This window comes from Diceros bicornis, chromosome 17 (assembly GCF_020826845.1).
Source record: "Diceros bicornis minor isolate mBicDic1 chromosome 17, mDicBic1.mat.cur, whole genome shotgun sequence".
NCBI classification, from domain to species: domain Eukaryota; kingdom Metazoa; phylum Chordata; class Mammalia; order Perissodactyla; family Rhinocerotidae; genus Diceros; species Diceros bicornis.
The window spans coordinates 15660280-15732368 of record NC_080756.1 but is presented as its reverse complement, the minus strand read 5'-3'; the positions used below and the strand labels follow the sequence as shown (position 1 = coordinate 15732368).

At 40.2% G+C, this 72089-nt stretch overlaps 1 protein-coding gene across 1 annotated transcript; it reads right to left on the bottom strand.

Annotated features, from left to right (window-relative positions):
- Nucleotides 1-38278: 38278 nt before the first annotated feature.
- TESPA1 (thymocyte expressed, positive selection associated 1) lies at nt 38279-71186 on the bottom strand. The gene is made up of 11 exons (XM_058557519.1): nt 71007-71186; nt 61242-61449; nt 60266-60308; nt 55830-55879; nt 55176-55229; nt 54378-54414; nt 54015-54113; nt 52155-52363; nt 49773-50581; nt 48547-48640; nt 38279-39070 (listed from the first exon to the last, which is right to left on the bottom strand). The coding sequence occupies exons 2-11, from the start codon at nt 61402-61404 to the stop codon at nt 38826-38828; spliced, it is 1803 nt and encodes a 600-aa protein (XP_058413502.1). The 5' UTR covers nt 61405-61449; nt 71007-71186; the 3' UTR covers nt 38279-38825.
- Nucleotides 71187-72089: the final 903 nt, after the last annotated feature.

Sequence of the window (72089 nt, the reverse complement as noted above, 5' to 3'; positions counted from 1 at the left end):
AGATGGGGCAATGGTAGGAAATTGACATAAAGCAGTGACAAGGATGAGCCTGGATTGGGAAAACAATAAGAATTAGGGGAAGGATTGGAAGTTCTTTTCCTTAACTACAAAAGGCCAAAGGTGGAGAGAATTTGTGTTTAGGAGAGATCTTTCCTGACAGTAAAATAATGAATGAGGACACACAGAAGCTCTGAGAAGAAGTTCCCTGGGTTTCCATTACAGGAAGTACTTGTGAAGTCTGTTAGGTACAGCTGAGTAATGCTAGGCTTCACTTGTGTGGAACTCCTATCTTCGCCTGTTAAGTGCATGCTGTTTTTTGTGTAACTCTGTGTATATCTAGATTTCTGTGACTATAAGAGGTTTGAGAAGATAAACCATCTCTGTACCTAAACATCATTGGAATTCTTCCCCAGTTAATTCTGTTATGGGATTCCCACCAGCCTGACCCTTCTTTGTCTATTTTATACCATAACTTGCAATCATAGCCTGAGGTTCTCATCCACATCCCACTTAATCCTTACTTTTCATAGTATACTCCCTGCCCAATGCGTTAAGAAAAGTCCTCCCTTTTTGTCTTATGCCTACTGTATGAATTTGTATTTCATTCATTCATTCACTCATTCTTCTACTTAACTCACATTTATCAAGAGCTTGTTAAGCACTTAGCACTCTTCTAAGTCATGTAGAATAGAGCTGAACAAAGTAAACTTTTGGTTCTCTTAGAACTTAATTACGGAGAGGGGAGGCAGAAAACCAGACAAGCAAAGAGCAAAGAAACAAGAAAATGTGAGGCAATAATAAATATTAGATGAAAATAGAATCAAGTTATGTGATGGTAAGTTGAAGGTTACTTTAGTTTGGAAGCCATTGGAGACTTCCCTGAAGAGGTGATGTTTAAGTTGAGGTTGGGTGGCAATAATGTATGACAGAAGTCACAGGTGTTGGTAAAGAGTAGAAACATCCTATGTCCGTATATTGTGCTTGGTGCACACATTCAGATTTCTAATGCTGGACGGTCCCTGTGCAGCCCCTTGTGTGTACCGCAGCTCCTCTGATGGGAGAACAAGACAAGATCTGACCTTTGGTCCTAACACCAAATCCTGCTGGGCCTCGCATCACCCTAAGACTTCCCTTCCCCTCTATTCTTTGTCATAAACTCTGTCTCTGATCCCCTTGTTAGTCTGTGTCTAGTTTATTCTTGTTTTGTTGAAACTCAGCTGTGTTTCCTTGTCCAGGACTGCTGCAGAGTCTTCCAACTTCTGTGCGGTGTATGCTGAGGGGTGACGGGTCTGGTTTTGGACTGAGTCCGTGATACTCCTCTCTAAGACCTTCTTCAAGCGGAGGCTTCTTTTCTGGTTTCCTCTCAGGGCCTGTCTCTTTCAAATATGCTCCAAATTAGAGTGTGCACTGGGGACTGGGGCCAGGTCTGTGATAATTGGATAAATCCAGAGATTAGAAAGATCTTTGCATGGAGGAATATTAAAGTGTCACAAATTTAAGATGAACTAGTTATGTTTTCTTATTTTTTAATATAGAAATTACGATAAAAGTGATAGCACTACTTGAATTTAAAACATCTAAAAATATATTATGAATAAAATTAAAGCATATGTGTTAGATTGGAAAACTTTGTGATTTTTATAAAAGATAAAAACATTCATATTTCTTTCTATACTATGAGTCTTTAAAATGAGAAGAACAGAAGACACAACAGATTAAAAGTTTTGAAAGGGCAAATCACGAAAGAGGAAATTCAAGTGGTCAATTAAGTAATTTTAATATGTGCAAATTTACTCTATGACAGATGCAAATTAATGTAACAAATATTGCTTCTGAGCTATCAGATTGGCAAAATTAACTAGAGATGACATTTACCACTGGCAGAGATGGTAAATGTGCTCTTATATTTTGTTTCTGTTAATATTGACTTTTCGAGTCCTTTGAGAAAGTAATTTGACTAAATCTATTAAATTAAAAATACGATTTTATTCAAAAACCTCTGGAGTCCTATAGTGCAGATATAGAGACTTTTGTACATAAGGGTACATTAAGACGGTACATCAGTGGCTTCATGATAGGTAGCAGGAAAAAGCTAGAAATGACCTGAATTCCCAACACCAGGCAATGCTATAGTAAATTATGATATAACAAAGCCTCTGAGAAGAATGATAGTGATCTACAGAGTGACTGACTTGGATTTCTAAGTGGTGTTTAGTGTACAGAGAAGAAAGAATGGTCCAGAGTACAACACCATTTTGTATACCATTTTGTAATGCAAACACTTATATACATACATTTGTATATACACATATTTGCCTATGATAATGCGAACTTGGAGACACCACTTTTTGGTAGTGGTGACACTGGTAGTATGGAATGCTAGGCATAGAGGAGCGGAGATAAATAACTATATATGTGTTCATGTAGGCATAAAACTCTTTAGAAGATACGTAATTACCGAAGTAATAATGGCAGTTATCTCATTGTCTTGGAAGGTCTGGTGACTTTTACTTTCCTACATATACTTCTATTTTAATTTTTATAATGCAAATTATAAAGATAATTAAGTGGTGGGAAAGGGCAGTAGTAAAAAGTTTTGGAGATGCATTATGGATTTAATTTGATTTGCTTAGGATATATATATATTTTTACTTATTTTCTTATAAGAATAAATATCTTGAGGCACAAATAAATTGGCAATATTGGTTGATAGATAGATAGATAAAGGTGGGTTTTACATAAAATTACATAAAATTTGACAGATGCCACATAAATGTAAGAATTTAAAGATGTGGGAATGATCTCAGTCTAATTTTGATATCACATGCCCAACATGTATAATGCTGTTCATTTTAGTGAAAAAATGGAATGCTGTGTCTGAGTACATTTTAAATATTTACATATGATATATTATAATTGAATTTCTAGATCCCTCTTAAAATGGTAATGCTAAAAAATATTACTTGAAGCATTACAATGTTATGAAAATTCCCATAATTTCAGAAAATCAAAGTCTCAAAACTCTTTGAATTTACTTTGAAAGCTGGTGTAGACAACAGGTGAAAGTTGAGCTGTTCAGGTGGAAACCTTGGTGAGGGCTTGGAGTTCTCTTCCTCTGTATTCTTACTCCACCCCGGGAATTTCAGGCTCAGAATTGTTTGGATTTTTATCTTACGTGTTGTGCCAGTTATCAATTTATCGCCTCTCTGTCCCAAATTCGCCCTTCACTATATGCTCTGCCATAATGGAGAGAACTCATTTAAGCCTTTCTCCTTTCCAGTGACCATGATGTTAAGCTGTCTCAGTAGAGGCCGTTGGAGAGAAATTGCAGGAGGAAGGTGCTTCCCTGTGGTTTCCAGCTGTAGCTTGGTGGGTTGGCAGTGTGGGTGTGGGAGTATTTGGTTGAGTGCTGCCCCAGTCATGTGCCCAGCATTTGCAGGCCCTGGGGGAACTTGCAGCCTTGGTTTGGACTGGCACTAATCTTTCCATAGGCCTCTTGATATGGGATTTGACAACCCCAAAGCCTCTTTTCTGCACTGGTCCCAATTCACTCTACAGGCCCTTGCTAGTAGTCTGGAGGATTCCCACTGAGCTGCAGCTCTCTCCACAGGCCCCATGTGTCTCATCTGTACCCTGAGCCCCCACCCTCCCTGCACATCCAGACCATTGGGTGCTGACTGTCTGCTCCCGCTTGCACCGGCTGGGGGGGTGGGGGGTAGGGATGGGTGTAGGGGGGTGGGTGTTGTTCCCTGCTTGCTCAGCAACTGCAGACCAACTTCAGCCAGGAAAACCAGCAAAATTCTCTGCTATCCAGTGGGGTGAACTGCACCTTCTCTCCCTGACGGAGTTCTGGACACCAGTTTTAGGGAAGAGGCCCCTTTCCATGATTGTCTTTTCTTGGATATTGTCCTCAGCCCTGGGGTTCTGTATAGGGGATCCTTATACTTACTCGTTTATCAGAATTCAGTAATTCTTTATAGTAAACTTCCCCTGTTTAACCCACTGTGTTGATTCTAAGTCCTGAATGGACCCTAACTGATACATGTTTCATCTTCTTTCCTTTCATCGTCTTGACCCCATTTGGTGACTCTCAGGGCCTCTGCATTGCCGAGCACAGTGGCAGGCTGACAGTGGGCCCTCAGTACGTAACTATCTTCTAGGCAACCCTTAAATTTGTGTCCAGTTTTGTTGAGAGGCCCTGAGTTGGTGGCTGGTAGGGTTTATCTATATTGGATATAATCAGAGAGCACCTTTAATATCTGTCTTACTTCCTTCTTTACCTCCTTTAATCTTTCTCTCTTTCTCTTTCCCTTCAGCATATGTTTTTAAATTTTTTTATTTTTTGGCGTTGTCTTATGCTAACTCTTCACCACAGTATGACAACTCTGTGCCTTATGGCAGAAGTGAGGCTGCCTACGACAAGGACATCTACTTCCCTTTCAGAGAGTAAAGCCCAGTCTCTCAGGAATTTCTTCTGCCTCTCTCCATTTACCTGATGGGGACCTACTAGCGTGTGTTGGTAAGTAGAGTGGCTGTTGTTGCCTGATAGAGTCTCCTGTAAAAGAAGGAATAGATCTCCAGAGGTTATTTACTACTCAGTGCAAGTATGTACCCTTAAACAACATCTGTCCTATCCCCCCATCCTCCATCTCCTAGTAACCACCAGTTTACTCTCTGTTTTTATGAGCTTGGCTTTTTTACTTTTTTTTTTTTGTGAGGAAGATCGGCCTCCCCCAATGAGGGTATGTTACAAAAAGGCATATTTGTATGAACAAGAACAGCTTTCAAACTGTTAGAGCCATTTAACTGCAGAGAAATCTTTAGGATGTAGTGACTTATTATTCTAGGTATTCTGGGAGATATTCAATACCCCTCCTTGGAGTCCTGGATGGGTCCCACGTTTGTTTGTGATGTGAATGTGGATTTTTTGCTTCCTTGCTGCGTTTACTTAGCAGCTTGGGTGCGTTACAATAAAGGGCAAGTAGTTTGACATATCTTGGTATAGTGTTGGGCCCTACTCAACAATTGCAGAGAGACCTGGAAGACCATCACAGATTTGCACTATGTTTCCTGTCCTTGGAATACACTTTCCCAAGATACAACATGGTTGATTCCTCAGCATCTTCAAGACTTCATTCAAATTACCTTTTCAGTAATGCCTTTTTTGGCTACCTTATCTAAAATTATAACCTCACTTTCCATTTCCAACGGTACTCTCCTTTCTTGTATTATTATTTATTAGGTCTTATTGCCTTACATACAACATATTGTTTTTGTTTTTCTCCTCCCTCCCTTCCCTCCCTCCCTCTTTCCCTCCTTCCCTCCCTCCTTCCTTCCTTCCTCCCTCCCTCCCTCCCTTCCTTCCTTCCTTCCCTCCTTCCTTCCTGTTTACTTTTTAATGAATGAAGTCCCACAATACGATGTACGGCATGGAATTTTTGTGTGCTTTGTTCATTGCTGTTTCTCTAATATCTAGCATTGTTCCTGGCACATAATAATGTTCAATAAATATCTGTTGAACGAATGAATTGATTCAATGGATGCATTAATTAACAAATGTTAGTTTGGTTTTCTATCTTCGTTCTCTTTGATTTTGATTTTTTACAGAAGAATTGCTTAAATCCAGAGGGATCATATCAGTGTTGAGCTCACTCTGTGAGTGTCAGATGGCCTCACCTACATGTGCAGGAGGGAGACCATAGCTTCAAGAATGCACAGGCTGACTTACAGAGGGTAGTTCTTAGGTCATGTTGGGCTACCCTGATTATTCCCCTTTGAGGAGAGAGAGGGCCAGGCAAGCCGTAAGCTTACAACTTCTAATGTCTATGAAAGGAGCCCTGCAGATTTGAGTAAATCAGGAAGTCTGGGTATGGGCCTTCGCCAGCTTGTCAGAAGAGCTGGTAATCATGGTGCCACTCTACCCTACAAGGTAAGAGGAAGCGTGGAAAAAAAGTTGTTGCCTGGAAAATATTTAATAAGGGAAACTCTTGAATTGGATCCCGTGTCAGAATCAATGATCTTTCCAAAGGGCCTCTGGCTGTGCTGTTGATTCTCCAGTGGTTTCTTGGAGTAAAAACATTTCCTGGCATTAACTAAACCGGATTCTGATCTGGCAGCTCCTAATTGGTCCCCTCTGCCTATAAAATGTCAGGATGTGGAATCCTGGAGCCACAGTCTTACCTCCTTCTGGGATCTGAAGCTTTCCTAGCTGTCCTCCCTGCTCTTCAACTTGCCATCATGAAGCTCTTGGCGTTCCTCGTACTGGTGGCATTTTCTACCTTCCTGGTCTCTGGCTGTAAGTAAAGATTCTTACCTGAAAATAAGGTTTGGAGGAACAGTACATCAATATGTGAGCTGTGTGTGGACGTGGGTTTGGGGGAGCCTAGAATGCTGACACTTCTGGTCCTCTACTCCACTACTCTGTTCCATCACCATTTTGACTGACCATTCAAGACAGCCTTGAGTATCCCTAGGGTTTTTCTAATTCAGTCAGGTCTTTGCTCATTTCTAACCTTGGAACCCAATTTCATTGTTAGTGTCAGTAAATTTGCTTAAGAGGGTTTATTTCAGGAAGGCAAAAATGACCACATGTTATGTTTTTTATGGGATTTATATTATCTGTTCAACTTTCCCCCCTCAACGTGTGCACCAAAGACTAAGGTTCTTCAATTGTGAAAGGCTGCATTATTGTCCATATTCCCTCTTCCCTACACACCCAAAACTCATGTTTAATTTACGTCCTGTTTTTTCTTTTTCTCTTTCAGATACTACAACAGCTACTCCTTCTGACATCTCTCCTGGTGAGCCTGCACTTGCACTTCATCTCCTTCCTGCCATGACCCTTGTCCATCCCAGCCTCATGTCAAAGCTGCCATGGGGCATAGGTTATAAGGAATCCTAAACAGAATCCCGAGAAAACCATATTCTTGGTTCTAAAGTTTGTGGTGAACATAGAAAATCTGCTTATTTATTATACATCATTAGAGACCATGAAGTCTCTAGCATAGATTTATATAAATTGTGGATTAATTGTTCATTGTTCTCTAGCAGAAAGGACAGGGGAATGTGGTCTGATGTTGTGGCCTGGGAATTCTGGGAAGAAGCATGTAAAGTTTTTTTGGTTACCATAAATTGAAAGGCTAAATATATGGCCAGTGTGTACATGAGAGGCCAGTTGGTCCCAGAATGAAGGAAGAGAATGTAATTCCTAAAGGTCATGTAGAAATGAAGGTGTTAGGACCACATGGGAGGAAGGGATGCGGGATGTGGAATGTCTGGTCAAGTAGAAGAAGGACCCTAAACTTTGCTCTTTGTAATGGTATCTATGCCTTATTCCCAGGCTGATGTTTCCTTTCCTTCTCTGACCTGAAACCCAAGGTTGTGAACCAAAGCTCCTAGTTATTCTTGGGTTTCTCTCTCAGCATCCTGCACATTCTATGCTGTGTGTATTGTGCTCATGCAGGAGTTATGAAGAGCTCTCTTTTCATCCTCCACAGCTTGGGGATTTGTGTCTTTTGGTCATGAGGGCATTGACGCTAGTCAGACCTCACACACTGTGCCGTATATCCTACCTGCCATGTGGGGTCCAATTTAAAAAATATTCCCTTTCCTGAATGAGGCTAGAGTGTGGGTATGGAGATGGAACTATCCAGTTGTCGAGGTGGATTTAATGCAGAAATGTGGGGTCTGACTCTTGCTATTTGTAGTAGCTCTGGTGTAAGGTATAGAGAGTGATAATTCTCATAAATCCTGCCAAGTTCCCTTTGACCATGGAGTGATTGATGGCGCATTTGCTCGTTTTTATGCCAGAATAGTACCAGTGTCTCCCATTATGTCTAACGTGGCTCTCACAATCACTGCGGTCACGGATGGAGTCCAAGTTGACACAAAAGGTCAGCCAAATATGACCCTCTTTCAGGACAGAACTTGAGGGAAGAGATTTTTCTGTACTCAGAGAAGGGAGATAGTATTATTCTAATCTAAGGCACATCTCCTTACTCTTTCTTCTTTTCTCCCGTAGCGTTTACTCCTCTGCTCACACTTATTCATGCTGCCGTGGAAACTATTCAGTTCTAAGTACTTCTGTGGGAAGGCACCAGAATGTCAGTCCACTGGGGATTTCCTTGTTGCCTCTGGGCAGTAGTCCCTATGACTAGGAACACTTGTGGCTTTGGTCTTTTGTGCTCATGCCTGGGGAAAGTATTTGCCTATCTCTTCTATCAGGCTCAATACCCTTGGAGGGAACCCCCAAATTCTTTCTGTCCCACCAAGGACAGGGCTAGGAAGAATGAGGTAAGAGGAAAGTGGGTAGCCAGGCTAAAGGTATGACACAATTGATGACATTTGCAGAGATGAATTCAGAATGGGGAATATGTCCAAGCTTGGGTGGGACAAATTTTGTTCCCTGAGAAAGAGTCGCGTGTCTCACCTGGAACTTTTCCTCCTACTTTCAGCTGACTCTGCTGCCACCACGACCGTCACTGCTGCTTCTACGACTGCTGCTGCCACCACCACTCTGTTCTTTCCCAGACTACTGCCGCCACCGCTGCTGCTCCTACCCAGACTACTGTCACCACGACCTGATCTTTTTTTTACCATTTTTCCAATTGGTAAGACCACCCATCTAAGTCCTTTCTTTATAGGGCTCCTGGGTTCCCAATTCTCACAGTAGACTATATTCTGGGGGCAGGGAGGAGAAGCCATGAGAAAAGCTCTGTTTTCTTTTTATTATTCTCTAATTCCTTGTGATTTTACAAATCAAGTCAACAGATAGACATCAGAGGAGACAGGAGGGTGCAGCTCCTTGTTTACCAATTTTACCTGCACAGCTCTTGAAATATTGACATTTAATAGGGAAAATTCATCTTTAGTAGCAATGTCATTGGAAAGACTAAAGTAAGTGCCTCATGTGGCCAGGCAGCTGTTTGTTTGTTTTTTAATCAGAAAATTCTTTGTTTCCTTTAAAGAATTTTCCAAAAATAGAAAATAGCTTTATAATGAGGCTTCCTTGAGGCAGAATGTTTTGAGTGTTATTCAGGGTATTTCTGGGTAGTTGGAACTGCACTGAGGATCAAAGTACAGTCTTCCTATTCCTGGTTCGTTTTCCCCTCTCCTTCAACTTTCATGTAACATCGATTACAAAATTTGTTGACTCTGAATATATGCCAGGCATTGTGTTATACAACTCACATATATAATGTAATTAAAATCTCATAGTGACTCTATGAAATAAACATTTTAAAGATGAAGAAATTAAAAAATTACAATGATAAGCTTTCCCCTGAAAGTATGGGCAATAAGAAAAGGAACTGGATCTGTACTTACGATCAAAATCTGGAGGAAACCTTTTCAAATATTGCTTTATATTCTTTCGGTGTCTAGACCAGTGCTTGGCACCTTGCTCAAGGATCTGTACTCGGTAGCCTGTGGGTGAGAAAATTAGTATTTATCTCTTATCAGAAGAAGGCTGGATTGCTTTGTGCCAATAGGGAAAACTGATACAGATTGGCCTTCTTCCTCTTCTCTCTCAGCTTCCAGCCTATCTAGGCTTCCATCTAGGGCTTGCATATACAATTTCTTTTGTACAGAATTAGTTATTTATCTTCCAGGGATGAAAATCTGATGTTCCTTTTGACTCCACTGAATTCAGTGCCATTTGACATTTGTTAGTCTCCTTGCAGTTTCCAAAGATTGAAGCTACATTCTTCATCCTTTTTTGGAGCCCTCTTGATTATATATATTTTTCCTTTTGCAGATATAATCAAATGGTTAAAGCATAACCTGATATATTGAAATTTTTCTGAGATAGAATAGGCTGGGCCCTCTGCATCTGATCCTGCTGGGCTGGGCCAGAATGTCCCTTCATTTGATTTAATGCAACTACTTACCATGCCTACCATATCTCTTTTCTCTCCAATCAGTTTATCTGCTTTCAAATAAAAATTAATAATGAGCAACATCAAAAACAGTCTTTTTTTTTAGGGATTGGGGAGTGGTTGTCCAATGTTTTAGTCAATCCAAGTGACAAATACTTTGAATTTTACCTAGTCCTTCCTGTGTTACTGTTAATAAATGGACTTTCTGCATGTTTATACAATTTTTAAAAATACACAATCCTTTGGCATATCACTAGAGCCTAGAGGTTTCTCTAATATGAATGCACTAATCAACACTTACCAGCCACAGATGTTCAGTTTTGATTCTACAAAACTCTACTATTAACTGACCCGTAATTATTCGCTTATCTGTAATGACTTAGCAGGTGAGAGAGAGGAAAGCAGCTCCTGACATCTAGGAACACCCAGGCTTCAGAGTTGTTGGGAGCTGACCTGGGATCACAGCTAGGAAATGGTGTTCTCTTGTTGGACTCAAACAATCTCACAAAACACCAACATCAGACAAGGGCACTCAGCAGCTGTGATGAAGTGAGGCAAAAAAGCAAGGCCACTTCATAATTTTGTTTCAGCACAGACAAAAAACAAAGTTAGTGCGCAAACCGTAAAATACCAAACATCCCCCTCTCCTAGCTAGTGAGTGATTGCTGCTTCATTACCTATTACAGCTTTAGCCTCACTCTTGTGTGTTCTCCTTCTAGACAAGATTTGTTAAGATACTCAATCATAGCATCACTCATGCTCCCTGACAGCATCCAATTCAGAGCGAAGGCATGCTTCCCTAAACCCTCCCCCAAAACACCTAACACAAGCCCAAATCTATAATAAATCTTTTCTAACACCCTTGGACTAAGACACCTGTCTGCAATTCCCCACAGCTTACGTTCTCCCCCGCTGCAATGAGTAATAAACCCAACTTTTTCAGCTACAGTTGTGCTCCTGGAGGTTTTTGGCTGGTTTTGTGCATCTGAATGCATAATTAGGATGGATATTATATACGAACAAGGCATGGTGCCTTTGTCCTTTTTACTGTGGATATCTGTTATGTTAACTTTTTGCCCAGTTTTGATAGGCTTGTTAAATGGGAACCTTTAAAATTGCCTGAGCTCTCACCAGCAGTAAACTAAGCAGTACAAAATTCAAGGAGAGCCACATATCATTAACGTTCTGATTAAGGAAGCAATTTAAGTTGGAATTTGATTTCTACTAAATCTTTTTTTAAACAATTCTGGTGTGCCAGGGAATAACAGGTAAAGGAGACTATCAAAGATCAAACAAGCTGTGTCCTCTGATTGTTTCAACTGTACTTGACATGATAAAGACTAGGAAGTGCACCAGGCCAAGAGGGATTATTAGACCCTTATAGATTTAGTTAACATCTTCTTTTCCGTAATACTCCTTGAGTCCGCTCAGGCACTGAATTTTCATAGAGTGGAACTCAGTGTACATTTAGTGTCTTGCCACAGAAATATTTGAATTTATTAGCATATTGCCATAATCTAGTTAGACAAGATTTGGAGTTAATAACCATTAAGGGCAAATTAGTACATGTCACGATAACTGCTTGCACAGAGGAATAAACTCAAGAGAATTAAAAGACCTTTAGTATCCATATGATAACTAGAGGGTAGGTGAAATTTTCAGCTAATATTCAAGGCCTAGTCCCATCTGTGAAATTCCTGGGAATTCTGTGGGTTGGAGCAACCTGAGACATTGCTCAAACTATGCAACATGTCATCGTGTTTTTGAGATCATGCTAATAAGCATAAAGGTCAGAGACTAGTAGGACTATTCTGGTCTTGGCAAAATCATGCTCCTAATCTAGAAATCCTGTTAGCCTCTTCTCACCAAGTCACCCAACAGAAATCTGAATTTCAGCAGGACCCTGAGCAGAAACCCTTGATAGATCCACGGAGAGACGACCCCAGGCAGTCCTTATGAGCCCATAGGATCTGACTGTTCATATGATAGAAGTTTCTGCCATCATACATATGCAGACTAGAATCTTTGGCAGAATTCAGATAGGATTTCTTTGCAAAGTTCTCTTGGGTTTTAGACTTGAAAGCTACTTGAGGTAGATTCTTTTCACAGATCATTTCGAAAATAGTTGTTAGCTTCTCAATGGTGTTTGATAAAACTACTCCCACCATTAAAGAGCATCAGGCTTTTCTGAGGCCATAAATAACCTGTACGTTTCCTGTTGTGTTCTGAATGATGCCAGTCAGACAAATATGTGATGGGTGGCACAGAAATGCTCACTCATAGAGTGGAAATTTACTTTTAAGAGTGTGCTAAGAGAGGAAGTTCAGGGAGAGTCCCACATATACACAAACAAGTTGTATTGCTATTTGTTGGGTAGAAAATAGAGCTCTCCAAGGACCTCCCTGATCTCATTCCTGAGTGGTCCAGGGTAAAGAAGTATGACTGGATTACCAATGGGAGTTCTTGAATTGAGGACCATGTTGCTGTTTGGAAGTCAGTTTCAAGCAGGCTCTGTAGACCTAAAACACTGATGAAAGAAAGCAAAGATAAGTTGCCCCAGTGAGTAGAGTTGAAAGCTCTTTACTTAGCTGTGGACAAAGATTTAGGATCCTGCCCTTAGGGAAGCATTTAGATATTAGGGACTCTCGGGCTGCAGCCAGGAGTTGCCTGTATTGTCAAGCAAATGGGCTCTAGGTAACTAGAGAAAAAAGTTACTTGTATGATGCACCCAGATAAGGAAATCTCTGTGAGAATTTAGTAGAGGAATTAAAATCGTAAGGATAGGAGAAAAATAAATTGCTGGCTCAGAAAGGGATTGGAATGCAGATGTAGCTCCCTACACATACCTGGGTTCATGAAAAGAGCATGCATGGGGAAGCTCAGGTCAGGCCTCCATGGGCTAGAGAGGACACATGCACTTTGAACATAATGAAAAGAAGCAATGTAATAAAGAAAATGCATCCACTATTAACAGGAAAGGAGTGGCTTAGTAACGGTTGTGGGTGAAGTTACCCGATATGGACATGTGGATCACATGGGACTTCTGTTGGCAGCTGTAGGTTCTGTAACTGGGTGCAAGTACTGGGTGTTAACTGGGCACTCAGTCTACTCTAGGATTTGCTTATCCTGTAAAAGAGCAACGGAGATACAGTTAAAGTTTGGAACAACCAATTCTTTACCTATTTGGTCTGCTTGAATATATTTCTTCTCAAGTTACGAACTTTACTGCTACTATGAAATACTATTTAATGTACAGAAATGGTTAAGGAAACATAATGTTTTCTGACGAAATCCCATTTTTCAATTTTCTTTTTCATATTAGTGTTTTTTAAAATTTTCTGCTTAAGAAATATTAGCACACCCTAAGGTTAGAAAGATTTATAATTTTAGCTTTCATGATTAAGTCTTTGGAGTTTGTGTATGGTATGAGGTAGGAATCGTGGTTTATTTGTTTTATCATATAGATAGTTCTTTTTTTCTGCATAATTTATTGAAAGACTTTCCTTTCCCCTATTGAATAGCCTTAGCATTTTTGTCAAAAACCAATTAAGTTTGTGGTCCTATTTTTAGACTCTCTATTCTGCTCCATTGACCTATTTCTCTATCTTTGTGTCAATATCTCAATGATTTGGTTAAAGTAGCTGTATAATCTTGGAAATCAGGTGGTGTGATTCCTTCGACTTTGTTCTTTTTCAAGATTGTTTTGGCTTCTTGTCACTTTTTACTTTGTCATATACATTTTGGAATCTATTTGTCGATTTTCACAAAAAAGCCTGCTAAAATGTTGATAGGGTTGAATTGGAGATATAGATAAATGGATATCTTAAAAATTATTGTTTCTTCTAAGACAGGAACATAATATATCTATATTTGTCCAGTTATTTGATTTCCATTATCAATGTTTTGTAGCTTTCATTGTAGAAATCTTGCATATTTTTTGATAAATTTATCCATAAATATATATATTTTTGCTGCCGTTTTAAATAGTGTTTTTTAAATTTTCGTTTTCAAATTGGTTATTGCTAATGTGGAAATACAATTGATTTTTATGTATTGACTTTCTATCTTATGATCTTACTTAATTGTTTCTAGTAGATATTTTTGTGTGTGTGTGTGGTTACACATGTGCACAACCATGTCATTTGCAGGTGAAGTCAGTTTACTTTGTTGTTTCTGAGCTTTTTACATTTCTTTTTCTTTTTTTCTCGCCTATTACACTGGCTAGGACCTTCAGAAAGATATTAAATAGAAGTGGTAAGAGCAGAGATCTTTACCCAATTCAAATTCCTGATTTTAGGAGAAAATATTCAGTATTTCTCCATTATATATTGATTAGTTGTAGTATTTTGTAGATGTATCAGATTGAAGGAATTTTCTTCTATTCCCAGTTTACTGAGAGTTTTTTCTTTTTTTAATATGACTGGGTTTTGAATTCTTTAAGATAATTATTGTGCATCTGTTGAGAAGATTATATGCGTTTTCTCTTTTATCTTGTTAAATTGGTGAATTACATTGGTTGATATTCAAATGTTACCGCACCTGGCATTGCTTGGATAAACTCCACTTGCTAGATTCCCTTTAGTATTATATTTTGTTAAAGCTATTCATTGTGTTTACTTAGGATATGACTATATGGGTCTGTGTTCACGAAGAATATTGGTATATGATTTGATTTATTTATAATGTTTTTCAGGTTTGGGATCAAGGTTATGCTAGTCTCATAAAAACAAATTGGAAAGTTTTCCCTCCTTTTCTATTTTCTAGGAGAAGTTTTGTTTGTTGGTTGGTTTTTAAATATAGAACTAGTATAAATTCTTCCCTAAGTGTTTGGTGGAATTTACTAGTGAAGGTTTCTGGGCCTGGAGGTTTTCTTGTGTGAAGGTTTCTAATTACAAATTCAACTTCTTGACTGGATATAGAGCTATCTGGGTTATCCATTTCTTCTTAAGTAAGTGTTTGTGGGTGAGTTCTGCCCCAGCCAGCATTCCAGCAAGGCTCACCGCCACCCCAGTGGGCTTCCTGGCAACTTTTAGCAGCTTCCTTCTTCCCCCCTCCCCATTGGTAGCTTCTCAGCAAGTTCCATCATCCCTAGTGGGCTGTTTCCTGCTTGCTAGGTCCAGCCTGTAGCAATTCAGCATATCTCTCTGTTATCCTGTGGGCCACATCCATACTTTCTCCAACGAGATCTGAATCTCAGCCCCAGGATTCCTTCTTCCTAATTTGTTTCTTCCTTGAGTACTCTACTCTAGCCCAAGCAGTAGTGGTTGCTCTCTATATCTGCTATTTCTAAATTTCCATTTGATTCTTTTTTATACATTCCAATTTTATATATCTTTATACATTCCAATTCTATACTTTCTGCACATCTTAATAGTTAAACTTTCCCTGTTCTATTTACCGTATGATTTATGTCTCCTGAATGGACCCTGACTGGTACAGGTATCTTAAAAATTTTCATCTAAGGCATGAGAAGAATGCATTTGGCATAGATTTGTTATTGATGAAGGAGCTGTAATCACTCATGTTAGCCAGGAGAGGGGGATGTTTGATTATTTTTGTAGTTGCATAGTGTCCTTATTTTTCTATATGTTGAGACATGATTTTGGAGTGGTCTTGTTCCATCACAGTCACAGAGTAACTACAGTTCATTATGAGTTATCAGCTATCAGTTGTCAAGGTTGATTGTTTTTTTAATTTTCCTGTCTCAGAAATAAAATCCTGATGCCACATTGACAGTGTTTTTAGCTGACTCCATTTTTTCTTTCCACTAGAGCTTTTGATTTTTATTGATATGCACTCTACTCTAATCTCCTACAAGGCCATCATTGTCTGGAGGGTTAGGTAACATAGATCTTGTTGGCAATACTGAAGACTGGATTTTGTGGAAAGATTACAAGCTATAATTGGAAGCTGAGAGCAGAAGAATGACATGACAGAATTAAATTTTTAATATGATAGGTAGAGCTAATTTCTTGAAGATAAATTACAGGGAGACAAGAGGAATTATAGAAAGAATTATAGAAAGCTATTTCAGGCAACATATGATGGTGACCTGGTCCAGGGTAACATTGGAGGTGATGAGAAGCTGCCTGTTTCTGGATGTATTTTAAAGGTAGAGCAAACAGGATTGCTGACTAGTTGGATATGAGTTGTGAGAGAAAGAGAGGAGTCAGGCATAGTTTTGAAGTTTTTTACCTAAGCACTGGAAGGATGGAGATATCATTAATGAAAGTTGACTGTCTTCACAGAACAGTATATATATATTTTGATATCAGGTGAGGTAGGCAGAATTATGGCCTCCAGAGAGGTCCCAGGCCCTCATCTATAGGACCGTGAATATGATGAGATAACACACTGGTGAATATGTTGTTATATGACAAAAGGGACTTTTCAGTAATGAAGGTTACTACAGCTGACTTTAAAATAGGGAGATTGTCTGGGATTATCCAGGTGGGCTCAGTGTCATCACATGAGCCCCTAAAAGCAGAAGAGGAAGGCAGAAGTGGGAAGCAGAAATATTTGAAGCCCATGAAGGGTTCAAGTGCCTTTGTTGATTTGATAGTGAAGGGGACCACTTGAGCAAGAACTGAATTCTTCAGCAACCTGAATGATCTTGGAAGCAAATTCTTCCCCAGAGTCTCCAGAAAGGAAGATAAACCTTTCTGCCTTGATTTTGGCCTCGTAAGACTCAAGGCAGAGAGTCTGGTTGAGCCATGTTGTGCCCTGACTTCTGATCCACAGAAATTGTGAGACGAGCATTGTTTTAAGCTGCTAATTTTGTGATAATTTGTTACAGCAGTATTGGAAAACTAATACATGAGGAAACTCAGAGCATCTATTCCAACCGTATCTTCAGCAGAGTCCTTCAGAGCTGTATAGTTTTCCCTAAGCATCTTATGTCTTATTTCAGGCTCTATTTGCTTCCCACTTATTGCTGACTGCCTGTCCACGTGTTTGGGGGAAATGATCTACTACCAAGAAACATTAATCCATCCTGATCACGAGTAAGTAGTTTTTAAACAGCTATGCCTAAACCTTTGGGGATTTGGTCCAGCCAGTTTGTTGGCAGCCTGTCCATGAACCACTTCCCAGTGCTGATAAGTTCACTCTGCCTTTCTTGTGCTGCTCAAGTGCTGTCTTCACGGCAGGTTACGATCAAGTTCCTGCTCTATCTCAGAGCCTGGTCTTCGATTTAGACCATTTAAGCCTTACGTTAGGATTCTGTTTATCCCTTTTGGAACATTCTTCCTCTCAACATCTACAATTCAGTCTTTCACCGTAATCCCTGCTCAGTACCAGGGGACAGGGTTATACAGGTACATACTTCCTTGATCCTCTGAAGTGAAGCTGCCTGGCCAGGACTTCGATGATTGGGAATAGTGGGAATTGATGGGATTCAGGCATATTCACTGACAGATATGAAAAAGATCTCTTGCACCCATATATCTTGAGAATGGAATTCTTCCTATGGAATCTCTGAGATGTAGCTATCAGGTTTTCCTTGAAAAACTCCAATGTGGCATAAAAGTGAAAGCATACTTCACCTTTAGGAGACCTTATTGATGTGGTGGACACATCCTAAAGTTCCCCCACTGACCCATGCTCTTGTATAATTCCCTGCTTTTGATTATATGGCAACTCGGGGAGTGAGTGACTTGATTCTAACTCAGAAAAGATGGCAAAGGTGATGGGATGTCACTCCTTTGATTATGTTTTATTATATAGGACTCTGTCTTAGCAAATTGGAGGGAGCGATTCTCCTGCTGACCTTGAAGAAGTGAGAGAACAATGCGGCATGGAGCTGCAGGTGACCTCGAGGACCTGAGGGTGGCCTCGGCCAACAGTCGGTAAGCAACTGGAGCTCTCAGTTGTAGACCCTCAGGGAAATGATTCTGTCAACATCCACGTGAGCTTGGAAGAAGATTCAGAGCTCCAGAAAGAAACCAAGTTTGCTTGACATCTTGATTGCAGCCTTGAGAGACCCCGTGAAGAGGACTCAGTTAGTTAGTACCCAAACTTTTGACCCACGAAAACTGTGAGATAATAAATGCATGTTTTTTTAAGCCACACTAAATTCATGGTAATTTGTTATTCAGCAATAGAAAACTAATACGAATGATTGCAAGGTCCTAAATGTGTTCAGACAACCTGATATTCAGGACTCTCTGATAATACTTTTTCTAATTTTGGAACACTGTTCCCCACCCCACCCTGAGATTGAGTATAGTAAACGCTGCCCACTATCACCACTTTTTTCAACATTGTACTGAATGTTCTAGCCAGTTCAATAAAGCAGGAAAAAAGAAACAAAGAACATAATGTTTGAAAAGGAAGAAATAAAATTAGTTATCATTTATAAAGAACATTATTGTGTATGTAGAAAATCCAGAAGAATTTATTGGGATTAATAATAAAATTTAGTAAGGTGACTGTGTATGAAGTCAATGTACAAAAATAGTTTTCTTCCTTTTTTTCTGTTTTACCAGAAATAACGAAATAAAATTATTTTTAAAGTGAATTTATAATTGCTGCAAAAGAATCTGATAACTAGGAATAAATCTAATAAAACTTTGCAAGAACTCTTCACTAAAACATAAAATATTATTGAGATACAGTAAAATTCTAGGGGATATATCATGTTTGTGGTTTAAGGATTCAATAATGTAAAGAAGTTCATTATTTTCAAACTGATATATACTTTCAAAGAAATTCCTGTAAAACATTCTGGCAAGTAGTTTTGTGGAAATTGACAAGCTTCTTCTATAATTCATATGAAAATGCAAAGGGCTATGTATAGCCAAAGAAATCTTCAAAAGAGAAGAAAGCTGTAAAACTTGCCAGATATATGACCAGATATGAAGACCTGCTATAAGGATTGTCAAAAAGACAAGAAATAAGTGTTAGTGAGGCTGTGGAGAAAAGAGAATCCTTGTATAGTGTTGGTGGGAATGTAAATTGGCGCAGCCACTATGGAAAACAGTATAGAGACTCCTGAAAATATTAAAAATAGAACTACCATATGATCCAGCATGTTGAATTGGAAGCCATACACACTCTCTCCATGAGCAAAGATGCAGTTTCCTTTCTCCCAGAACTGCCATGGTAAGCAGTGTTCTGGAGACCTTGTCGCCAAGTCAAAGAACTCATCCCATCATCTGTATGAACTGACTGTGTGTTGTCAGGGGAACCCTTTATTTAATCTGACACCTCACGTGTTCCCTGTAATTACCGACTCCCTCAAACCAGAGAGCTTTTCTGCCTTTCAGAGAGCCAAAGGCCATGGCAGTCATGAAGGTGTGAGCATTAACCTTGTCAGGTTGAGACTATTCTCAAGACTTCTTGCAAACGTCTAAATACAATATCTTTTGTGGAAACAGCAGCACACATTCTGATGATCTATCTTTCAGGTTGTGTTTTTAGAGGAGAATGACTGAGTAGTAACGTTAATGTTTTTTTCTTGTATAATTTACCTACAGTATCCAAACATCCCAGTATTTCAAACACAACTTCCTAGTGTCATGGATTGGCTTACTATATGTAAAGAATATTATCACAATAAATCCTGCTTCAGTGTTAGGACACAAAGTGAAAGTCCAGAAACTTACCAGCTGTAGGTATATCCTCAGAAGGAAGGATTGCTACATGCCTTAGATAGCGCAAAAGAAAAACTAAGCAAGTGTTGTATTGCCCCATTTATGAGCCACTTCCTTGCAGTCTTACTTAGATCCTAGTCACTGACCACTGACAGAGATAAAGAATATGTGTAACACAAGACCAATTCCAGAAATTAAAACAACAAGAAAAAAGCCTTTGTAAAGGTAAATTTTTTATTTTGCTACAAAATTATATCTTTAAATTCAAGTTTTACAGTTGTGGAAGTTGAAAAGTTGGGCTCTCTTTTCTGGATATATAATAGAATTTACTGTAGATCAGACCTGAGTGGAAGTGGATAACTAATTGTATCTATTCTGACCTAGTGCAACAAGACTTCATGTCCCCATCACTCCTTTCTCTTACTCAGTGAAGACAGGAAGCTTGAACACTCAAAATTACCCTAAGTTTACTTTGAATAGATAGAGGATAAAGGAAGACACTCAAGTGAACCTCAAGAAACCTCCCAGAAAGGGACGCTAAAACTCCAGTATTCATCTCTCCCATGTTTGGAGGATGATGAGTCTAGATCCACGGTACAGTGGCTCTCCCCTGGCCTCTAAGTAGATGAGGTTATACTTAGACCCACATAAGCTTTTTTAGGAGAAAGAATTTGGATATAAGGCTGGATAAACCCACCAAGACCCAAAGAACCAGAAGGTCATTGTGGTAAATAGAAGAAACTGAAAATGCCCACCAATTTCACTGCTTAGGTTGTGATCTGACACTGGGCTTCAGTGCCAGTTGTCCTTTTATCATTGGATATGGGCTATTGGGCAATAATTCCACCCAGGGACAGACAGTGATGTGTGAATTTTTTCTGATTCTGATTATAAATGCAAACTCAGACATCATTACAAGATTAAGATGAATTTCAGAGGATTATTGGATGGTTGATGAACAATAACTGAGAAGGAAAAAGAAGAAAAGATGAGGTATCTGGGGGTGGTGGCTGAGAAAATACATATGACTGGAGTCAGGATGTAGTTCTGGACTAGATATAACAATTTTGGAAACCAGCAGCATATGAATGGCTATTGAATCATAGTTTTTGATAATCTGTTTAGGTCATACTCTGAGAGAAAGACCTGAGAGCTAAATTCTAGACAGTGCCAACATTTTAAGATAAGGTCAGTCCTTAAAAGGAGTCCTTGAAATGTGTTTAAGAGCAATTATTAGAGAGTTCGGTGGAAAATCTATCCAATGAGATCATTGACACAAAAGCATAGTTGTAGACTAATCCATGCGGTTAAAATCTATTATTAACCCTGTTTCATCTATGGATATATAAGGCTCTCATACATTTGACCTTCAGCATAAAATTCTAAGATTTATTTAAAATGATATGAATTAAATATTGCTGCATCACGTAATACCCACTATTGTTTCATCGTTGCTTTTCAAGATTATTATTCATTGTGTTAATTTTAGAACAAATTTTGTCCAAAGTAATCCTTCGGATATACTCATCCAAAAATACTTGCCATAAACTCACCAGTGAAATGTTTAGAGACTACTATTTAAATCACACAGAATTTTCCTAGTAACTTTGTTATGATACTATAGGTGCAGATAAACCATAGCTTGCCCATGGGTTGGATGGTATAACGATTTTATACTTTTCCCCTCCTCTTTTTAAGTAACACAAAAACATGGTTTTGTCTATGACTTTCCCCTCTCCATTTCCTGTAGTTGTGAGAGCCTGGGGTATCCGAATTGAAATTATTGAATGAATTGAGATTAGCCTATTATTGGTGGAATGGATTCAGGTGAAGGAGGAAGTCTCAGAAACATAAGCATACCCACAATTGCTCAGGAAATTTGGTCCAATATCTGCCACAAATTACTGCTCACAGAAAAGATTTAGCTTATGATCAGTGATAGGAGTTTGGTTATATGTTCTAAAAATGAATCGGCAAAAACCTTTTGAAAATCAATCAGAAGAGTCGTGAGGCATCCAGATTTTAAAAAAGCAGATGAGTCTCTTATTCTAATATGCACCACAGAACAAGCATCAAACTCATGACTCACTCACAAGCTTTTTAAAGGTCAGATGCCAACAGGACATCCATGATTAAGAATCTGGGTCTGTCTGGAGTTGTCTACTCAAAATTGGAGTTGGAGCCAATAACAATTGATGTCCAAAAGAAACAAAATTGAGTCAACAACCAAAAATAAAAATTATTCCCAGAGGGTTTGGCCTCAGGGCCTTGGGAAAGGTAATACATTTGGCTCGGATTAATGTATACAAAGGAATTTTCTAGCCATGATATGCCATTCTTATCATTTCTTTCGCAGTCCTATATCTTTGGGAGATGGGTAATAATCAGTCACTTGATTTAAATTTATTTGGTACTCTTTATGCTGGTTGTGATTATCCTGTTACACTTCCTGAATCTTGAGAAGAGGTCATACAGATTTGCACAAGTTAAAAGCGGTGTCCTGATAGCTACATGTGGGGCCCCAGATGTGTTAGAGCAGTCAGGTAATTGTATGCCTTCCAATATATTTCATTTTAAATTGTAATACTTGGAGCATTCAGTTCAATATAAAACCAACATCAACCTCCACTTCTTTTTCAAGGTGAGACTTGTATCCTGCACTGAAATTTGCTTCTCTTGTCCAACTCAGATTCGAATATTTTTATTTTGCTGTTCAAAACTATCTTCTCCACGTAGATCCTTGATTTCCTCTGATAACTCATTAAGTCACTTTTCTATTTCTTCTCTATGTCCAAAATTTTATTCTCTATTCACTCTTTTCAAGAATTATGAATTCTTAGGAATTAAAGAATTAGAACCATGAATTATGGAACTATGTCCTCTTCTTATTGAGATATAATTGACATATAACCTTGTGTAAGTTTAAGGCGTACAACGTGTTGACTTGATATATTTATATATTGCAATACGATTACCACCATAGTGTCAGCTAACACCTCTATCAGGTCACATAGTTATCATTTCTTTTTTGTGATGAGAACAATTAAGATCTAGTCTCTTAGCAATTTTGAAGTATATAATTGCTGACTATAATCACTATGCTGTGCATTAGGTTGCCAGAACTTATATATCTACTAGTTGCAAGTTTGTGTCCTTTAACAACATCTCCCCAATTCCTCCACTTCCAGCTCCTGAAAACCACCATTTTACTCTGTTTCTACATGTTTGGCTTTTTTAGATTCCATATACAAGTGATATACTACAGTATTTGTCTTTCTCTAATTATAATGCCCTCAAGGTTCATCCATGTTGATGCAAATGGCAGGATTTCCTTCTTTTTTTACAGCTGAATAATATTCCATTGTATATTTATACCACATCTTCTTTATTCTTTCCTCCATTGATGAACACTTAGGTTGTTTCCATATTTTGGCTGTTGTAATTAATGCTGCAATGAAAATAAGAGTGCAGATATCTTTTCAATATGCTGTTTTCATTTCCTTTGGCTTTATCAAAGTCAAGGCTTACTATAAAGCCACTATAATTAAGACAAAGTAGTACTGATACAAGGTTAAATAGACTAATGAAATAGAATAGAAAGCCTAGTAGGAGACTCACACATATATGGGGATATGATTTATGACATAGCTGGCACTGTTGAGCAAAGAGGATAATGTCCATAGAAGAGGCTGGGACAGTTTGACATACATACAGAAAAAAAGATCCTGTTTCACGTGTTACAGAAACACAAAATTTCCAGGTTGATTGAGAACATAATAAAACCTCTGGAAAATAATAGAGAATCCCTTCTTTGCTTTGGGTTAAGACATTTCTTTCTTGAACAGAACACTAAAAGCACTGACCATGGAAACATTGGTAAATTGGATTGCATAAAGTTAAGAATTTCTGCTCGTTAATAGACATCATAGCTTTGTGAAATCAATCGACAGAGTAGGAGAAGATATTTTCAACATATCTTCTCCATAATCAACAAAGAATTCTTTATACAAGTACATATATCGCCCCCTCTGTGATTTACTTTTTCACTTTCTTAACGGCGTCTAATGAGTAGAAGTTCTACAAGTCAATAACTAAAGGACAGATAATACAGTTTTTAAAAATGAGGAAGACTATTTCACAAAGAGGGATTCTAAATGGCTAATAAATATGAAATAAAAATATGAAATGTTATCATATAAAAACCACAAAATCATAGTTGACATACGAGATACCACTGCAACCTAGCAAAATAGTTATATAAAAAGTCTGGCAATCCAAATATTGGTGAGTATATTCACTAATTGGAATTTCATACACTATTTATAGGGGAGTAAATTGGTACAAATGCTTTGAAAAACTGACGTTATCCATAAAAATTGAAAATATGCATAACTTATAACCCAGTAATTCCTGTTAGTATGTGTCTATCATATGCATACTATGTGCCACAGGAAACATTTATCAGAACATTCATGGTGGCATATTCATGATTGTCAAAATCTGGGACCAATCCAAATATCATCAATAGTAGAGTGAATAAAGAAATGGTGGAATGTTCATCCATTGAATACTATACAACATTTAAAAATGAACAAACTACATTTACATGGAACTGAATAAATTAATGCTACAGTTAAGTTAGCATTAATCAAGACAGAAAAAATACTATATATATACATATGGTAGAATACAGTATTCTACAATTGTACAGTAATATTGTACAGTATCTATACACTGATAATAATTTACCATAAAAATCAGGAAAGTGATCACTTTTAGGGGTTTTGACTGTGGATTTCTCAGGAAGCAGACTCTGAGATGGAGATACTTGAGGTTTATTTGGGAGTACTTTTAGGCTCAACACCTGTAGAAAAAGAAGGAGGAAAGCAGGATTGGGCAAAGAAAGAGGCTGACTATTTTGCAGTTTTAACAGAGATCTCAGCGTAATGGGAGGCTATGAAGCTGTGATGACACTCAGAGTTATCTAAAGTTGGGATGAGGGGGTAGAGCTTTTAAACCTCCATCTTGATCAATTATCAGAAGTGAGTCATCTCAGTAATGGGGCAGTATGTTGTGCAAAACAGCTGTCTTCACTCAAAGCAATCAGTTGAGTGCTGTGGAAAAGTCTGCATTTCTGAAGGAGGATCTGAGTGGCACATCACAGTGTCTACTGCAGTCTGTCCCTTGCACCACCATGATAGATTTTTTTTGTAAAAGTTTTTATAGCAGAAATTCCAGGATTTTACAGACATTTCTTCCTGGGAGTAAACTGAATTACTAAGGTGTTTAGAGCAGTTATTATTCTCTGCTCATCATATTCAATCAGCACAATATCATCAGTAATGAACTAGTATGATGTCACTGAAATGAAGAGAAGATTAAGGTTTTCTGCAGATTGGATTGAAACACAAACCGGAAGAGTTGATAACGCCCTGAGGTAGGATAAGGAAGGTATATTGCTAGGCTTGCCAATTAAAAGCAAATTGTGTCTGATGGTCTTATTTAACATGTAGAGAGAAAGGGAAAAATTTTTTTCCAGATTAATTTTGCATGCTAGGTATTCATTTCTGCTCCAGAAATGAAAACATATCTGGTATAGCAGCTGCAATTGAGTTTATACTAAGTTTATAATACTCCATGATCATTCTTTAATATCTATCTTACGCACAGGCCAAAGAGACAAATTGAATGAGGATGTGTGTTAAAACTCACCAGGTTTTCTAAGTTCTTGGTGCCATTAATCTCTACAATCCTTTGAAGGAAGTAGTATTTCTTTAGTTGACTATTTTGATAGGTTCAATTAACACACACACATGATTATATATTCTTCTGTTGCTGATGAATCTATTTTAATAAGTTGCTGAGGGTTTAGATAAGGGAGTGATAGAGAGAGGAGTAGGCAAAGAGGCGAGGAGGGTATTCTTTAACAGGAGTTGATAAATGAATTATCACCTTCTATTTTTCTAGAAAATATCTTTTGCTAAATTTCTTATATAATTAATAATAAATTTTATATGAAAAAATAGGTGTTAGTAAACAGATCCCTGAATAACTTGTAGTGTGCTCTTAAAGAAGTACTGGAAAATGAGAAGAAGTGTGAAGTTAGGTCCTCCAAAGGAGGGGGATTACAATCTGATTCTGTTCCCACAGCGGTAAAAATCTACGTCATGTTTACATACTCCTGAACACACCCAGATAGGAAGCCCAGTGTGAAGTAAGATTTATTTGACTGTAATATTCAAACTTGGTTATAAAAAAAACACACATTTATTCAACTAATATTTATTGAGTACCTGCTACATGTAGGCCCTGGAGACTAGGATTGGAAATTCATTGGTAAAATGTCAACTCTGGACATCAAGTGGAAATTGAAGGGAAAGAAGTAGGCTGGGTGTATAGATTAGAGAGACCTCATTTCTTCTAAATGGGTAGAGAAGAACTCATCTGTACTCCTATCAGATTTGAAGACATTAAATGAAGCATAGAGATAAAATGAGCATCAAAGTACAGCTTGAACATATCACAACACATGTTGCTCTCCAGGAAAAAGGATTGGAAACCATGGTAAAAACTTGAGGTCATAGTGATGTTTTCCCACCGGACTGAAGTGTCTTCCTCTTATTTAACCTACAGGCAGACACTATAGATAATTCCCTATGGTTGAGATAGAATAAAGTATTAGTTTAAAACTGGAAGAATTAAATGTAAAAGCAATGAAAACGGAGAGATAGGAAAAGCCGAGTCATAAAAAAGGCTTTTGTGCCTTATAAAGGAGTTTTTGGCTTTATCCTGAGGACAATGGAGATCCATTGAGGAATTTCGAACAATATATATAAATATTTGGTTTGATGTAGAGTTTAGATTGCAAAGAGTGTAAACAAAGCACCCTTCAGGGCTCTGCTGTGCTAATTTCAGAATTGAAGGAGAGAAATGGATGGATTTGAATGAAATTAAAAATGAAATTACTTATGGAATGTGCAAATAAATGTAAATATAAAAATGATGCTCTATGAGTATGTTTCCTTTCTATTAAAAACTCTTGCCTACCCTAGAGCATAGTCCTGAGACCCACGATAACTTCAAGCGTCTGTAAGTAAGCAGAACCTGTATCACCATCACTTCCTCATCAAATGCAGGGAATCCTTGGGCAGAAAGTACGGAGAACTGTCTTTTACTCTGAAAGTCAGGTATGGTCTGTGCCAGGGCCTTCTCTTACAGTTGAGTGTAGGAAGCTGTCAAGGAAATAAGACCCTCTCCCTGCATCTGGGCATTGATTGAATAGAACAGATGATATTTAGAGATTTCTTTCTGCATAGGTTAGGCAGAAGGCTTAAAACTTTATATAGATTTATGTGAATTTTGCAAAGAATGTGAGATGAAACGAGATAATCATAATTTTTGTTCTATGAATAGGTATACTTTCTCTACCTTATGTGAAGACCATAACTAAGTTACCTCAGAAAGAAATAAACCAATTCTTGGTGAATTTACTCTGTCAATTCCCAGCAAACCATGTACATTCAGGTGAAGTGGCTATTACCAATCTACATCACAAGGACTTATAGATTACTGTCAGTAAAAAAGACTCAGGTCAGGGAAAACCTCTGTACCCATAAGAGGGGCAATTCTGAAAAGATGTTGGAAAGAAGTACTTGTGTTAAAGAGATTGCATAATATTTTAGTCTACTTTGGTGAATGAATAAGCGCTGGACGAAATAACTCTAAGAGCCCTGCTAGACCATATAGAATTTACCATATCTAATTTGGACTAAAAACCTCTTAATGTTTGGGTTCCTTTTATATAGCGGATTTACCATTCCTCCACAACCCCCCAAACTGCCTAAGAGAGGTGGTCCTGGAATCTTGCCCCTCTCTTTAGATGAGCAAAGATTTTCTTTGTAGATTAGAAGGTACCTTACCTTTTTCTTGTTATTATCCATTTTCAACTCACATTGAACTTGAAACATCTTTTCATTTGCTGTACTGTCCTAGTATAGTTCCTCCTCATAGTTGCAGATTCTGTGTCTTAATTTTCATTTCTCATACATCCAGATTCTTGGTAATTTATATTTGACACTTTCACTTTCATTAAAATCAATAAATAAGGCACCTGCTATGATCCTGTCCTTATCCCCAACTGCATAGTTTGTGTCCATGTATCCCACCCCTCTGTATGTGTGATTGGAATCAACATCACGTGTTTCATCTACTATCCCTTGGGAGTTGTCGAAAAGTGGGGATAGGCAGGGTGGTAAAGCCAGTTTTTGTGGTCTTAGAAGAAGGGCATTTGGTATCCTTTCCTGCTCACTGTCCCCCGCCCCCAGGAGACTTTGTTGTCTCCTTCCCAGTATTCAATCAATCTACTCTGGGCACCTCTTAGATACAGTCTGAACAGGTGGAGTGCCAGGTATACTGCACAAATATTATAAGTAATACATATTGCTTCCCACTGATTCTTCCATTGGTTAAAGAAAAGAATGAAATTTGATATCAGAATAAGGAAAGAGATGGTGAAGGTAACTACAATAGAAATAGGAAAAAAAAGATAGCAATAGTGTCAGTATTAGCTAGTATAAATAATAGTAGCTGTTGTAACAGATGAACTCTTAAATCTCAGTAGCTCAACACAACAAAAGTTTCATATATTGCTTATACCACAGATCAATATAGACCAGCAGTGAGGCTCTTCTACAGGCGTCCATTAGGATACAGTCTCCTTCCACATAGTTGCCTCAAGATTATCTGGGAGTTTAGAGTTGTGTACTGGATACTGTGACTCTGGTGAAAAGACAAGAGAAGAGAGACAGTGTAGAGAAGGTGCATTTAATTGCCTTGGTCCCGAGGTGACACATATAATTTTTACTCATGTTATATTGATGAAAACTAGTCAGATGGCACATATAGAAATGCAGTTAACTTGTGTGAAAAAGAGGAGAAGATATTGGGAAATGACCACTCTATGGCAGGTAAGATGGTTCTGAAAGGCACCCACATTGCTGGCCTAATAAGTCTACATAATGGTCAAAAACATTGTACAGGTGCACCTGTATCTCTTGCAGCAAAAGTTTGTTGAAGCCTACTCACCTGAGCACAGTCTTTGGACAGAGGACTGTGATATGAAAGAGCAAGAACACAGAGGAGGAAGAGTAAGAAGTGTTTTTTACTCTTTCTGCAGGTACCTGGCTCTTGAATCAGCTTCTTGACAACATGCCTTTAAATTCTTGGCATCCAGGTCCCTCTCTTCCTTCCTGAAGCCACAGATTTTATTAAGCCAGCACACGTTTCATAACTTTGTAACTTGCATAATGACTTATACAAACATACACACACACACACCACTTCATTAGGAGATACCGCATCTGAATATCTTTGGGCAAACTAACTTATGTATGTAAACACTAGCCTTTCTTACAGTGCATTTATATTAATTTTCCTGTTTCTGATCAGCTATGATACGCTTTGAGGTATATGTTTGTGAACACAAGAAGTAATATTGATAAAGAACACTTAAATTAGAGACAAAAATTAATATTGGTATTGTGCTCCATTAAAAAATTTAGCAATCCCAAAGATATTCCTTTCCTTTCAAGAAAGTATCTGAAACTCACAGTTAATGATATTTCCATCCCCCACCTCCACTCATGAAAATAGCACTGAACTCATAGAAACAGAGAAGAGATTGGTGGTTGCCAGAGACCAGGCTGGGGGCTGGGGGGAATGTGAAGCTAATCAAAAGGTACAAACTTCCAGTTATAAGATAAATAAGTTTTGAGGATGTAATGGACAATGTGGTAACTATAGTTAACAATACAGTATTGTATGTTTGAAAGTTGCTAAGAGAGTAGATCTTAAAAGTTCTCATCACAAGAAAAAAAATTTGTAACTATGTGAGGTGACGGATGTTAACTAAACTTATTGTGGTGATCATATCACAAGATATACATACAGTCATGCGTCACTTGACAACAGGGATACGTTCTGAGAGATGCGTCATTAGGCCATTTTGTCATCGTGTGAACATCACAGAGTGTACGCACACAAACCTAGATGATATAGCCTACACACCTAGGCTATATGGTTCTAACCTTGTGGAACCTCCATCGTATATGCAGTACGTTGTTGACCGAAATGTCGTTATGTGGCGCATGACCGTATATCAAATTATTACGTTGTACCCCTAAAACTTACACAATGTTATATGTCAATTATATCTCAATAAAACTTGAAAAAAAATAGCACCAGACAATTCTACTATCGGAAATTCATTTTGCATGGTCACTTCTGCAAACTACTCCTAGGTATGGCTGGTTGAAGATGGGAGCCCTTGACTTCTCCTAACTGTGACGTCTTAGACATGTCACATAATATTGCTAATATCATCTTCCATTTTTGGAAAAATCTGAAACTAATAAGACCTATCTCACAGTGTTGTTGGGAGAATCTTACTACATAAATTTTAGGAAAGGACTCTGAGATACTGAAATGTCTTCAGCAATATTTGCTAGTTTAGCTATACAGCGTGTATTCCCATTTTTCTTGGTAAGACTATCCTCATTCACACTTGACTATCATCTGTTTCTCACATAGCTCCTTGTGCTTCCGGGGAAGCTGAACCTATCCAGGACTCTCTGGGTGGAGCATGTGGCTGAAACCTAAACAAATCAGTGAATCTCAAATCTTCATTTGCAGTTGATGGTTTAGGAACAGAGGGATGGATGAGTGGCAAGTGACCTAGGCTGAGCCAATCAGACTGAAGCCCAAAGTTTTTGCGTTGAAATAGGGGACAGAGATTCAGTCTTCATGTTATATGTACCAGAGGAAGCATTTAGCCTAAGATTGGGTGGCAGCCATTTTTGAATTATGAAAGGCAAAACTCATTGAAAGTAGAACCGTCATCAAAGAAGCAGAAGCAAGAAATGGAAAGAATAAACTGCTCTGGTCCCATCATTTGAGCTGTAAACTCAAACCTCATCTGAAGACAGTGCTACTTGTAAACTTCCCAGGCACATGAGACAATACATTTCCATTATTATTTTAGACAGTTTGAGACTTTTTTTCTGCATATAGGATTAAAAGCATTCCTTTAGTACAATGTTGTACAAACATAAGCCATTTAAAATATTACTAACCAGCACATAGACTAGTGATGGAACATGATAGGAGCATTTGTCTTAAAAATGTTTTCGTATTAGTAATAATAGTTAATTAGTGTTATGTGTAACAATAGTAAAAATTAGCTATAAAAATAACTGTCATTTATGTCTTCAGGTTCTGGATGAATGTGGGCAGGACCATCGGGGCCTGAGCATGGGTTCAAACAGGACCTAGTTGAACTTTTTCTTTCCTACCTGCCACCATCTTCCTTCTTAATCACCAGCACCTACAAACACACAGTTCCTGTCTCCGCAGAAGACTTCTGGCTCTTGAACTTGTCCCCTTTGGTATTTAGGCAACCCATGCTTCTCTCATTCACCATTTAAAACCCTCTATCATATTTCAGCTCCTTTACAGGCATTCTAAAGGGGTACTGCCACGTTAAGGGAGCAAAGGCTTACAATCAATTTTCTTTCTTCGGTAAGACTTGGAAAATTGGTCATCTGGGATTAATTACCCCTTTCCACTCCCGACACTTCTCCTTCCTACAGGTATATGCGATCTTTAAGGACATTTCTCAATTGCCATAAATTCTTGAAGTTCTTCTGAGCTGTGGAGAATTTTTGTTTGTTTGTTTTTGTTTGCAAGGAGTTCCAAAGCAGAAATTTCCTGTCGCATCTTGCTGAGTCGTCATCGACTGAGCTTTATGGTTATTACTGACAGTTAGTCCCCCTTGGGTTTAGTCTTCGTTCTGCTGAAATCTTAGCTCATCTCTCTCCTCCCATTCTTCAGCAGGGAAGAACAACTGTTTGTCATTCTTCACAGGTGACAACATGGCTTAGATACATAAGCAATGACTCAGTTGTCACTCAGTCTGCTCTTTCTTCAGCTGAATCATCCTAATGCCCACTGGACAGACTGAAACAGTATAATTTATTTTTAAGGCACTTTTGGCAACAGAGAACTTAGAAAATTCATCTCACCCATCTCTGCATCTGGGCAGGATCACTTCCTGCCAGGCAGAACAATACTTTTTCTCTTTTGAAGCACTAGGATCCTCAAGGAGAGGGACTGAATCCCAGGCTTCCCTCATACTCTTCTCGCAGATACCCACTAAAGCCCTACTTTCAAATTGCTTACCTTCTTCTTTGGGTGTACAGATAAAGAAAAAGTCCCGTTGCCTGTCTTCTAGTAGTTTTAATAAACATTGGAAGATAAATTTTATTTAAATGGAACAAATTGGGAACTATTTCTGGTGTAAGAGCTAACATAGAGTTTAATGTATGAGGAAGGCTTTACATGTAATCTGAGTCTTCGTTGCTCTTGTTAAGCTCATGAGATGGTGGAATTATTTATTACAGTTCATTTAGGGGAGGATGATATAAGGTGGAATGAGACCAAATGGTGAAATGCCTCATGGCTAAATCCAAGATTCAAACAGTTAAGATTTGAAATCCTGTAACCTGACATCCTTATTCCTCCTTTATTCATTTATTGAACAGAGAGACTCTAATTCATCTGGTGCTTTTCTAGCCTTGAGGATATAGCAATGACCAACCTAGACAAAATGCCTTCTTGCATGAAGCCTACATTCTAGGAAGGAGAGAGAGACAATAAACAAATTAAATGAGTAAATATAGAATGTTAAATAGTATAAGTTCTGTAGAGAAAAATTATAGCAGGAAAGGGGGATACAGATTTTGGGGGCTGCTACAGGTGTAACAGGAAGTGGGTGAGGACTCTGAGGCTGAGAGATTGAAAGAGACTTGTCCAGGGTCAGGCGGCAGGTTAGATCCATGAAGAGGCAAGAACCCAGGTTCCTTACTCTCAGTCCTGTGCTCGTTCTTCCATTCCCTCTGCGTATGCCAAGATCAGAAGTCGTCCTTACGGAGGTTACCGCATCATGACTCGCACTGATGAAAGTCAACAGAAAAAAATGCTGAACAATGCACTTTTCTTAAAATATAGATATAGTAACCTTGATTTTGATTAGGGTATAAAAGTTGAATTTATAGGTAAATTTAGAGAGTGGTAGGATATGAAAAGAGAATAGCTGTACCTTAAACGGTAACTTATAAAAAGAAATAATATAATGCCTTATTATATATATGATTTACAGTTTGCAAAGACTCTTTTATTCTGTTATCTGATCCTCACAACAATACCCTGAGAGGAAAGCAGTCTTCACATTATTATTCCCATTTTTAACAGATGAAGAAACTCAGTCCCCTAGAGAGTAAGTGATAAAGTTCACACAATAGTAAGTGACCCTCCAGAGCTGGGACTAAGTCACTCTCCCCTAATCAGTCTGATGTGATGTGTGCACAAGGCAATGTGCCTAAGGGTGTTAACACACGCAGTCATGTTGTCTGTCTGCTTTCTTGCATGGGAAGCATCTGCTTGCATATGACTGTTTACTGGTGACCAAGTATAGTAACGTGTATGGAAGGAGAAGGCTGTATTAAGGAATGGTAACTTTATTATGCACTAAAAATCTGAGAAAGAAATTTTCTTAGGATAGAAGATTTTTATAAAATAGTTTCATTGGAATTGGAGCCATTGCCATCCAAGCTCAGGTCTCCTGTTGTGGGGGAAGAGGGAGAATCCCCCTCTGCCCTTTCCCTTAAGGTTCTTATGGCTGGCCAAATAATTAACAAGACAGGTTAGCAGGAGAAAATAATACCAAGTTTAATAACATGTATACATGGGAGAAACCAGGGACACTGTGTTTCTCAACACAATAGCAGAAATTCTCGTCTTAAATACTATCTTCAGCTAAAGACAAAGGAGGATGTTGGGGGTGGGAGGAGTCAGTTACAGGGGATTACCACTAAAGCACAGTAAATAAGAGTAAGGTTATTATGCAGATTTAAGGCCTCACCTTCCACATTGATAAGTTTTTAGAAATGAGGTCATCCCTCCTCTTCTCAATACAAAGAGGGAGATATCTTTACTAATGGTGATTTCCCTTATAAATGTAAATGTTTGTCTGGCAACTCCTTGCAGGGTCATCTAGAGAATGTGGTCAGAGAGACAGAATATCCGATAAGGTGGGCTTGTTGGTGCCTTTCCTATTGTAACATCTATTTTACATTATATTACAGATCTTCTATGTCAAATTCTTTTTTTTTTTTTTTTGTGAGGAAGATCAGCCCTGAGCTAACATTCATGCCAATCCTCCTCTTTTTGCTGAGGAAGACCGGCTCTGAGCTAACATCCACTGCCAATCCTCCTCTTTTTTTTTTTTTCCCCCCAAAGCCCCAGTAGATAGTTGTATGTCATAGTTACACAAGCTTCTAGTTGCTGTATGTGGGACTTGGCCTCAGCATAGCCGGAGAAGTGGTGCATCGGTGCGTGCCCGGGATCCGAACCCGGGCTGCCAGCAGTGGAGCATGCGCACTTAACCGCTAAGCCACAGGGCCAGCCCTATGTCAAATTCTTTAGGCAGTTAGTGGCGGAGGTCAAATGTCTGTCAGAGAAAACAATCAAGGTCAAGAGATATATTTCAGGGTGGCCAAATCTTGATCTCCCACGCTGTCATAGCCCCTTATGGAAACATGTCCCCATGGATATAGGACTGAGAAAAGATGGATCAGCAGAGATGTCTTCCCTGGCCACCCCCATACTACTAATTCCAATTCTCACACCAACAAAGAGGAGGGTATAGGGGAAATGGTCATGCCAATCAGCAGATAATACAATAGTCATTTTGGATTAGATCTTCACAAGCACTGAACATCAGCCTTCTCCACCCCTAGAAGATTCATGTCATTAAGTTGGTTTGGCTTATAAAGACTGTGAAGTTTGTATTTCCTGAGACCTGGGGGGCTATGCACGTGTTAAAAGGCAGCAGAATGTGTGCTGAGCAAGGGCAGGAAACTGGCTGCAGATTGAAAGTTCACCTTGGAAAACTGCCTAAGAATACAAACTCATGCCCAGGTAATTGAGACTTACAGTTGTTTCATGAGAAAATATTGTTTTCTTGTATTCAAGTCAGCATGACCTAAAGAATTAATGAACCTCAGAAATGGAAGAAATCTGAGACATCATTTTTAACATTAATAATTGCAAACCCTTCTCTGGTGGTTAATAAGTGCAAGGCATTCTTCTCTGTTCTTTAGACAGAATAACTCATTTAATGCTTACAGCAAGCTTATGAAGTGAATATTATTATCATTGTTGAACAAGATGGCTTTAACATTCCCTTCAACTTAAATAAACTTTAGGCAAGCTTCTTCCTCACTCTAGGCCTCAGTCCTCTTATAGCATTGACTTTAGAAAACTTACCGCTATAAATTCTTCCTCTGCCCCTTTGAGATGTAAATCTCCTCCCAGTCTTTTGCCAGTTTTACAACTCAGGGACATCTTTCTCAAGGACAAGGAGCCATGTTTTTGAAATGTAATCATCAAAGAAGATTCGCCCCTTATCTCCCAATTTCTGTGGGAGGCTAGGAATCTAACATCAGAGGATGCCTACTCCAAGTTGCAAAACTATCTCCCATCATAAAGACACGAGAGAAATTTTTCCTTTGGATAAAGTCAATTAGCAAATACAGATGGCCTATGACCTCCTCCTAAGGGCCTCCAGTGCTTTTCCATTAGCTCACTCCAGCCCTTAAAAATTCTATCACTCCTGCTTCAGCAGAGTTGAGTTCAGACTTAGTTATGGTCTTTCTTCCCCATTGCAATAGCCATAAATAAAGTCTTTTTTGCTTGTTAACTTTGTCTGGTGTAATTTTTGCTTTGGCATTATCCACAGTTTACTGATTAAGAATCTGAGCACAAAAAAACTGAGTAACTTGCCTAAGGTCACACAGTTAGTGAGTGACTAGATTCTAGTCCTACCTCCTCACTTTGCTGACATACTGATGCTGTGAGTCAGGGCTTTCTGTCTCATCTGAAGCCCACCTAGAACAAACATTGCTGTTAAAAGCACTTTTATACCATTATTTCATTTGCTCCAACTCAATTGACTAGACAGGACAGGTATTTGCATCTTTATAGTTGAGAACTTAGGGAGGGTAAACACGTGGCCTAAATCACACAGCTGGCTAGTGTATGATCCAAATAAGTACATTTGTTTCCACAACTTTGGGGCCCCCAAGGTTTAGGGTTCAGTCCTCACTGCACTCTGGAGCTGTGAATCTACCTACTTCCAAATGCCTGGGCTGGGTTGACTCAGTATAACCACCCAATCCTTGGATTTTAGCAACTCTGGAAGCTTATATCCTCTCAAAGTCAGCTCAGTACCTCTGGTCCCTCTCCATTCCAATAGTCCTCCTCCCCTCTGCCACTCAGCAGCCTCCAGAGGCCTTTCTGCAGTTCAGGAAAGCCACCTCCTAAACCCTTCTCCACCCACATTACTTTCCTTTAAACCAGCTCTCTGTAATGACCCTGTCTTTCCCCAGCCTCTTCTTAGAATTCAGTTAGGAACTCCATTTTGTACATGGAGACTTGTCACTTTGCCTTGTGGGACCATAAGTATGAGCTCCAGCCTGTTTCCTGCAGGTGTTTTGTCTCCCAGATGGGCTTCTCTTCCCTACACGGGCCTTCGTAGGTGATCCAAGATGGCACCAGGGCTATGGGGGTAGGGAGAGTAGTCGTGGCAGAGATAAATGAGCACTGAAAGAGCGTTGGTGAAGAGGATTGTGTGGGAACGCTTGGACAGCACAGAGACGGGATCTAACGGAAAAAAGTCCCCCACTCACGGCTGGGGGACCCCAGCTCTCGCCCTGGCTGCCAGCGTGTGATCGTAATAAGTGCATTTCCTTCCTCTAGGCCTTTGTTCTTTACAGTCAGACAACTGGGCTAGTCCTTTCAAGCAGCGATATTCTCTGATTTTCTGGCCTCGGCTTTCCCAGTGGGAATGAAAATATTAACCTCTTCCCTGTTGGGCTCACAGACGTGTAGCAACTGGGTTGTCCTGGTGGGCAGGACGCTTCTAAAGAAGAGTGTAGGCGGGATCCGAGAGCACTATGGAGACCACAGGGCAGCGCTCCACCGAACAGCCACTGGATTGCCAAGCGCCGAATCCTTTTTTCGTAAACGCGGCGCCCGCCCTGCCCTCCACCCCGCCGCTCTCACCCACATGGGGGACAGGCGGGCACTGCGGGTTGGCCTGGGGGCTACGAGCGGTTGTACGGCTGCAACCAGCCCGGGAGCTCTGTCCCCCGGCCCCCTCCCCCCAGTGCCATCCGTCATGCTGGGGACCGTTGGTGGCCGGGCAGCTGGCAGAGGAGCCCGGTTCTCCCCGGGAGGAGGTGGAGCCGAGGCAGACGCAGGAGAGAGCTAAGGCGAGAGAGGAGGTGGGGAAGCTTTTGTTCCCGGGGCTAAAAATAGAGCCTTCCGCAGAGGATTCTGATTCACCGTCTGAGTTCTTCGGAATCTGGGAGGGGAAGGGGAGGCAGAAGGCATTGTTTCTTTTCCTCCCTGCCTGGTATGGCCTGTGCGGTCCACCAGGTACTCCTCGCGGGCTGTGGGAGAGAACAGAGGCTGAGGAAGCCGCGGGGGAGCAGAGGAGGTTATCCGGTCCACACCCTGCCTCCGGATGCTCTCCCCACCTCCCGCCAGACGCACTCCCTGGACGCCCTCTGTTGTTCATTCCTGTACCTCAAAGTAGCTTCTGGAGAATCTGAATGTGGGGACTGCCACGTTCTGCAGCCCCAACCCATTTCCTCAAGGAGATGGGGTCAAACATGCTGTTAGTCTCTTAGGCGCGTTGGATGAAATAATCTCAGATCCTTTTGTGCTCTCTCATGACCGAGGTGGCCCTAACGTTCCCCTCAGCTTGCCTAAAGTTTGGATAGGTTTATTCCTGACACTAGGCACCGACCTCCCTTTTCTTAGAGGATTGACTTTAGAAAGCTTGTTGTTGTCAGTCCTTTCTCTGTCGCCTTGAGATGTAAATCTTCTCCCAGCCTCATTCCAATCTTTCAACCCAGGAAAGTCTTTCTCTATACCTGAGAACCATCTCTCTGAAATGATGTAATCTATGCATAAATAGAAGTATAATGACGTAAACCTGAAATTTATACAATGTTATAAACCAGTTACCACAAAAAATAAAAATAAAATAAAAATAAATGAAATGTAAATGTCAAGAGGAACAGAATCCCTATCATCTAGTTTCTGTGGAAGGGTAGGAGTCTAACTCCAGCAGGGCCCCTAGCTCCACTTGTAAAACTACCTCCCATCATGAAGGTACCAGAAAGTTTACTTTTCCTTTGGGGAAGGCCAGTTAGCAAACACAGATGGTCTAAGCCTCCCACCACTCCAGCTCTTAAACACTTGCCGTCTTTTTGTTTCTACCCAGCTAGGCAACCAGACTTGGTCTACGTGCTGTGCTCTCTCTCTCTCTTATTGCTGGCAATAGATTTGGAATAAAATCAACCTCCGTTTCCTCATCATATCCGGTATGATTTTTTTCTTTAACACTCATGGTTATGCTTTCCCTCAAATCCCTCTCTTCTGGTCTTTGCTGTCTTGTGATTTATGAGTCAACCAAATAATACGTTATCATAAATGTGTGTGTATGTGTGTGCTCTCTCTCCCACACTACTAAAATTTCCTTCGGGCAGGAATGTGTCTAAGATGCTCTGTACCACACACTGCCCCGTAGAGTACTGTAGGTGCTCAAGGCCTGTTTCTTGACAAAACATTTTCCATCCAACACAAAGCATGCCTATTCATTCTCTCTTAAAAATGCCAAGGTTTAAAAATATTTTTATTTGTATTGTTTTCTGCCAGCAGAAAATACTGTAAATTTTTTGCAGTGGCCAAGAGGAGGGCCTCTGAATCCCACTCATCTCTTTTCCTATGAAGATACAAAATATGGGATAGAGGGAGAAGCCGATTTTAAGAGGGAGGCTCCAAGTGGATCTCCTTGTTTGAGGCCTCAAGAAGAAAAACCAAACTGTGGTATTGTGAAGACTTCTGGAATTTAGTTGGGGGCACGTAGGGATGAGTAGAGGCTCAGAGGGAGTCCCATTGGAGGGTGCACCAAGGTTTCAGGCCTGAAAGTTGCCAATCTTCCTCCTCCTTTCTTTTATAATCCCTTCCTCATCTAGCTTGAGCCCTTTGAGAGTATTCCAGTAGCAACCCTTGTTCTTCAAACTTGATCATCCTTAAGTCCTCTAACTGCCCTATGCAGGGTCAAAGCTTGAGAGAACATTAACTCTTTTTCCAGTTCACCACTGTCCATGTCATGTGTTTTAATAACCACATAGTAGAGAAACACAATGTGCAGAGAAATGAAGGGACACTCCTAAGGTCCTTCTCTGTGCGTGCAGTTCACGACAGCATCAGACGTAGATTCCAAGTCTCTTAGTCTGGTCTTCTTTCCAATATACCACGCTGCCTTTCTCCTACTGAGTTCAGGAGTTTGTGGGGCCAGGGAGCAGGAGCTGGATGTTGGAGGCAATACAACCTCCTGCAAGAAGAGGTGGGAATTAGGCTCTTCTATGAAGCCACTGCTGTCAGAGCACGTGCTGTTGTGGTGGCAGAGAAAGCCTGCGATGGGAATTAAAAAGAAACACATCATGCATTTTTGAGACAACTTTGGGTACTGGGGCTGGTAGTAACTTTTATACTCCACCTGTGGAAATATTTCTCACTACTATAGGTAAAGTTATTAGCAGCAGCAGCATCAAAAAGTCATGTGACTTAGGATTTCTTCTCTTCTCCCATAAAGTGAGATTTCTGAAAAAGTTCACCTCTTATTTTTTTATGCTTATATATAAAAAGTTAAAAATAAAAAGGGGGTAGGCCCGGTGGCATAGCAGTTAAGTTCAAGCATTCCAGTTCAACAGCCCAGGGTTTGCTGGTTCGGATCCTGGGAGCGGCGCTACTGATGGCTCATCAAGCAGTGCTAAGGCGACGTCCCACATAGAGGAGCTACAACTCTACAACGATGATACTCAACTATGTACTGGGGCTTTGGGGAGAAAAAAAGAAAAAGGGAGGAAGATTGGCAACAGATGTTAGTACAGGGCCAATCTTCTTCAAAAAAACCTGTTATCTTATTCTTTTATATAGATTGCTGAGCACTGCTGGAGAAAATTTCAAAACCGTTTCCATCCGTGTTCTGCATCTTGAGCTGAGCCCTAACATTACTCATCTAGTCAAATATTAATACATGTTTCTACTAATAAATATTTCTCTTGTGCTTTCTTCCATAGTGGCAATCTCAGATATTTACTATCCTCCTCCAATTCCCTGTCTCACACTTCTTAGTGATGACCCAACAGGAAAAAGAGAGAAACCAATAGGCAGAGATTTCTTGACTCCCTCTCCAGATGAGCAATGGAACTGAATTCACACCTGTCCTTTTTCCTTTCCTCTAATCACAGACAAAGATCTGTACCTTTAGCTCATTGCTAAACCCTTCGAGAGTACTTGGATCTCAACTCATCCAATTCTCCAGAGACCTCAGATCATCACTCTCCCTTCCCTCCTGACGCATGGCCTCTCCCACCCTGTTGATTCTTCCTTCAGCAAATACACACGCTTAAATCTTCTCCATGCTAGAAAAAACTAAACAGAACACTCCTTAGAGTCTCTTGATCCCTTTACCTACTTTATTTGCATAATTTCCTATTCACTTTTCATGTTAATATTTTAGAGACCTGTCATACAAGTAAAAGTACTCTTATTAAGGTTTCTAGTCATTATCTAGTTGCAAATCCAGTGGTATCTTTGCATTGTCCTTCCTACTGGATATTTTGTGATATATGTTACTGAAGACTACACTCTCCTTGAAATAAACTTCACTTGGCTTCTATTTGAAACTTTATTTTCCAATCAATATGGCTACTTCTTTATGGACATCTTCTGTTTAATCAATCCTTAAATATTAATGTTTCTAAGGGTTCCTTTTTCACTCCAAATTCTGACTGCATACTCTCCCTAGGTGATTTATTATTTCTCATGCCTTCACCGAGAATAAGTAAGCAGTGAATTCCAAAGAACTCTATCCTCAAATTCATATATGCGGCTGCCTTATGGACTTCTCTATTTTAGTATTTCAGAAGTACCTCATATCCAAATCCGAACTCATTAAATTGTTCTAAACTTGAAATAGACAAACAAGATTACCAAATGTCTTTTCAGCAGTGTCACTCTTGAGTTCCTGCTTACAGAGCTGTTTTACTACTCTGTAGGGGCAGACGTTACCTTACAAATTTATGTTGAGTAAAGACACAAATAATTTCTTTCCAGTGTGACCAATAACCCCAGAGATTAGAGTTTATGGTGTTGTTGGATATTAACCAGTTTTGTAGCTAACTCAGCAATCTATTAGGTTGTCTATATATAACTAGCTTCTCAAATACTCTTCAGACATGTTCAAACATATTACTGGTACCTTATAATTAATGAGTTGAATAAAATCTTTGAACATGTTTATCTTCTATTTGCATAATAGTTATTCATTTTGCCTTTTTGAAAATTATACTTCAAACATTTGCCTTCCAACTTGTGGCTTCCGCTATATTTTGTTCTTAATAAAAAGATATTAATATTCACTTTGTCATCCAAGAAGAAATCTCAACATTTCTCTATGTTTCTTTTTTTTCCTTATTCCTCGCTCCCCCCAACACAAGTCTGATTGGTCCTAGGCTGAGCCATTGTACATATTAAACATCTTAAAATTCCACTCTTCTTCCCCTCCATCCCCAGTACTCTCATCTTATTTCTGATCATCACATTTCTCCTCAGTCTTTTGTGGTAGACTCTTAAATGATTATCCTGACTCCACTGGCTTGCTATTCTGTCCATCTCCCATACCTCTGCCAGAATGATCTTTCTAAAAGATAAATCTAATCATGTCACTTCCTTTGTAAATTTTTAAGTGGCTCCTTATCTTCATAGACTAAATCAAAACATTTAAAACAGCACAGAAGACTTTTGCTTCATAATCTGATTTCTATTTATCTTTCCTGTTCTTAATTTTGATCTTCTCCCACATATCCCCTTTCTCCCGCTAGCACAAGGTGTAGTTTCTGAAGATATTATGACATCCCATTCCTCTCTGCCTTTGAACATGTTTTTCTCTCTCGCTAGGATATCAATGTTTGGTTGCTTCTTCTTTTACTCCACCCCTCCACTACCCCTCGCTTGTTCAACCTTTACTCATCTGTCCAGATTCCCCTGGACACGTCATCTTCTAGGAAGTGCATTTTTCTATGTCCTGTTGGCGTTTAATGAAATTAAATCAAAATAATTGTTGACTTTCCTGTCATGTCTTTCACTAAATTATGAACTCCAAGTATTCTGTGAGAGTTCCAGCTTAATCTGTACAACATTCCTCTTGCCAGTGAGTTTATAGGAAGGCAAGGAAAATTAAGTGGTGACAAAGGTAGGGAGGGTATTGATGCTCAGCTCAAAGGGCTGGGCACACAGTTCATGTAGGTCAGATCCAACTACAGGTAGTGAGGCTTGCTCTGATCCACACCTACAGTCTGAACTCCTGCACACTCAGGGCAGTGTTTTCATCAGTTGTGATGAAGATAGCACTGGTTTCAGAGCCAGGAGACCCGAGTTCTAGTTCTGACTCTGATATTAACTAATCACATGATCTTGTTAGGTCACTTTTCTTTTTTACACAGTTTATATGATAATAAGACTTACACAAGATGATATCTCTGAAAGTGCTATATGATCACTAGAGGCTCTTTCTAACTGAAGGGCTGGGTAAGGTACTGTGGATGCAGCCAGGGCCTCTATTCAGCGCAACTCCAGGAGCAATGCTTACACTGCAGTCTACATGAATGTTGACACCTGAAATTGTGTGGCTTGCCAGCCTTGGATATAGCCTTGGTAATGCATGGAACATTTGAAATGTGTAACTCAGAAAATAGGCATTATGCAATGCCAATGGAGATTATCCTTCTGTCTTCCACAGCTCTAAAGAAAAATGAGGCAGTAAGATAAAGGGAAGGCCAAGAAAGAGAAAAGAAGATATACAGAGGTGTAACAACGAATAGAAATTAAAAATAAGATGCTTAATTTTCACTGTCATGAATGAGGCCTCTCCCCCCTCACCGTTCTCTTTTCTTAAAGCATGTTCTTCAGAAAACTTGTAGGTTCTTTGTCTCTTTGAAATGTATGAAAATCTTTTTTGAAGGCTAAGTAAGCCTTTTGCCACCTTTGTAACCCAGAAATGTCTTTCTCAAGGACATGGAAATCATTGCTTTGAAATGTAACCATCAAGGACCATAGTGCCCCTATCTCCCAGTCTCCACAGGAGAGGAGGAGTCTAACTTAGGTGCCTGGCTCCAACTTGCAAAACTACCTCTGTCATAAAGATATGAGAAGTTTTATTATTCCTTTGGATAGAGGCAATTAGCTAACACAGTTGGCCACTCCCATTACCAGGTAAATAAAGGATGAACTATGTGTGACAAATGGTGCTGTCAAGTCCTCTTCCTTGAGGACTAGTTATTGTTTATTTTGACAAGATGTATGTAATGGTTTGTGTCTGGTTGGCTACATATGAGGGCGAGAGTTCCTTCTGTCTTTGCAATCTCTTTAGTGGATTGTCTGTGATGCACATCATATTCTGGTCTAATGCTTATTCCAAAAAATAAAACTGTTTTCTATCTTTTACGCCTTTCTGGAGAGGTTTTCTGTTTTTGTTTATAATTATATTTCCCCAACAGATGCAAAACAACCTTGGTAATAATTGTAAATGAGGCAGAAAAATAATTGTCACATTCTCAGGATGTCCCCTCTCCTCCCCTCCCTTTTCCCATTTCTCCCTACACTTCCTATCTGATAGTCCCTCTTCAGAATTTATTTTGGTATAAAAATAACAGTGTCCAGTGTCATCATCTATAAAATGAGGAACAATAAAAAACATATATCACAGGATTAAATGATTTAATTCCCATAAAGTGCTAAGGATAGTGTCTCACATGTAGTAAGCTCTATACAGTCAGCTCTCCATGGGTTCTGCACTGTGGATGGAAAGGCCTACCATGGGTTGTGTCTGTGCTGAACATACACAGACTTTTTTTCTCATCATTATTCCCTAAACAATACAACAACTATTTACACAACATTTACATTGTATTAGGTATTATAAGTAATCTAGAGATGATTTAAAATATACAGGAGGATGTGTGTCGGTTATATGCAAATACTACACCGTTTTATATAAGGGACTTGAGCATCTGTGGATTTTGGTATCTTTGAGGTGTCCTGAAACCAATCCCCCATGGATACCTAGGGATGACTGTATATAAGTATTTGTTATTGTTAATATTAACAGATGGGAAAATCTTACATCAAGAGCAAATCTGTAGCTACCTGGCTCACATGGTTTCCACCAAGTACAGATAGTGTTTTGAGTTACCCACCCACCATTTGAGATTATCTGACTAGTTTCCTTCCTTATCTTGTGCTCTGCACCAGCCTCCCCACCTAATCCCTCCTGTCTCTTCTCCCACTGCCATCAGCAGAGTTGACCATAAAATGAAACCTCCTACCTCCAGATATGATCACTTCACAAATAGAATATATATTGGCCTATGCTACCCCAGGTCTGGTAAAAGAAACAAACAACAACAATGAAAAATAAAAACTTTCTCTTGGTTCTGCCTCTTATAAATGGTAAAGGCCAAATGGTTTAAATTTCAGCAAGAGGGAACCAATAAAAAGGGCTGTGAATCTGAAATTTTTAAGCATGATGCAAATTATTACAAATGATGAGGTCATCCTTTCTCAAGAACTCAGAGGCAGATGAAGACTTCTCTGGCAGAGACTAAATGAGAGAGTGGGAGGGAAGAAAGCTGATAGTTGGGGATCAGATCCTCTTTTAACAGAAAAGATGTCCTTGTGCTAATTACAAAAAAGGTACTCATCTTCTGTAGATGAAAATAAAGGAGTTCCCTCTTAGAAGATGAAGACCCTTGAGATTTTGAATGGTAACCTCAGTAGAGTTGGATTCCACCTCTATTTGCCTCTTCAGGTGAGCGTCTCTGTGCAGTGCAAGGACTATACAATAGGGCACAATGGCCGGCTGGGTGCTGCTGATAGCATCACTTCCTACCCATGCTCACACCCCTCCTTTATAATAAGAAGTAGATTAACACCTGGGACTTGATACAGAGATCCTGGGAGATAATTAATCTCTGGTGATAACTACAGACTCTGGAGGAGGCGGAGTGGGGTTGTTTCTCAGTAGATCTGTGGAAGTGCCCCACCTAGCTCTGCCTTCCATGGTGGTGAGTGAATTTCTTCCTTCCATATTTATCATACGATCTGTAATCTTGGCAGTACTGAGCTACTTTCAGAGGTTTTCCTCCTTCTTGTGATCTCTTAAAGGATGATAGAGGAGTGGATTGAGAGAGATAGTTCACAGCTTTGTGAAAAGATGATTAAACAGACGCGTTGTTGCTGTTGTTCTTAGTGCTGTGGAGTGGATTCTGACTCCTAGAGCCTCTGTGTACAGCAGAGCGGAACCCCGCCCAGTCTTTTTTGCACCATCCTCTCATCTTCTCGCGCTATATCAAACAATGTTCCGCTGCTTTTTACAAATGCATAGAACATTGGAAAGATTTGGGAACCACTGTGACCCTGTGCCTCAGCCAAAGAAGTGTCAGTGGAGTAGAGATCTCTCATTCTTCCAGAGAATCATAGAAGGAAAATCAACAAAATCACTTCCTCATTTACCTGAGAGACTAAATACATTTAATTTCTAAAGTTACTGTATTTCACTGCATCTGATAAGCCATTTTTGTAAGAATCATAATTATTTTATATTCCACTAAGGAGGCAAAAAAAAAAAAAAAAGGACAATTAAATTGGCTGACACTGCCAATTGTAAGACTCATTCTATTTCAGAGATATTAAAATGTGGAAAAATGTATGCCTTAGAATAAGTGAAATAGAGCATTTCTAACCACTATCTCTCCTGCTTTAATGAAATCATCACCCTGGTAGAAAATGGAATCTAGTTACTTATTTGAAATGTATAACTCCTAGCAGTACTTCCTCCTTGGCAATTCAATTCTAATCTTTCTGTTTACTGACACTTAGCCAAAGATGGGACAGGTTTGTGAGAGGAACTGGTCTCCTGGGTATTGCATGATTGCCCAGAAAGGTATAACCATATAGATCCCACACACAGCCTGCTTTGCTGGACTTCTGGCATTTTCTTGTGCGAAGCTGACATCTGCTGGACAAATAAGACCTGAGCAAAGCTTTGTATTTTAAAGTAAACTAAATTCTTGGCAGGGAAGCCTAGCTATGGACCATATACTCCACACTTTCTATTTAAATTTGATAAGTCCAGCAGTTAATTTCCTTTTCAAATTTTGTATGCTGTGGCTGAATGAGCTTTAGAATGAGAGCTAACCCTCGGTGCATCTTTAATACGTGAGGATAAAGCCCTTTAATTAAACTAGTTGTTCTTAACCCTCTCGGTGCACTAGAATCATTGTCTGTGACAGACTGTTCATAAAGATGGCCACAACAACCCTCCCATCCCACATGCCTTTTTACAATGTGACTTTGCCACTTCTATTAAAAAGTAGAGTCTGTTTTCCTTCCCTTTGAATCTAGGTTGGCCTTGCGACTTGATTTGACCAATAACGTGGTAGAGAGGACATTGTGCAACTTGCAACGTATCCTTAAAAAAATGCACTGCAACTTCAGTTTTTGCTGAACTTCCATGGAAGAACGACAGGCTAGACCACTGAAGAATGGCACCCCATGTGGAGCAAGCGCCCCACTGACAGTCAGCACCAAGGTCTCAGACACGTGGGTGAGCTCGTTTTTGACCTTCCAGCCCAGCCAGCCAGCTAGCCAAAGCAGCTGTGTGAGTGAACCCAGGTGACAGAAGGAGAAGGAGAACCTCCTAGTAAATCCACAAAATAGTGAGAAATAATAATTTTTTCTTTAAACCACTACATTTTGGGTTGTTTACTATGCAGCAATAGGAAACTGATGCACTAGGAAAGCTTTAAAAGAAGAATAACAGTAATGCCAAGTCCAAACCCAAGAGACGTGTATTTTATTCTATTCCTGGGTGGAGCCAGGAAATAGTGATTTAATTATTTTATGCTCATGATTACATTTTCTAAAATCATCATCAGTGGCAACATCATTGTTTTTATTCCAATATGCTTCATTACCTTCACGTACTCCCTATAAGGTGTTGAAATGTTTTATAAATGCCTAGTCCTCATATACATGTGATTATATATATATACACACAAGTTATTATTCTCCTATTTCATGGGACAAAACTAAAGTTAAGTGATTCCTGCAAGATCATTGAATTAGTATGGGGTAGGTCATTTGATTCTATTTCCTAAACTTTTTCAACTACATACAACATATTCCTGCCATGTGATATTTACCTCTTTTGTGAGTGACTAACGGGATATGTACAGTCTATGTACCTGGAGATGAAGGTAACAGATAAGAGAGAAAGAAGTGTGATTAGGGCCCTAAAACCACAGAGAATTAGAATTAAAAGAGTTAGAATCATAAAGATCTTTCTGATTCTGGACAAGTGACGCTGAAATTTTGGTGTATTAACTAAAAAAGCTATTGGGCTACGAAGTGCCGTAAATGGTACTAAGGCGTCCAAAATGGTGGGAACTCTAAGCAAGATTCAGTTACTAAATTCAAGAAAGATTTCATTTCCTACTGTGTTGGAAAAATCATTATCCCTGATGCCAACTTGTTTCTCTGTGGTCCTAGGGGATAGGTGGTAAAAATATAGGAGGCTAATTTTCACTTAGTTTAAATAATAAATCTTTAACCAAAATGTTCAAAGGTATAAGGGATACCTCTGAAAGAGTTAATACTCAAAACTCACCTCTAGAGGAAAGAAATTTCACCTTTATAGCAATAATTGCCTATGTGAGATTCATTGTCCTTCTTTGAGGAGGAGAAGGTGAGCTGTGTGCATCAGACCCTGGCTGTGGAAAGGAAGCCAGAGCCTACAGGAACAGAGCTGTGAGATACACAGGAGAGTCTTCCCTAAGTCCCACGATGTGGGCTGATTAGAAAGTAGCTGAAGGCAGGCGCTGGGATATAGATCTCCATAGTTGGTCCTCACCTGTTACAAAACTTCTACAATGCTTCTCAAACTTCAATGTGCAAATGAGTCACCTAAGAATCTTGATAAAATTATGATTCATTAGGTTTGGGGTGGGGTCTGCAATTGCACATTTCTAACAAAATCCCAAGTGATGTTAATGCTGCTGGTCTGTAGACTACATTTTGAATAATAAGGTTATACAGAATTTCCCCCAGAACAGCAGTTCTGAGACTGTGATCACCAGACCAGCAACATCAGCATCCCCTGGGAACTTGAGGGAAAAGTAGACTCTCGGGTCTATCCAGAGCTAGTCAATCAGAAACTCTGGGAGATGGGGCCCAGCCATCTGTATTTTAACAAGCCTTCAGTTGATTCTGATGCTAACGTCTGAGAACTACTGATTTAGAGACGTACTTATCCAGCCATAATAGAATCATCTGAGGAGCTTAAAAACAAAAAATTAGTCACTGTTTTCCATGCCATACCAATTAAATCAAAATCACAGGATGTGGGACGTTTCATTGGTTTTTTTTTTTTGGTGAGGAAGATTGGCCCTGAGCTAACATTTGTTACCAGTCTTCTTCTTTTTGCTTGAGGAAGAGTAGCTCTGAGCTAACATCTGTTCCAACCTTTCTCCATTTTGTATGTGGGTCGCCACCACGGCATGGCTTGATGAGTGGTGTAGGTCTGTGCCTGGGATCCGAACCTGCGAACCTGGGCTGCTGAAGTGGAGTGCACCAAACTTAACCACTATGCTACCAGGCTGGTCCTCATTTAAAATTTAAATTTAAATTTAAAATTTAAAATTTTAAAATTTAAAATTTAAAATTTTAAAATTTTAAAAATTTTCCCCGTTGATTATAATGTGCAGGTTTGAGAACCATTGCCTGAGAGAGAGAGAGAGAGAGAGAGAGAGAGCGAGAGAGCCACTTACTTCCTGAGTCTTTGCCAGCGAAAGTCTGGTAGAGGTGGGGGTGTCTGGGTTCGCTTGGCCAGCGGCTCTCCTCTTCCTCACTGTTGATTTGAACCTGTAACCAAGATCCCAGCAGAGCTCAGTCAGAGCCAGTGGTGGGTAAGGCGTCGGATGGCAAGCTGCTGTGGGGAAGAGGCTGAGCGTTCTTGAGAGACCTGGCCTCTTCTCTTGTGGTGGGAACCTGGTACTGAGGAAGTCAGGAGCTGAAGTGCAGCTCTACATTACCCAGAGGTGACACACATGCACATGATAATGAAAATCATCGCAGCTTCTCTGTGGCAAGGATTTGAGAGCTTCTCCAAGAGACCCCAGCACTTAATGGTAACACTGCCTATAGACCAGGCAAGAGGAGTTCTGAATTTTAGAGAGTCCATGGGATGAAGAGTTGGTGGACCTAGAGGATGCTCCCATCTGGATCCTGCACTACTCCTTTTAGACCATGCTTGGTTACCTAGAGTGCCCAAATATGCTGCTCAAGTGGCCCTAAGCCTGCTTCAGGGACCTGTACTGATTTTGCCTGTTGTCTGTTCTCTCACGGGCCGACCTCTCCACTGGTGTCTGTACCCCCAGGCCTGAGTGATGACCAATGGATGGCTATTTGTGTGTGTAGAGGGTTTGTGGCATTTGGATGTGCAGGCTGGGGTGTTCTCACATGTGTGTGCAAAATCCCTTATGGTGTGGGCAGGACAGATTGGGGCATGGGAGGAGAATGGGACAGGCCAGGGGCTGGGGAGTGGCTCTGCCCACACTGTCATGTTCTAGTGCAGAAGTCTTAAGAGTCTGAGAATTCTAGATTTGAACCTGGACTTCCAGGTCTTTATGGTTACGTATTTGTCAAGGTAGAATAGAACATATTTCATTTAATAGTGTTTAGCTTAGTGTATAACTGGCCTTTATTTGTACCCTTGTGCAGATGCCACGAATGATAGGGGCAGGTATGCTTGATGAGAAACTTCAAAGAAGATCAGATCAGATGAGGAATTAGAAAAGCAGCTTTGGAAACCTGGGTTCTCTTAAGAAACTGGGCCTGTCTTTCTCCTTCTATGTTAACCCACTCCCAAAGGTTTCTGAATGTAATTCAAGAAGTGGTATATCTGGTGAGGACGGGGAGCCTGGATTCCCTTTACCCAAGGCAAGAATCTAGAGCCTTTCTCTACCAGCCTCTCCCTCACCTCCAACCCACTCACCTCCTCCAAGTCAAAAGCGTCCTGCAGCTGCTGGGTTAGAGATCGGGGCAGTTCTGGTTTCTCTTGGCTCTGCTTCCATTTCTGCTGGATGATGGACAGGTCCAAGGACTTAACCTTCCTGCCCGTGGAATTCTTCTGAAACAGGCTCTTCCTTGCTCTGCTCTTCCTTTTCCAGAAAGTCTCATCCTTGGCTGAGTGGGCTTCCTTATTGGTGGCCTGGAGACTCCACAGCTCTCTCTTTACCTGTGCAGAGTCTGTGTTCCACTGTAGATCTACTCTGGGCAGAGAATGTGTGCAACAGCATGCCTCGGAGTTAGAATCCAGAGTTTGTGATGATGCCTGCATTGTGGACATCCCCTGCTGTCCATCCTCTTTAGGACAGAGGACACACGGACAGGAAGAGGTGGGCAGCTCTGTACCCCTGATGGGGGGCACAGGATCTTCCTGCGAACCTGGCCCAAACTCAGGGTCTTGCTGGAGGACCAGCTTCTCTCCTCTCACTCTGTCCATCACTTCCCACACCACTTGGTCCAAACTGTTCCTTTTGGGAGTATTATGGGGTGGTGACAGCCGATCTCGGGGGCATGTATACAGGCACATTTTGGAGATGGCTTTCCGGAGGCGCTCTCTGGGCGAATGAGGTTCAGGTTCTGGAGCCAGAATCCTGATAGATGGCACATCAGTTGGGTTACAATTCCAGAACATGTGGGATGGTGTGAACTTTTGGACAGGTGTCTTAGACACGTAGGAGTAGAGACAGAAGAAGGCATCGGCAGTGGCAGCCAGTGTTTGTACCTGCTTAAACCTGCCTGGGTACAAGAGTTGAAGACTGTGAGTCTGGGGGTAATCAGCAAATTATCTCTTATATCTCTTCCTTCAGTAGCCTTCCTAAAGCTCAGAATTTAGAAAGTAGGTGCAATCTCCCCACTAGTGTTTCTCCCATTTAGATTTTTGACACCCAGGATCCCCTTTCTTGACTTTCTTGACTCTCCATCTCAAATAGATATTTTCCTTTTGTCCAAAAATTAATTCTACACAGGATGAGAAGCTTTTCTAAATCTTGATTTGCTGTTAGTATATTCTAAATAATGGCCTCTATCACTGTGTTTTCTTTAGATGACAAAAAAGGGCAAAACCAACATTATTATCTTAGACAGTAACAAAACTTTAGAGTTACAGAAGGCTTCTGTTTGAAGCAACAAATTTGAGGGATAGCAATTACTAGGCAATGGACTGAGGAAGAGAAACTTAGATGGACCATATCATTTCTACTAGACTTTGCTTCTCAAAGTGTGGTCACTAGCCCAGTAGCATCAGTATTGCTTGGGGACTTGTTATAAATGCAGAATCTCAGACTATATCTCATGCACTTTAACAATATCTTTTGGTAATTCATACGCACATCTGTGTTTGAAAAGCACTGTTATAAACCATGTATCTATTAAACTGTAAGCTTCCTAAAGGCAAGAAGCATGTTCCTCTTGTGTAGCTGCTATTCTTCCAGAATTTAACTCCTAATTATGTACCTGGCACGTAAAATAAATTCAATAAATCATCCTCAAACTTTAGTGTGCATAGCAATCATCTAAAGTGCTTGTGAAAATACTCCAACTCAAAATCCTTGTTTCAGCAGGTGGACCTCTGAAGTGTAGTTTTACCAAGCTTTTAAGTTGAATCTGATGCAAAGAATCTGAAACAACACTGTCAGAAACACTGTCCTGTTGGGGGTGTAGCAGAATATAATTTGAAATATGTTCGAACATATAGAATCAAATAGAGTATTTTATCCCTCATCCAGGTAGAGAAGCTCTCTCATATCTTTCCTTAGTATGGAATCAGGACAACCTAAATCATTGTTTCCCTAGATGTGGTGGAATTGTTACACATAAGAATCATCTGTGTGCTTGTTTATAATAAACATTTCTGAGCTTCCTCCCCCTCGGAAGAAAAGCCTATGAATATGAATGTTTTATAAACTCCCTGAGCAATTTAACATATTTGACTTTGAGAACCATTGCTCTAAATGGAAATGATTTTAATGTAGTGGCTATAAATGGGGAACATTCTATAATTCCCAACTGAGAAATAGAAAATGGGGAGAAGATTTAAAGACATTGTTCTGATTTGACTCAGCTAAGGGAGAGACGGCCTAAAGAAAGCAATGGTGATGTGAGGTCTCTTGAAGACTGTTTCTTCACGAGAGAGAAGCAGGATGTCAAAGTTCTCTATCTTCACTGAAGACAACAGAAGAGGACATAGACACGAGAGACGAAGGGTTGAGTGAAGCTGACTAACAGAATGTAGGATCTGGAGCACCAATCCCAATTGTGAATGTCTGGAGGCTAGGGGAGAAGTAGAGCCCAGATCTGTCATAACACTCACTGGCCAGCATGAGGCAAGGGTCCTCCATCTCAATCCTCCGCACCTGGGCCTTCAGGAAGAGCTGGAAATCAATGCCTTTGGCCTGAGAGGGGGTGGTGAAAAATCGAGCAGGAATCCGAGAAGTGTCCTTGTGGTCCTCTTGGCCAAAGCCCAAACTGAAGAGGACATCTTCTGCATCTTCTTGTACCTTGTCCAGAATCTCAGAGATGCTGAAAGGAGGGAGTTTGGGTAAATAGGGTAATCCAGAGTATCTAATCAAAGTGTCAGGTGACTGAGGTACTTTTCTGGCCATTTCTCTACCTTCCACTGTGACTTTGAGAAAAGCTTTCACTTCTCTGAATCTAAATACTCTGTCTGAAACGTGGGAATTACAATCCAGCCCTGGCTTAAAAACTGAATAAGATTCTATCATAGTACTTGAACAATGGATTCCAGATGAATGAAAATTTACTATGGAGGGATTTGAAAACTCAAAAGCAGTACAGATGCAAAGAAATCTTGTGGTTGTGTTATTAACCAGTCAGTTCCCACTTACACACACTGCGATGTAGCTGGCTTTTGCCAAATGCTTTGCAGCTTCCTACTCAGCTTGCCCCAGTGGTTGTGTGGGATAACTAAGCAATGAGTGTGTAAGGAACACAAAATTCAGTTTATTCTCACACTGAGGGTGAAAATTAATCAATACAGGTATATTCAAAAACTGATTTTGAGAGGTAGGCCCCTTGGTAGCACTATTTTCAGGACAGAAGCCCTGCATGACAGAAGATCAAGCTCTCTGTCTCTCAGAATGGCACCAACACGTATTTACATCCAAAACTCTGTACCACCTAGCTGGATGACAGTAGAGCTCAAGGACTATGCTTCCAAACAACAAAGAGGGTAGGAGGGGCTGTGGATTAGTGTTTGAGACTTTGAATAATCACTGTCATTCTCTTCAGAAAGGATGCTGGGCTTTTTGATCCAAATAGGTACCATCTTGCTTAATTAATAGCTGGATAATTGGAATTCCTGGATCTACACTCGTGCTTGCCTCCTACGTGCTGATTTTATCTCCATGGTCCTAAGTCTCCTTATCTGAATTGTGGGCATAAGACTGGATCATTGGTACTCAGCCATGGCTGCACCTTAGAATCACCTTGAGGAGCTTTAAAAAAATGTAGCTATCTGAGTCTCATCTCTAGAGATTCTGATTTAATTGAGCTGGGGTGTGGCCAGGGCTAAGGCTCAGTGATTACAAATTACTCAAGATAGTTACATGGGTAATAAATCTGAGAACAAGGTCTCAGATTCAAACTTTGACTCCAAGTTCCAGACACTTTTGATTATATCACACTAGTTTTCATCACTTTCCAACTTGTTTTAAAGTTATTTGCTTGTATATTTTGTTCACCCTATTGGATTGTTGAGCTCCTTGTCTGCTCATCTTTTCAAACTCCGTACAGCCATTGTCTGGCCTGCGCTAGGATACAAAATTGCCTGAATGACTCAATATTTTATTGTTTCAATCAAAAAATCAATTAATCAATACATTTATTGATTTTTTATTAAGTCCTTACTTAATAAGCCCCGGAACTAGTAATATTAGTCCAGGAACTGTGATGGTACCAATACTGCACCTCGTGGGTTACCAGGTTCAGTGGAGGAGACACCTGTGTTTTACACATAGGATCCAACTCTGAGCAGTAGATTCCTCTGCCTCCTTACTATTCTTGAAGCAAATATGGTCATACTTCTCAAGTATGTGACTGCATAAAAGCTCCAGAGAGATATCCCAGAAAAAATGGGCAATGGTTCTCAGTTCCATTCTCCTCTGCCTCTCATCTTTCCCGCCCTTACACCCCTGCCAAACTCGGTGCCTACCTTGAACTGGTCTTGTTGGTCCCACCAGTCATGCTGCTGGAAGCCAAACTGCAACCAAGATGGGGTAGCTGGCAGGGCCGGGCAGTCTCCAGGAAACTTCTGCAGGGATCAGAGCTGATGTCATACTAATCTCAGTAAGCAGTCTGCACCTTGGCTCTACAACATGCCCAGCTGGGTGAATTCACTCCCTGCTGGCTACCTTTGAACCATCTACTATAAAAACTCAGTCTATGGCCTCATTCCTGGTTAGAAAATCTCACTCTCTAGTGCAAACTTTGTTCTAAATCTCTGACTCTGACACCTACCCCGGTTCAGCAGCTCCTGAAGGAGACATTATTCAGCCTGGCTGAACTTAACACTTACCTGGAGAAGAGTTTGCCATTGGTGGCCAACAGTGTGGCTGGACAGGGAACAGAAAGGCAAAGAGAAAGTTAGAAGGGGAAATGAAAATCACCCAAGCTGTCCCTCTGAACTTAAACTCAGCCCCCCTCTGTTCCCCTCCGCCACTACTACAGGCTAGCCGCACCCCATGAACTCTGCTCTTTGTGGGAGTGTCTAAAGATTATCAAACACAGACCTGGAAGTCAGACAGATAGGGCAAAGAACAACTGGCCCCGAGGCTCTGAACTTCTGAACTGTGACTGGCGTGTAGGCAAGAGTTTCTCTGTCCTGAGGAGGATAGAGTCATTCAGTCCTCCGGGCCAGTGGTCCTGGCCCCCTCAGTCTGACTCCCTACAGGCCCCAGGAGACACTGGTAGGTTGCTATACCTCCACACTCTATTCAAGCCCTTAGCGTCCTGCAATGCAGTCTCTCTCCTATACCTAGTACTCAGGCTGCTTTGGGGTTCTTATACAGAAAGCAGTTTCAAAGATGTCTGGAAAGCCAATGTTATGGTGATTTTATATGTTATCTTCCCAGGGGCCAAAGGAAAGCTCCAATGATGGGCCAGAAGACCTCATGACAGGCTGGTGAGGAAGTATTTCTGGGCAGTGATGCTTTCTGAGTTTCACATTAGATCATAATGAGACTGCTCCTTCCCTACAGATGAGACCCAGGGATGGGCTGCTTCTTTCAGCAGTTCTCTCCTTCCATTCTATCCTTAACTCACCCAATGCATAGCCTCGTCCTTGATCCCAACCACAGAGAGCTGTGCCACTTACCCTCTGCTCCAAGGGTCAAATCATCTTCAAAGCTGGTTCCGTGGCTGGGGCAGCCTGTCGAATAATAAGGCAAAGGTCACAGAAAATCAGGCTTGGATACACACACACGCACGCGCACACACACACCTGTATACATGAACATCTACAACCACACAATCATATCAGATATCCACATGTTTGCAAAACTACCCCCAGCTATACATATACTACCTCAGAAATCACACTCATATTTTGATTCAGAAAGAATCATAGAAAGACTCACCTCTAATTAATCTGTCCCCTATATCACGTAGTCATGTGTACAATCCTCTGCCAAATAGTAAGCACACGGGAGTGGGAACTCACACACATAAACACACATTTTATAAAGCTCTTTTCCCACAGCTGATTGTTAGCTGAGCAACCACCAACAGAAGATAATCTTTGAGTACTAGTCAGGCAGTGGGCTCTGAGCCAATGCTTTGTCTATCTTCTGGACCTGTTGGACTGCCTTGTGACCACTAACAGGCATTCTGCAGACAGTTAAAAGACAGTCAGCATTCTTACGCATGCATATGCGCGTGCATGTACATATGCACTCACACGTGCACGTGCACAGCCATGTCCCTATCCAGGGAGAAGAACAAGAGAAGAAAGAACAGAGCCCATACTCACCATTGTAGATCGACAGTCCTGCTTCCTCAAAAAACCCTTCTTCAGAGTATCTAAAAACCAAAAATAATCTTATAGGTTGAAATCATTACATTTTCCAAGGGGCTTTTCCTCAAATATGTCCCACAAGTTCACATAATTTTCCAGTGAGATTCAGTAGTATTTAAATTGCTTTTATATTGAAGAGAACTAAGACAGAGTGGTTATTTGACTGACGAATTCATAGAGGTAGTCGGGGGAGCTAGGACTGTATTTTAGACTGTGCTGCCATTGCACTGACCACATTGTCTAAAGTCAGCTTAGCAACAATTCTCCAGATAAATTCCTAGGTAAAATAGAAAAGAAAGAATATAGAAGCAGAACCAGAGAATTACATTTATAGAAGCAAGGGTTTGGGTGCCATAATTTTCACATCACAAATACAAATAGCAAAACTTTTAAAAACTTTTAGGAGGTCATCTTATCTACCCACACCTCCTTCCTTCTCTCTGAGCCATGTTCTTGCTGAATATCATGTCTTCCAGGAAGCAGCAGAATCTGCATCTTGGTTAGAGATTTTATCTTTACTTTTCGAGATATGGCCTTGTCAAGCATTTACCATCTCCACAAGAAGAACAGACAGAAATCAGCATAAATGGTAGTGAGAAACAACTCAGTTTTACAAACAAGGAAGAAATTCTCTGTCTAAACAGGTGAGTGAAATAGTCTATGAAAAAGCTTTGAACTGGAACCGGAGCACCTGGATTCCAGTCCTGGCTCCTTGCTGCTGTATGCTCTCAAATATTATGTAAGGGGATTTGGATGCCTCGATGTTATCATTTTCTAAGTCCGCTTCAACATCAGTCTCTAGCGAGTCAGATGACTCTTAGGCTATTGGAGTACCACTTAATGAAATCTTTAGTACTGGGAGTGGGTTTACTAACTGAACATCTGTAGATCAAGTTGTGTTTAAATTTTACAAAACAAATCACTGCATATGTAGACACCTTTTGTTGGTACCTTCCTGTTAACAGTGAAAAAATCAACCATGTTTTCCAAAACCTGAATTTTTATGTCTTCATGAAAAAAACTGTAGATCAAGGTACATTATAAAATGTGAAATGATACCCAAGCTAAGTAAGAATGGGTAACTCTAATAATACAACTAGAACTACAAATATATACTTTTCTTCCTAATAGGTAATTACATAAAAATATATACTTTAATGTAATACTACAAACATATAGTATATATACTATTACAAATATCAGTATTAATTAATATTTAGTATTACTACTAAAAACACTATGATAAGTAATATAGTCAACTAGTGGACTACTGAGATTTACTATTGCATTTAATGCTTTGCTCTACAGTAATGCAAGTACTAAAGCCTTCTATTATTATAACTACTATCAAAACACACTACTATTCCACTACTACATAGAGACTCAGTGGAAATGCCTGTATATGCTCACCAAAAGAAATAATAATCATAAATCGTGTGATAAATATACAATTTAATGTTATAGAACAATAAAAAATAATGACCTCTTGCTCATGAAAAACATAGATGAACATCATAAAGACAATGCTTATCAAAAGAAACAGATAAAAGAGTACACATTGTATGATTCTATTTATATAAAGTTTAAAAAGTCTATTATCTATGATGTTACGAAGGTATTGGTTCTTGGGAGAAGGGTAGTGAATGGAAGGGAACAGAAGGGGCTTCTGGATGTCGGTAATGTTCTGCTTCAGGTTTCATGGATGTATTTCTTTTGAGAAAATTCATTGTGCTATATATATTTAATACTCATTTATATTTCAGTAAATATTTTATACTTCAACACAATTTATATGACTGTTACTTTAACAGCTTTATTGAAGTATGACTGATTTGCAAAGAACTGCACATATTTAATGGGTGCAATGTAATGAGTTTGGACATATGCAAATACCCATGATACCATCACCAATTAAGGTAATAGACAGATCCAACGTCTCTCAGAGGCTCCTTGTTTTTGTTTTTTTGAAGTAAGAACACTTAACATGAGATCTACCCTCTTAAATTTTGAAGGGCACAATACTGCATTGTTGACTATATACACTATGTTATGCAGCAGATCTCTAAAACTTATTCATCCAGCATAACTGAAACTTACACCCATTGAGTTGTACTACAATTTATATTAAAAAGAAAAGTGCTAGTGACATGTATGCTATACTTCAATACAATTTTCATTAAAAAATACCACTGATAAAATTCCTGGTTTGTCCAAAGCAAAACTTGTCACTATACATTAGATACAAGTTCTTGCCGGGTGTTCATCCTACATTTTTCTTCTCTAGTTGTGCCCTGGCAGGCATGTCCATATCCTCTGTATGAAGACCAGCCCAGACTGAGCCTTGGGCAGTAAGCTTTTCTATGTGTATGTGGAGTCTACTGCAGAAGTATGGACATGGGGTGGATCTATTGATGCCTTCATCACTGAGCATGTTGATTTGAATCTTCACGGCCATCGCCAAGTCTCAGGCAAGTCATGTTACTGCTTAGGACATAAAATCAATGACTAGAGACTAGATCTATAGCTGCTCCTCTCTCTCCACTTTTGTGTTCAAAGGTCCCTTAGCATCATTTCAAGTGTGAAATAGAAAAGCCAAGGTCTACTCCTCCTGTATACCCAATTCATAAACAAAGAGGAGAGTGGAAGATTGGATTGTGAGAATCATATGGCTATTTTTAGCTTCTTCCAGCAATTTCCATAGGTCTTGCCTGCAGAGATTTAAGCTGAAATCCACACAGATGATTTTTGGGTTCTCAACTCTACCTCTGATGATTTACAAGCAACACATTCATGTCCTAGAAAATCCCCTGAGAGCTTAAAGGAGAGGCATAGTTTGTAAAGACATGCTTTGTCTAAACCTGTGGCCCTCCTTTATAAACCTCACCACTCACATAGTACCACAGAGCATAAAGCTCTCATACGTATATCATACCATTTAAATCTCACAAGAAACTTTGGACACTTGACTATTCTGGTTCTTCACTTCGTAGGTGAGGAGTCTAAGATAGAAAGAATTTCAGTTGTTTGCTTACAATTAGTTATACAGATAGTTAGCACAAGAATTAGGCTCAAATCTTGGAGCCTTTCCATTCACCAGACTACCTTCCCCTCATGAGTTTTGGTTCAGGGTTTATCTCTATAGAATATGGGTGGGGAAAGGTGATTTCTGGAGTTTACAGTCTTGTATTTCTGTGAATTTATTCTTTTCACCTAGTATATTTGAAGTCAAGGGGTATATTTTAAACTATTTGGCACCCCTCTAGGCCGTTTAGACAATCAGACAGTTAGCAAATACACAGTCAATAATTATTGATGTGAATTGATAAGACTCAAGAGTAGTTATTGAGGTAAAGACATTAACTGAGCCAACTGGTTCTCCTGTACATATCAGGTGAAGCATTTTAAATCCTAGGACAGTTCTCACACACCCAAACGTGCAAACGTTCCTCTTTCCACCATCCCTTTGCTTCCTTGTACTTTGATTACCTTAATTGACTTTGAAGTCAATGAACTGTGAATCAGATGAGGACAATAAGGACAACATGTCTCGTAAACAACAAAAACACAAAACAAATACTTCCAGGGCAGAAATAAACGACCTTGGCTTATTCAATGCTTTTTATTTCCTACCAATTAAGAAAGGATGGGTTTATATATATGTTAATAGATGAGTTTAGATTAAAAGCTATATATAGCTTGAAACATTCCTGGAGGGGAAATAAGGAGCAGGCAGGAGTTATAAATTCTGAGAATTCGTTATCACACAAATGATCAAGTTTAAATAGGTCACAGAAGCTTTCCCTCTGTGTCTGGGTAGACTGAGGCTAAAATGGTACAGGCTGACGGGGTGTGGGGTCTCATATTTTAAAGTGTTTCTGCGGAAAGAGATCCTGCATTTTTGCCTTGAAGTACCTGCTCCACTTGTTCGCTATTTAAATGCCTGGGGTAAGCCCTTAGTCCCTCTTCCTGGGTTCTGCAGTAGAAATGGGCAACATAGTGATGAATTACTCTGATCATAAGAACAATTAGGTTTATAACTCCTCTTTTGTTACATAATGTAAGACTCCAGTCTGAAAGGAAAGACAATGGAGGGGGATATGGCACTTAGCCCAGCCATTCCCCTTAGCTGCAGGTTTCCATCCTTCTTGGCTTTAGACAAGATCAGCCTATTTATTTCCAGACCTTTTTCCTAACTCAGTCCCCACTTGCAGTTGATTCACAGCTCCAATCCCCAAACTCACCCAAGCCTTTACAATCCCACCCCCATTGCAACCTCACTTCTAACCCTGAGACCAATTCAAATCCATTTCCCAGTCTCTGAGTTCCCAGGAGTCAGTGTTACATACCCAACCATCAACCACATTCAATCTCGTTGCCTCTCCAGCACTCACCCACAGTCCTGCAGCCAGTCCTCAATCTTATTGACTGGATTCCCTAGAAAAGTCAGACGTGAGAACACTGAGAACTGAAGGAAGTCAGACTTCCTCCTGCAACCCACTCCGCTGCACAAGTTTATTCTTATGGAAGCCACGTCATGAATCTTTTTCCTCTCCCACAAAACTTTTCTTTAAAATATGGAGGAAAACATCCATGTATTAAAATGGTGGATGTTTCTTCTCTCTCTGCCTCTCTGCCCCCTTCCTCCCAGGAACCTGGAAAATGCTCAGGATGTCAGGCCCACTGCTCTCTTTTCCCCAAGGTTTGGGAAGAGGGGTGGATCTTTCTACTTAAAAAAAAAAAAAAAAGAAGAAAAAGAAAAAAAAGCACAATCTTGTATGTCTGCTTTTTGTTTTCCACCAAACGAGCAAGGATGGGTTTATTTATATAACAATTTTTTTTTTTACTCTTGTGTCTATAGTCTCACTCTAACCTCAAAGAATGTCTGAGAGGCATTTAGAAAAGATACTACTATTACTTCAGGTGTTTCTACTTCAATTAGACAAATATGTCTTAGAGAGGTGAGTGACTTGCCAAAGGTCACACAGCTCGTTAGTGACAGACTTGCGGCCAGAGTCCAGGCATCCAGATGGAGTGTAACCTTGTTACACAGACAAAATGGAAATATCCCAAATCACTCATGGAGAAACCTGGCCTCAAGTCCTTACAGACAGCTTCTCAGGATGATGCAAAAATGTGCCTCTTTTTTTCCCCCTAATCTTACGCCTGTCTCTTTCTCACATAAGTCATATCTTGCGTTACTTTACCCTTCTTCCCTTAAACTCATTTAAACCAGTTGAAATGAGCCTCCTTGAAGGCCTAGCCGAAACAAGGGACCCACTGCCCACTCTGCAGACCTGTGCCTGCTGCCACCTGTGTCTGCTACCACAGACAATGTGGAAGTCAGTTTGATGTCCAACTACTTCTTACCTTCCTGGAAAACATCGTCCAGGCAGGAAGGCTCGGGATCTGGGACATCCTGCAGGGCGGCTGCAGCTTCCTCTTCCAGGATCTGGGTCTGCCAGTGACGGCTCTGACGGAGCCAGGCCCGCCGCTTCTCCCAGGACGTGGGGCTCAGCACAGAGCCCTCCATGGCCCTGGCTCAGACTTCAGGGCCTCCCGCCACACTGATGCTGTCCTGAGAGTTGAAATATAGTGACACCCTCTCATCCTCTGTTCAGAAACCACCGCTCCCAGGGTTGTCCCCCACATCTTTCCGGCTCTGCAAAAAAGGAGCATGACCCTTCTGCCCATTCAGGAGGAGGGATGAGATGTCTAGCTTTTCTTCCATCTTCCAGAAAAATGAATGCTCTGAAAAATCTAAATACCGGGGCATGTCTTTCAAATCAGTAAGTCTGGAAACTTCAAACATCGTATAATTTAAGGGACATTGAGAAAGCTCTTCTGACTTAAAAAATCGCTACTTCTCATGATAGCCAAAATGCTGTATTAGAAAACATTTTTCTTTATTCTTTAAGGATTTTGTCCTTCAGAATCTTCTGTTGAAATTAAATTATCTTTAAATTTGCAATTTCTAAAATTTACTTTATTTGATCCTCATAAGGGTATATGAAGTCTCAGATCTCAAAGGTTAAACAGATTTTTTATGGTCCCACACCCAGCATATCACTCCAACTGCAGTCATTCTAGGTTTGTTTTGTTTTGTTTCCTCTTTTAGAGATTAGGGGTCCACATAAGATTTCTCTTGGAGGAAAAAAAGTCTCACAATAGAAACAACAAGGAGACATTGCCTTAAGCAATTAGCACCCACCGCCTTCAGGATCATCACTCTCTAATTTGTCAACTTGGGTTTCTCCATAGCCATGAGTTAATTCCCTAGTTCATCAATGCATTTATATTTCATTTAACACTGCCTAATCAACACCTATGTATACTTCCAAAAGATACATTCAGATGAGAAGAAAAAGAGCAGAAGAATCATTCGATTGTCCAAATAGAGCTTAAAAAGACAGGCACATGTGTGTGGTGATGGGTTGTAATTAGTATTTGGGTGGTGAACATGATGTAATCTATGCAGAAATAGAAGTATAATGATGTACACCTGAAATTTATACAATGCTATAAACCAATGTTACCGCAATAAAAAAAAAAAAAAGACTTGAGGCTAACGAGCATTCATTAACTTACACTCTGTCCGCCTGCCTCCTCCCCACCTGCCACGCTCACACCCACTACAGTGAACAAGCAGAAGTGGGACCATTGCTCTTCACTGTCTTATCCCTCTGTCCCCCGGAGCTGCCATGAACGGCTTCATCGTCATAGCTACACTTTTGACTGTCGGAGTAAGGGAAAATAAAAAGAAAAAGAATAAGAAGAGTGCCAGTTTCCAGCGACTTCTGTTCTTCAAACCCTTAAAAACAAAATCATTAGTGAGGCATTCAACAATTTAGGCACTAAAATAGCTATTTTCGAAAAGAACAGCCTGAACATAAAATGCATTCCTAGGGCAATAAACTTGTTTTGGATGCCTCTGCTTGCGACAGACAAAACATATCCAGAGAAAAATAACACATAATTACTATTGTCTGATCTAAATTCTTTCACTTCAGGTCTGGCCTAGGACATATTTTTCTCCGAGGAGAGACAGCAATTGGCACTAGGAAAGTTTGTTAACCCGACACCTGGCTCCTTGTCCACTGCCTGTGCCTTTTAGGGGAAATTAAATGACTGAATTAAGCTTGTGACATGGGGAAGCCACAAAGAGCGGTAGCAGAGATAACTTGTCCTTTGGTCAGAGCTGTTGTGAGGTGATAAAAAGGGGATGAAACTGCCCCTAGAAAGAGTTTAGGATAGATTCAAAAAAGCCTTGATCAGAGTTTTTTTACCTAGTCCTGCACTTCCAAAATATTGAATAGGTTGGTGTCAGCCGAGAGAAGAAAACGTCCAAGACTGATTTGCCTGTTGTCTTTAATTCCCAGAGTAAATGGAACTCACCTAAATCACAAGAACTCTTCAGCTCACAAGAAGAAGTTTTTGGTGATTAGGGGAATTTAAAAGGAAGGCAGGAAGGCAGAAGGGCAGGAAGAAAGGAAAGAAAGAAGGCAGGCAGGAAGGAAGGACGGAGGAAGGAAGGAATGTCTGACTCCCACACTTTACTCTGCCACTTGCTAAGGGTGTAACCTTGGAAAATTCAGTCCCTTTCTCTGGTCTCAGTTTCTCAACAAAGGCATTACAGCCCTAACACTTCAAGTACTATGAATTTCCGTATGTGCCATTTTACAGCTAAACTCCCAACATGCCTAGCACAGTGCCAGAATCTCACTAACAGAGATGGTAGATGGAGGCCTCTACTTGGGTTTCAACATCCTCTGTGATAGGAACCTATTCTACATTCCTCCTACAGGGCTAAGTTCCCCTCTTCCCCCTGAATGTGATTCTCTCCTTTTTAACCCTAGGCTTTTCTCATGTTCCTTCTCCCTCCCTCTCCCTATCCCTCAGCCTTCCACATACTCACCCTGCAAGCCTAGCTCTTAACCAACTTTCTCCATGTAGCCAGGCCTGGCTTCTTCAGCCTACAGTAGTCACTGTCACTGAGTACCTTCTCTGCTTGATTTTCTTCTTTGTTGTTTTTATCACTAACATACTTTATATTTTGTTAATCTAATTTATTGTTTACTTTTCTGATTAGTAAATAGCCTCCATTAGGACAGAGATTTTTGTCTGGGTTGTTCACTGCTGTGTCCTTAATGCCTAAAACAGAACCTAACACATTGTAGTTGCTTAATAAATACTTATTCTCTAAATGAATGAATACTGAGTAGGTGACTATTCCCCATGGGAGCCCAGGGCCTTACAGAGTCATCACAGACGCATGTAGGGAGATCAGCTTCAAAACTATAACAATAAGCTTATAACTGTGTTTACTAAGCATGTAAAAATGTTTTGGGCTAGAAGTTGGAGAAAAGAGATGAATTTGAGGGTTATTCTATGACTTGTTTCTACTCTAGGAGTTCCTATAATTGTGAACAGAAGTTGTATTTTCTTAACTATTCCTATTTGCTGTTCTGTCCTATGCACAAAAGTTTTACTTAATGTAAATACCTAAAGGAAAATGCCTATGGAAACAGAATCCTTAATACTTAAGAGTTCAAAAGAAAGGGTTACAAATAAATGGCTGTTATAGTTATGACGATAAAAAGGCTAGACAAGTTAAGGGCTCTACTGCCTACTGAAAATGACAGTCATTTTCTGAGCAATTTGGGTGAGAATGGAATAATTTCTTCACCTCAAAAAGCAACAGTGTTCTCAAGTTTGAAGTAAAAGATGCAAGGCATATCTAAGCTAATCTTCTCAATGGTCACAAACTGGACATGGGACCAGAGAACTGAGTAAGTTAATTTTCCCCAGTCTCTGCCACACTGGGCTGTAGAGACCCGTTCATGGGGCGTTATGTGGGAACATGATAAGTACAGCAATATTGCGAGGCAGGGAGAAACAGAATTGTCTGTTTAGTGGTAAGAGAAGGAAGCTGTGCTGCTGGGAGATAAGAAACTGGGTATTCTTTGTGAAAATTTGGAGGAAGTGGCAATTGATTATCAGATAAAAACATCAGCAGTGAGAGTGTTAGAAAGAATTGAAGGATGGGTGCACACTGCTGCCAAGATGGCACCTTTGAAGACCGGGGCCTCTTGTAATAGAGAGAAGGGCATAGAGATATTTCCTCTAAACAAGTCATACTAAAAATACACCTCTATGTACAATGGAGTCTGTGCAGGGAAAAGAGCACTGACGAGGAGTCAGGAGACCTGAGGATTCTTCCAACCGTTTTGTCCAATTAATTGACTTCTGGCAAATCAGTTAGGTTTTCTATTTGGGCATCAGTTTTATCCTCTAGAAAATGAATTGGTGGAACTTAATGTTGTATAAGTTTGCCTCCAATGCCAATGTTTATAAATTTATTCTAGTTGAGTTTGAAATATTTGTAGGAGTAATAACTGTAAAAATGCATTTGTGTAGTTTTCCCCGTAAGAAATAGGAAATGGTCCAGTGGCTTTGGCTTCTGAAATTACTTCCCATTTAGCAAATTCCCCTTCAAATTAACATTGACTTATGGAGTTCCTGGACTTCCAGCTTTCACTGACCCAGGGAAGTGGTGAGCCTGATGGGGGAGGCTGAGAAGGAGCCCAAATGAGAATGATTCAGTCAGGTGTTGCTTGCTGACCTCCAGCACTTCTTGAACTTTTCTGCTTCCTTATTTAGCTTATGCAGGTTCATCCACCTTCTTCTCTACCCAAAGAAATTCTATATACTCTTTATATCTACGCCTACTCAAGTTACCTCCTTTTTCTTACCCACCTCAAGCAACTAGCACACATCCCTATACCATATTCAACAAGAGATAAGTGGCTACCTTTCTTATTGTTATCCACTAATCCTTGTAACCTGCCCCCTAAATCCTATCTCAGGGCAAGCACAGTACCTTGCAACAGAAGGGGCTCAGCAAATGCTGTACCTGCAGAGGAGCAAGAACCACACTGATGATGAAAAATTATCCTCACCTAGTGCACGTCATGGGACAGGCGCTCCTGACTTTCCACATAGTCTCAAATCCTAATGTATACATTTTTTATATAGTGAAGAGGAAAAAGGCTTGGGGCATGGTCATGCCAATCTTTTGTTGATATAACACAGTGGTCACACAAGTCTGACTGAATTTATAAGGATTAAACTATCAAATTCTCCTATTTAAACAAAATATTTTCCAGAGTTTTCCATCATAAGTTCTCATTCCTTGGTCAAAAGTTCCTTCTGGAATCTGACTACTACCTCTCTTGATGCTGGTTTATATTATAATATTGTATTTAATCTATCTTCCATGAGGATGGAAGTCTGAGGCCTGCTGATGTCTTTTCTCTGATGTTCCCGCTAACCACCCCCCTCCCCCCCAAAAACAACAAAAAACTGCACGCTGGTTCTATTGCTACTTGCCTGGATCACCCCAAAGCCTCATTTTCCCCCTCTGCTCTCATTTCCATCTCTTTGTCTTTTCCTCTTCCCTCTCCCTACATTTCTCTAGAAGTTCATTCCCCAAATATTTCTCCACAGTCTGTCAAGTGTTCTGGAATCTGCTACAACCAAGTAGAGTAGGAGAGAATTCTCTTTGTTCTGAGGATGTTATAGTTAGAAGCAGAAATTGCAGCAGACAAGATTGAAATTGACAAGAGAAATCACCTCTGGAGGTTGAAGATAAGGGAGTTATTTAAGAGCTTTGAAATGAACATCTTCAAACAAAAATCATTATTAGCAGCAGTAACTTTAGTAGCAGAGAAAACCTCTAAGGGTATGTTATTATTACTATGCTGAGAACATCACATACTTTCAATCTCTGTTTTCTAAGGGGTGTGGTCAGAGATTCACTATATATTAACATGGGCAAGTCAAAGCAATAGCGGCTCATAACAACCGACAGGTGTAGAGTACCTATGTTTATCCATAAAACCTCCTCACAAACCCCTTCACTTAATCCTAACAATCACCTGTGAGCTGATTATTGTCCTCTGAGCTCAGAGAGAGATGTGACCTGTCCAAGGTCATATATTTAGGATCTTGGTGATGAGATTTAAACTCAGGTCAGTCTGACTCTAGTTGTATAGTCTTTCCGCTAATAATAGAATAAGAAAATAACCTAAGATCACATCCAGGTGTCAGCAGTAAAGGTAATCTGAATAAAGGAAAGGAGAAAACATTTCAGTAAATTCTCCATTCACATGTAAACTCTTCATTTTACAGTCTAGTATAGGTCTCATAAACCAAAAGTAATTTTTACTTGGCTTTGTGACAATCTCAGTGGAAGAAGTGTTGCTTTGTGTGGTTATTAGTGTAGTTTACCTTCTTGACTCTACTCAGATGGTTATGAAGCAGTTTTGCCTTCCTAAGGTCACAGAGTGGGTTAGTGGTAAGGGCCCAACTAGGTTGAGAGGAGAAAGTCTGCTGGAATTTCACCTTACTTTCAGATTGCTGTGACATTCAGAACACTTACCAATGGGGATGGAGCTGCATAGACCAATCAGAGTTGGCACCAGTCACAGCCGTGTGGCCGGGTCCTAAAAGTGCGTGGCCGGTGTGGCACTGAGTTTTCGGTGTTAGTCTGGGGAATCTTGTGGGAAGGGCTGGGATAGCTGGGTTGTCATAGTCACTCAGAAAACTTGGAACAATGGATATTTATCATAATTTGGTATGGACATATTTTAATATTTTAACAACCGGTATGGGCCTACCAATTTGTACCTGCCAAATATCAGCTCTGCTTACAGACATCTCACCATGGAGATATTTTTAAGGAGTCCCGTAAGGGTGGTCAACGTTTGAGAAGAAAAACTGTAGAAAGAGCCTGGACCTTGGAATCCGAGTCAGCCTTGTTTGAAATTCCAGTTCTTTCTACTTACTGTAAGTGTGTCCTTGGTAAAATTACTTATCCCCTCTAGACCTAGGTTTCATCACATGTAAAACAGATAACATATCAAACTTATTGGGGGTTAAAATCAGATAATGTATATTAAGTCCTTGATATACAAAGGAGGTGCTTAATAAATGATAGCTATTATTATTATTAATCTTCCCTCAGTCTAAACCATTTACTAAAGTTGGAACATTTTTAGGAATAAGGAAAGAAGGAAGAAAAGGAGTAAGCAACAGGGTACAGTGGTGTGTGTGTAAAATCCAGGTGGTGAAAGAAGGACGTTGCTGTTAAGCAGAGATGAAAAATAAGCAACAAATAGGTCCTGTGTTCTGACTTAAAGCCCAGAGGAATCAGAGAGATCATCTATCTAGTCCTGGTCACTCATTTTGCAGTTGAGGAAACAGAAAGAGAGAGACAGAGAGACAGAGGGAAGCTTATGTGAGGTCACATAGAACGTTACGGTTATAAACAAGACTCAGACTCACAAGTCCTGAGCCCAGGGGTATGCTTTCTTCCTCGTATCACAGCCTTCCTCCCCCACTTTTGGTTTCCAAGATTCAGCCCCAGGGTTTTTCTTTAACTCTCTGGGCCTCCTCCCAGGGATGTGTTTCAGACAGACCTCTCCTTGTTTCTGTCTGTATTGCACCTCCACCCCAAGCAGTGCCTGTGAATTGGGACTGAGAGTGAGAACAAGCGTGGGAGGAGAGAAAAAGGAAATGGAGTTTCCATGATGGGGCCCATAAGACCTTCTGCATCTTATCCGCATTCACAGCTGAGGCACACATCACCACTGTTGCAAAGGGCTGTGGGAAATCCCAGGACAGCCAACATTTCTCTGTTTGTAGAAGACAAACTCCATCTCAAGCCAGGTTGACCGGGCCCCAATCGACACACTCCGACCTGTGACATGCGCTCACATTCTTTCATAGATAGGAAATATCTTCCTAATTTCTAACCCTCTTCCATGTCACTGCAGTTTGGAAGGTCATCAGAACAAAAATTAACCTGAGTATAGCATTTTAGCATTCTGAGACTTCTGTGGTCTAAGGGAGAAGTTCCATCTATTTGAGGGAAAAAGGAGGATGTTATTTGACAAATAATACCAAGAAAAATGCCAAGTCGTCAAGATAACTCTTTCCTTCCCTTTTCACTCTCTTCTTCCTACAAACAAGTTTAGCTGAACAAATACTGAAAGAATACCATCTAAGACCTCTTTTTTTCTCCTTCGCTTTATTCCTCACATCCACCTCCACGATGTGGATGAGTTTTTTGGAAGGCTTGTAAACTGCTACAGGAAATATTCAAGTTGTACATTTGGAGAAAAGTAATCCTGTGCCCTCAGTGTGGGGAGACACAAAATTTTATCATGTGGATGAGCTATAAAAACATCAAAAATAAGGAACATCAGTTCGTTTGGACTGGTTTACAGATAGTTCAGCCGAGAGATAGTGGGGGAAAATGAGCAGATTTCTCGATTGAATTAGTTCTGTGAATTCATATCTTTAATTCTTCAGTTCTATTTCCTTGGTAACGAAGCTCTTTCCCTCAGGTACTCATTTGCATTCTTTCCTCCTTTTCTTTCACAATAGCTATACACTCTCTTCTCCTCAAAATCTGTGTTTAAGCCTTCCTGCATCAGGCCTGGGTGTGGGCAGAGCACAGAGCAAAGTCGGTACTGGAATGCCTGCTTTGGTCTTGTCCTTTAGGTGGAAACCGAACAGTTGGCAGTTATCAAGTGGAAATAAATATCTGGTCCCTTTCCCTTACTGTAGCCCAGAGTGAACCTTGTGAGTCATGATCTGAGCTGGGACCACACTTCCTCTCCATTCTTTATTAGAATACGAGTCATAAACCTTGAACTGAAAATGACGGTGTTGGGTCTCTATGGCCACTACATAATGCTCAATCACAGGATTCCATCTAACTTTCAGAGGACCAAAGGAGTTATGAGAAAGTGTTCTTAGTATGGTTGTAAGGAAGTTCCAAACCCCTGGGGTATCCATGAATAAGAAATCATTACTTAGATCTCTTTCTGTCCTCTCTGTTATATCTTCAGCTTGTTAGCTCTGATAATATGCTCAGAAGAGATAGATAGTAAACCTGGCTTATCTTCTTCCTAATAATGCTTCACGTTATAGGAGAATCACACCAGATCTTTAGTTCTAATCTCAAGACTAATAACTGTTAAGCCTGAAGCTTGGACATACAAGTTGAAAGCCTCCAACCTCCTATCCTCAGCACTGCCATGTATTGTCTAAAAAGTCCCCTTGTCTCTCTAATCTGGGCCATTTATGGTAGACAGTCACTAGTACTTCCCTGGGTATCTCTTCCAAACCCTTGTGGTCTTATCCAATCACTTCTGTGGGGCTCTTTTATCTTGTCCTTGTTCTGCACTGAGGACCCACCTCTTCTCCACCCACTGGTGAGTTCAGTAGCAAGCAGAGTCACGGGAAAACCCCAGTGTAGAGGATCTTTCCACTCCTCTACCCTCCCAGAAACTCATGGTGGGTAGATGGTGACATGCTCAGCCTGACTACCACTGAGACAAGAGATGTTGGAGGAGCACAGACCGCCCCCTCCCAGGATTATGTCCTTAAGTGGTCAACATATCCATCTATCCATCTCTGAGACATACAGCCTGAAAACCAACCCTGACAGGTGGTTATCTATCTTGGGCCTTCCAGTTAATTTGGCCTGGCCTTGTCCAGTTGTGTCGCGTCGCCCTCATCTCTAACCCGAACATATCTTACTGTAGTTTATCTCCTCAACAGTTTTCTTCTACAGCTTCTGAAGAAAGTGGTCATACCCACAAAAAGCAAAATTGATTTAGGCTAGGTATTCCCAACAGTCAGAGTTACGGAGACTACAATGGGCCCTGCAATGAAGCTAAGAAACTTTTCTCCTGGAGAACCTTTCAAAGTTAGAATCAGACTGAAATTACAGCAAATTGAGTACAGCAAGACACAGACGGGAACTTAGACGAGAAAGGTGAAAAATTCCTAAATATTAATTCAGCCACCAAAGGAACCCATGTTTTATGACCCTACAAAGAGTACCTCTCTGGTAATGGGAAGAAAAAAAAAAAGTAGGAGGACTTCCTTGTTCCAAGAGGCACAATGATGAATTTTTTAAGGTTGAAGTCAGGGGTGTGGGATATTTTCTCCTGTCTCTTCCCTTTTCTTCGCAACCTGATTGTTCTCTGACCTATTTCCTCCCATCTCCTGGCACCATCCTAAATCGTACAGTCTGAAAATTGCGGTGGAAGTTGTACTCACCTGTCTGCTGGCAGAGAGCCAAGTTTGAGGCAAAGCAGTTATCAAAGCTGAGCCAAGCCCTTCCCAGGTGTCGGGATGGAGGTGAAGACAAGGAGAAAGTATCATATTGCAAACTGTACCTTTCTCTCTGTCCTCATTAAACTGCTGTTACCAGCTTGAAAGGGGAAGCGGAAATGAGAAAACACACACACACACACACACACACACACACATGCATGCACACACGCACACGCACACGCACAGTCCCCGCCTCCCACCCCAGCCACATCCTTTGCTCTAGCTCAGGAGACTGAAGAACAAAGTATCTGAAGTCACTGAGCTCAGCACCAGGGAGGCCTTCCTGTCTTGGTCTTTCCAAAACAACGGGAGACCTTTTGCTCTTAAGGGAAATGTGCAGCCCATTTTACGTTGTGTGGATAGGAAAGTCTTCCTACAACATAACTAGAATCCCACTGCCACGAATAAAGCTTTGTTCCTAGGAGGGGAGGTGTTTAAGGATGGTAAAGCTCTCTCCGGAAAATTATCTCACACTGATCTCAGAGAGGATACTTACAGCCCTGGCACACACTTGAGAGGGCTCTAAGCCAAAATGGGACTGTTTTCGTAACTCTTTCACACTCTGGTAAATTCCCCAGAAGCTTGTTTTCAAATACTGCATATTATCGTAAGCAACTTTTTTTCTGTGTTGACTTCTTAGCCCTTTGTTTTTATGCTCAAACCACCTCAAGGTTTTCCTCTTTTTTGTTTTTTTAAATAAATGATGGCTCTCCCAAGGAATTTTTGAAGTTGGACTTTTAAAAATCTGTCATACACTGGAGACGGCTTCAATTTATTGGCTTTCAGTTCCGAGAAGCCTTATTAAACTCTAAAGGTTTTCCCCAGTCCTCGGTCACTCTGCCCTGACTAGCAACTAATGTTGCTCACCACTCCTCTCCCCACTTCTCCGGAGTCCCTAATGTTACTTCTTCTTTGTTTGATGTGGCATCATTCCAGCTATCTGCCTTCCCTCTTCCCTGATCCTGTTGTTTCCTTCCCTGCATCACTTATTTATAGATATTTATCACAATATTTATTGTACAAGGC

Bases quoted from the DNA above. Each gene is read 5' to 3' on its own strand.
- TESPA1 (XM_058557519.1), bottom strand. From the start codon at position 61,404: ATGGAGGGCTCTGTGCTGAGCCCCACGTCCTGGGAGAAGCGGCGGGCC. The intron at 55,230-55,829 runs GTGAGTATGGGC...ATTATTCGACAG, and splicing joins AGGACTGTCGATCTACAATG to GCTGCCCCAGCCACGGAACC. The intron at 48,641-49,772 runs GTGAGTGGGTTG...TCTTGGTTACAG, and splicing joins ACGCTTTTGACTTGGAGGAG to GTTCAAATCAACAGTGAGGA.